The sequence below is a fragment of the Polypterus senegalus genome, chromosome 11, assembly GCF_016835505.1.
Source record: "Polypterus senegalus isolate Bchr_013 chromosome 11, ASM1683550v1, whole genome shotgun sequence".
NCBI lineage: Eukaryota > Metazoa > Chordata > Cladistia > Polypteriformes > Polypteridae > Polypterus > Polypterus senegalus.
In genome coordinates, this window is record NC_053164.1 from 140,458,619 (window position 1) to 140,530,354 (window position 71,736).

The following is a 71,736-nucleotide window of genomic DNA, read 5'->3' on the forward strand; positions in this document are numbered from 1 at the left end:
CAAACAGAGAAACCTATCCTGAATTATGGTACAAAGTCATGTAGAGAAGAGCCAAGCAAAATGACACCTTTTATTGGCTAACTAAAAAGATTACAATATTCAAGCTTTCGAGGTAACATCTTGCCTTAAGAAGGGGCCTGAGTTGCCTCGAAAGCTTGCATATTGTAATCTTTTAGTTAATAATAAAATGTCATTACTCTTCTCTACATTCATAATGGCTAACACGGTACAACACCCTAGTACTAGGTACAAAGTCATTAAAAACATGTCTCACTGAAAAATTAAATTAAATTAAAAAGATACAGCATATTGGGACTCGCAAGATTACAAATATTGTTTTTACAGAAGTTCAAAGAAAAAAAAAATCTTAAAAGTGTGTATTTGGAAAACCAAACATGGGGGTTGGCGAGCGAAGCAAGCAGGGGGCGAAGCCCCTAGTATTTATTAAGGAAAAATTTTTTTTAGCCCATTCTTCCGTACAGAACAGCTTCAACTCTGGGATGTTGGTGGGTTTCCTCACATTAACTGCTTACTTCAGGTCCTTCCACAAAATTTCGATTGGATTAAGGTCAGGACTTTGACTTGGCCATTCCAAAAAAATAACTTTATTCTTCTTTAACCATTCTTTGATAGAACGACTTGTGTGCTTAGTGTCGTCGTCTTGCTGCATGACCCACCTTCTCTTGAGAGTCAGTTCATGGACAGATGTCCTGACATTTTCATTTAGAATTCTCTGATATAATTCAGAATTCATTGTTCCATCAATGAAGGCAAGCTGTCCTGGCCCAGATGCAGCAAAACAGGCCCAAATCATGATACTACCACCACCATGTTTCACAGATGGGATAAGGTTGACATAACGCTTTTCAATTAAACCAAAAATTTCTATTTTGGTCTCATCCGTCCCCAAAACTTTCTTCCAATAGCCTTCTAGTTTGTCCACGTGATCTTTAGCAAACTGCAGACGAGCAGCAATGTTTTTTTGGAGAGCATTGGCTTTCTCCTTGCAACCCTGCCATGCACACCATTGTTGTTCAGTGTTCTCCTGATGGTGGACTCATGAACATGAACATTAGCCAATGTGAGAGAGACCTTCAGTTGCTTAGAAGTTACCCTGGGGTCCTTTGTGACCTCGCTGACTATTACACACCTTGCTCTTGGAGTGATCTTTGTTGGTCGGCCACTCCTGGGGAGGGTAACAATGGTCTTGAATTTCCTCCATTTGTACACAATCTGTCTGACTGTGGATTGGTGGAGTCCAAACTCTTTAGAGTTGGTTTTGTAACCTGTTCCAGCCTGATGAGCATCAACAACTCTTTTTCTGAGGTCCTCAGAAATCTCCTTTGTTCGTGCCATGATACACTTCCACAAACACGTGTTGTGAAGAGCAGACTTTGATAGATCCCTGTTCTTTAAATAACACAGGGTTCCCACTCACACCTGAATGTCATCCCATTGTTTGAAAACACCTGACTTGAATTTCACCTTCAAACTAACTGCTAATCCTTGAGGTTCACATACTTTTGCCACTCACAAATATGTGATATTCAATCTTTTTCCTCAATAAATAAATGACCAAGTATAATATTTTTGTCACATTAGTTTAACTGGTTTCTCTTTATCTACATTTAGGACTTGAGTGAAAATCTGATGATGGTTTAGGTCATAATTATGCAGAAATATAGAAAATTCTAAAGGGTTCACAAACTTTCAAGCACAATTGTATGTGTATTAAATTTCAGGTCAATAATTCAAACAATTTGAGCTACAGGTGATTTTAAATCCTGGACATATGATATAAGAAGATCAGACTTAATATAAAAACACATGAAACACAAAATTCTTAATTACAATGAGAAAAAATAAACATAATTAAAATACAAAATGTTATGATACCATGAACAAATAAGACAGTTTGTGACACTGTATGCCATCCTGAGCACCAGCACAGAGAGGGTGAACTGCAAAACATGGTACAAATGTCAGTGTAAGGTAAATGCCTTCCTGAGCAATTGTGTTTTAAGGTCCCTTGTAAAAGAGGGAATTGAGTCAGCTGACTGAAATACTTCAGGAAGGCCATTCCAAAGGCTGAGTGCAACAAAACAGAAGGCTCTGTAACCCCTAGATCACTGGTTAATTTGGGGTACTACAACATTGCCAGCATCAGTAGGCTGAATTAGGCAAATAGGACTGTAGTGTCGCAAGTGGTTACTGATGTAAGTCCAGTGCAAGGCCACTTAAAGCTTTTGGGGGTTTGCTTTTGAATTTTATGTTCAGTCATCTGATAAAAAAATTAGAAGGGGCATCCACAAGTAGAGACTTAAAATACAAAATATGATCAAATCTGTGTAGGGGAATGTGACATATTAAAGTAAAAGAAAACAATTCCTAAAACATTAGATTATTATGATTAGTGGATAGTTTAATTAATTTTAGTTAAAAATTAAAAAATCAAGAGACTCCCAGAAGAGAACAAAATATTAAAAGGAGGACTACAAATGTGTGAGTGAGAGGAGAGAATGTGCTTCTGTGACACTAATAGCTCAAACTGAACAGGTAGCATGGGTTGAAACACTGTAAAACTGACAAGAAAGGAAAACAAAAATCCTGTGCAAAGGTTGAGACGAGGACAATCAAAAACCATGGCTGAAAGAAGGTGAAGCTGTGACACCAGATAAGAAAATATTCTGAACTGAAGGTAAGAGTTTATGAAGTGCAGAGATGCTAAAAAGGAAAACAAAATTTATTATTTTGCTATAAAGGACAACAAACTATTAAGTTGAAGTAAATAAAAGTAATAATAAAATTTATTGGCCCACGATAGATAGATAGATAGATAGATAGATAGATAGATAGATAGATAGATAGATAGATAGATAGATAGATAGATAGATCCATAAATATTTGGACATAGACATCCATCCATCCATTTTCCAACCCTTGTATCTGAACACAAGGTCACAGGGGTCTTTTTTCTAATTTTGGTTCTGTACATTACCACAATGAATTTTAAATGAAACAACTCAGATACAGTTGAAGTGCAGACTTTCAGTTTTAATTCAGTGGGTTGAACAAAAAGATTGCATAAAAATGTGAGGCAACTAAAACATTTTTTAACACAATTCCTTTATTTCAGGGGCTTCAGTAATTGGACAATTGACTCAAAGGCTATTTCATGGGCAGGTGTGGGGAAGTCCGTCATTATGTCATCTATACTAATAAAAGGCAAAGCCCTCACTGACTGTCTGACTCATCACTAATTCTCCAACTTTCCATGTAGGTAGAAGGCTGAAATTTGGCAGGCTTATTCCTTACAACTTACTTACAAAAGTTAAGCAGGTTTCATTTCAAAATTCTACGCATAACAGTTATAACTGAATCCTACTTACGTACATATATACGGCCATAGCCTGCAGCACGGTCGCCGTGTGAGGCGGAGTTGCGTCCCCCATCACCACGCCTCCCACGTAATTGACTGCCTGCCCATATAAGGCCATCCATCAGCAGCAATCCAAGCTGTGAGAAAACAGTAAAAAGCAGGTGTGCCAGACGTCGTGGTACATTTTCTGATGCAGCTAGACGGAAACAACTTCATGACGCTGACGCCAAATACTTGCAGAAAAATCCACAAGTTAATAGACACGCTGTCGCTAAATACTCACAGGCAAATCCACAAGTTCATAGAGACGCTGCTACTAAATACTCGCAGGCAATTCCACAACTTAATAGAGAATGTAGCGAGTTCCTCTTAAGTTGAATGAGGAGCCCACCATACACAAAAATCTCCTACTCTTAGGAAAATTAATTCTATTAGGAACAGAAACCGACAGAACCTTAGCTCAAATTCCATATCCTCAGCTGTAGTTGGATTTTGTGAATTTATAGGAGAAAAGGAAATAATCACCCCAACAATTCTTTAAACAATCAAAAAAATATATGTATATATTATAAGTCAAACAAAACAATAAACACCCTTTAAACAATCCTTAATTAATCTATAATAACTATACAACTTCTAAATAATCTGCCACCCCTTTAAACACTTTATATTACCCAGAAAACGGTGAAAAAAGAAACAAAATGAAAAAATGAAGGAAAGAAAGAAAGCAAAGTAAAGAAACTGAAAGAATATCTTATTTACAAATGGCGCAAATATATTCACATGTACTTAACCTATATTACAACTACTGTATATACAAATATAAATTAGACACCCAGACACACACAATCCCCACATGTTCCCCAGTCCTTTATCTGAACTTTGTTTTCAAAGTTTATAATCACACAGCCTGGGAAGTCTGCAGTGAATCCAGTGACCAATCGTGATGTACGCCATGGACACGTTTACTTAATTTACATGTAAAGAAGCGATCTCACCGGCTCAGCGACAGTTCCTTTATTGAAGAATGAAGTCCGTCTCACCCGGGTGACTCGGCATTAGCGTTCATCCATGGCCGATGCCCTCTCCACAACAGACAAGTAAAGCCGTGAGCTCCGAATATCCCTTTTAGGTTAGCAAGCACCCCTTCTCCGTGCACCCAACCGTCCTTATTACTGAGTCTTCATTGCTTTACCACTGGCTGCTTCTTTCCATTCACCTTCCCAGCTCTTTAAACAGTTTTCCTTCTCACTTTTCCGCTCCTTCTCTCTCTTCTCCCTTTTCCTTCAAAATACGCGCCTTCTTGCCTTTTTACAGTCAGTTCCCCTTACGTCACACCATGGTATGTTTAGCAACGACCCACAGGCCAATTTTGTCCCCCAATTCTTCTTAAAGAAATATCCCACAGACAGTTAATTACTGGGATATATTCTCTAAAAGGAAGCATGTAGAAGAAACAGTTAAAAGCACACAATAAAAAAATATTTGACAACCGTTACAAGACGCTGTCGCTAAATACTCGCAAGAGATTCCACTAGTTCATAAACACGCTGCCGCTAAATATTCGCAGGCAAATCCACAACTTAATACCGGGAATGCCTGTTAAACATCTTAGATTCACAAGTAGCGATTTGGGTAGTGAACACTTCGATGAATGAAACCTGTTATCTTTACAACGGTTGACAAACACGGAATGTAACTTGAACACAACACGTCCTCCAAATACAAACCTGATTGAAAGAAATAATGATAATCAAATCCTTGATGACAGCAACACTTATAACAGTCACAAAACAATTACATTGACAATCATGTTACTGTATGTTATTTTTAAAATGTTTCCTTTTCTTTTCATAACTTCTTTAACACTGCGAAGCGCAGGTATTTTGCTAGTTATCAATAAAGCAGATAAAAGGCCTGGAGTTGATTTGAGGTGTGGTGCTTGTATGTGGAAGATTTTGCTGTGAACAGACAACATGCGGTCAAAGGAGCTCTCCATCCAGGTGAAAGAAGCCATCCTTAACCTGCGAAAACAGAAAAAACCCATCCGAAAAACTGCTACAATATTACGAGTGGCAAAATCTACAGTTTGGTACATCCTGAGAAAGAAAGCAAGCACTGGTGAACTCAGAAATGCAAAAAGACCTGGGGCCTCATGTATAACGACGTGCGTAGAACTCGCACTATAACATGGCGTAAGCAAAAAAAGCCGAAATGCGCTTACGCACAGAAAAATCCAGATGCAGGAATCTGTGCGTAATCCAACTTCCACGTTCTTCCGCTACATAAATCCCGATCAGTGTGAAAACTAACGCTCGTGCACGCGCATTATGTAACGCCCCAAATCCTCCCAGAATTACGCCTCTCTGAATATGCAAATCAATATAAATCGCCCTTAAGCGCAGCCTTCTGTGAAAAGACAATGGGAAAAGCACGGGGGGAAACATAAGAATTTCAGCGAATACCAAGTGGAGGCAAAGGAAAAACATACTATTTGTTCAAATAAGCCGTGGTATAATCAACAAAAGGAAGTTGATCGAGTGGCATAGTGTGTTGGAGAAACATGAAAGCTCACATTCACAAAATCGCACAGTGCCGGAAATAAAAAAGAAGTCACATATCAAAGTCACCGTGAAAAGAAGAGTTGTAAGCCCACTGTCTGTGTCATATGAAAGTTTATTAGGGTACAGATAAAAAAGGCACACAGTGAGGAAAAAGCACGAAATGTCAACTTCAATCTCGACATTTCCACTTTAATCACGTAGTTTATTTTGTCATTAAAGTAGAACATCATAAACTTCATCTTAAAATCGTTTAATTAACCAGTTTCTCAAATCACATCGTAATTAAAGTAGCACGTTAAATGCTTTGTTTTGTATTTGATCTTCTATGTGCTCTATGTGTGTGAATCACTACTTGTTTCTTAAACCGGCTCTCTTCCTCCAACTGGACACAGAATCCATTACATTCGTGATATTACAGCTCTCTGAATAACTAAAATACTGAGATGTATACGTGATGTCATTTTCATGATGATAGGAGTTAAAGCACGTTATTAAACATGTGTTTCACTTCGATGAAATAATTTATTGCAGCAGTACTCAGGGGCGGCTCTAGTCTTGTGGTGACACTGGGCAGAGGACGAATCGGTGGCTCCTTCGCCCGCTAATGTCATGCACGGTGGATGGCCACGTCCGTTGCAGACACTGCATAGCCGCCTCGTGCTCATGACACAAGCATTTAACTTTTGCCGAAATTTGACGCTGCGTTTTTAGCTATGTTGTTATTTTATCTTTCTGTTTTATATTCAATATATATTGGCGTAGCCGTCACTGCAGTCAGTGCTTTTCTTTCCCCAAGTAACCGATCGCCATACAATCAGCTCTGTAATAGACGTTAAGCCATCTGTAAGCTTAGCGCCGATTCTTCAAAACGTTTAAAGAACATTGAAATATCTTTGTAGTACATGTTTAATTATTCTATCCTTCACGACACTCCCAGTGAAGAATATAGATTATTTAAATGAAGTTAAAGTTTTATCTGTATAATTTAACAAACATATTTTGCTGCATTTCACCTTAAAAATGATATGGTCATCATATGTAAATACGCACTTTATAAAGTGGCTCAGGTTGTGCGATATTATAACTATAATGCAAGTTTACAGTGGGGTGATTGTACTTATAAGTACAAACCGTTCTACAAGGAGCAATTGATTGAGTGCATTTAAAGTTCTTGGGATTAAACTGTTTCTGAACCACGAGGTCCGTACAGGAAAGGCTTTGAAACGTTTTGCAGTGGCTGAGACAGCGTGTCCTTAAAGCTGTATACCGATAATTCTCTTTCCGATCAGCTGCTGCTGTGATTCACACTCAGATACAGTGATATAAATACTCCGAGTGGTGCAGTGAGAGTAATATGGAAAAAGATGATCCGCTGTGGCAACTCCTAACGGGAGGAGCTGAAAGAAGAAGAAGAAGAAGGAGAAGAAGAAGAAGGAGAAGTGAGAGTAACAACGCTAAAGCAGTTATGGTATTTGGAATACTATGGCTGTTCCCTGGACCATTATATTGTTACGAGTTAATTACAATCAGATGCGTTACACTAATAAACAATATGCTGTTAGTTTCTGTGTATTTATAAAGCCGCGTCATGAAAATAATGAGTAATCACACAAGAACAGTACCATTGCTTTGACGCTGGGTGCCACCAGTCTGCAAAACTGAGCGGAGAACTTGCGTACGACAAGGCATGAGGTACCGTGGAAAAGTGCGTGGCTTTACGCCAAGTGTAGGTTTTATACATCGCGATTTGAACGTGGAAAAGTTCTTACGCAACATTTCTGTGCGTACGCACCGTTTATACATGAGGCCCCTGATCTTAACCCAATTGAGCATGCATTTCACTTGTTGAAGACTAAACTTCAGACAGAAAGGCCCACAAACAAACAGTAACTGAAAGCCGCTGCAGTAAAGGCCTGGCAGAGCTTTAAAAAGGAGGAAACCCAGCATCTGGTGATGTCCATGAGTTCAAGACTTCAGGCTGTTATTGCCAGCAAAGGGTTTTCAACCAAGTATTAGACATGAACATTTTATTTCCAGTTATTTAATTTGTCCAATTACTTTTGAGCCCCTGAAATAAAGGGATTGTGTTAAAAAATACTTTAATTGCCTAACATTTTTATTCAATCTTTTTGTTCAACTCACTGAATTAAAGCTGAAAGTCTGCACTTCAACTGCATCTGAGTTGTTTCATTTAAAATTCATTGTGGTAATGTACAGAACCAAAATTAGAAAAAAGTTGTCTCTGTCCAAATATTTATGGACCTAACTGTAGATATTCACTTGCTACAGCAGCAAAATCTATCATAAAAACAGTAAAAAACAAGGAGTGAATTGTTATCCCAGGTATATACAATATCTCTCTATTTGTATAAAAAAATCTTGGAAGGCTTGGAAGGAGACGATACATGATCTTCTCGGAAGACAATTTGACATCCTGCGAGAGACACTTTAACATCACGTGAGACAAAAGGACAGCTGCTGCACAGGCTTTTAAATGATCGACGCGCAAGCAGAACATGCAGCCTAGCAGCAGCAGAAGAAAGCAAGCAGATGATCAGACTGTGACCTCCAAGGACAAATCATGGTGTCATCTAGTCTTTCTTCCCCAAGTTCACACATTGTCCCTTTCATTCACCTCTACACAAGGCTGTTCCTCTTATTGCCACCGACCTCCCAATCCTTCCTTCATCTCCAAGGTTGAAGTTCTGGAAGGAGTTCTCCAGCTATTTACCAATCTAATGTGAAATTTTGAGGTACCTGAGAACTTCCATAACCACTTTGCAATGCTGCCTCCTATAGGGCAGGGCCCTGGCCATATTGTAATTTTAGCCTCCCAGACCACAAATCTACAAAGCAGCTTTCAGATAAAGTAAGTGTTTTTGAATTAAATGATCACTGTAGCTGCAGGAGTGTAAGGCAAGTTCAAGCACGAGTAAAATGCGTGCTGAAAGAAATCTCTCAGTCCAAAAGTTTGTTTCAAAATATTTAGTCAAAATTCAAAGCAAATAATCCACACAAGAATAAAGAAAAAAAGGTTGTTACACACAGAGAATAAAAGGCAAAAAATGAGAAAAAAAAGTATATTCTCTAAACTTATCTTTTCTTGTCAAACTTTATTTGTTTCTATACTTAAAGTTTTTTTTTACTTCTTCTGTATGTTTTAAATGTAGGGCGCTGTACATTCAATAAAGTATGTTGTCTTTCATGTTACTTGGCACTTAATACACACAAAACCATGTGGCCTCACCGCCATCCGCCTGGCAAGACAGGTCATAACTGAGCACACTGTTTAGTCAGAGAGGCTAAAAATAGTTAGAATATATCAATTCAATTCAACTTATGGGGGTTGTAAGAACCTCCCGTAGACTGCACACTAATATTTAGGAAAACATTTATATAACTTAAATAACTCGCAAATGGCTCTTACAATCATAACAAAAATGAAGGTATTTACTTAATATGTTCACTTAAGAGATATGAGATTGTTTTACACCAGCAGCCCATTAGTAGAAAGCAAAGAAATGAACAATTTTACAAAATGAGAGCTCATCGATTAGTTCCACTTGTATTAGAGAAGTTTAGCTACATTAAATACATTGACAGAAATTTAATTACTTTGTGTTGTGGATTAAGTAAAATTTGAATAAAGAAGGAACTGGTCATCCAGAGAGCAGAATCAACAACAAAAAGGAGCGCTAGCCCCATCTGCTGAACAGAAAGGAAACTGCAGCTTGGCGTACTCTTTCATTGCCCAACGATACAAAAAGAAAATGAAAATGACTTTAGAATGGAGGAGATGGAAAGACAAGTATCAGGTGTTTGGTGGATAATGTTAGTGTAGCACTAGGTTTATATAAGAGTGGAACTGTTTAGAATAATTTCTAGCCTTTATTCTGAGTTGATTGTGCTTCTGGATTGCCATAATGTGTACAGAATAGCCTTGTTTTTTTTTTATTAGATGGTGTTATCAGTGGGATGAATCATATTAATTGACCTTCTGGTAGAAGACACCATATATAATTTCTAAAAGAAAAATCAATCATTTCTCATGGTCTCTACAATGAAGGAAGCCATTCCATGTTTTACACAATACTACAACTCACCTCAGGGTGGCACAGTGGGTTAGTCACTGCATGAAGGGGCTTTGTCTTGGTGAAGTGGCAACTCTATACTGGTCCATTATGATTGATTGTGCCCTGATTTGTACTGGTATCCCATCCATTGCTGGATTCATTCTGGCAGTATAATCTATCTCTGAGGTGCTACTATTGAAGTATTAGAATGCTGACCTATTCACTGTCTCTTTGCAATTGGATGTATTTATGTATGTATGTATTTTTTTTAGCCACATCTACATGAGTTTCTTTAAGTTTAATTGTCCCTGTATTAATTGGGCGAGCAGGCCAAGCAAGAGAGTGGGTGCGTCTGTTGTTGATTCATGTCTGGCGTAAAGTGGTGCTAGGATAGTCACCAACTCCCTGCAACCCTAAAATGAAACAGGCTGGTTTACAAGGTGGATGGTGTGGTGTTATCTCCTTCATCTAATGATTCCAGCAGTTACTGTTACTGTCCAGCCAGTCCACATTACAATGTAGCCAGGTCTGATTGCCAACAGAGACAGGTTGAAACTGAGTAAAGTGCAAAGAAGGACCGTCAAACTGCAGCTCTAATATTTGCTTTTACTGAATAGCTTAGAAAAGAACAAATAATAACTGTGGTTTGGAGGGTTGGGTTTTGGAACAGGAAGAAAACATCCTGGATATCGCCAGCTACTGGTGATCTTTCCTCTACAACAGTAAATCCAGCTTTGACTTAAAATGTAATAATAACAGAGTCTGCAGATAACAGTCTAAGATGTATTTATAAATGTAAACAAAATGAAAACATATACTGTATGCACTGCAATGTAGGAACTGAGCCTAGCATATGTCTCACTTTGCTGAATTGGAAGAACAAAGCACCCGTCATACATACAGTATCTGTCAGTTGATCTGTCTGTTACTCTGCTCAAGCCATGTGCATTTATATATATATACATTTCGCCAATGGTCTTTTTCTGATAAGCTGACAACCTTTATTCAGATTTTTGTTTTGGCAGCCCTTTCTCCATTATACTCATGAGATTGCCCAGTGTGGAAAACTAAGTAGGGTTATCCATCCATCCATTATCCAACCCGCTATATCCTAACTACAGGATCACAGGGGTCTGCTGGAGCCAATCCCAGCCAACACAGGGCACAAGGCAGGAAACAAACCCCGGGCAGGGTGCCAGCCCCGCACAGACTAAGTAGGGTTATTGTTCCTAATATGAACCAGTAAAATCTTTTATCCTTAACCACTCTCTTCTGAATAACACAAACAGGCCCCTTTTATCAACTTACCTGTTTTAAATAGCAAGGGGCGCAATTAGAATCAATCCACTAATTGAAAAAGACATTGGTTTTAAAAGATACGATTATACAATATTGTGTTTAGTCAGCGTACATCTTGATTTGAAACTCAAACTATTGTATTTAAACTGACATTACAATTCAGGATTTTATTGTCACCATATTCTTTTCCTGTTGATATTTCATATTAGTTTGCAACTGTGTAGCCACACTTTGTTTACCTTTTCCCCACATTGTCTGCATTGTGAAGCATGATGAGATGCACTTAATATTAAAAACAGTTAAATGGAAAAAAGACACTCAACTGTGACACATTCATTAACTGATCACAAAAGCAATATTAGATTGTCCACAATGAGGAAAAAAAAAAAAATCCACCAGTGATTTTTAACCTGTTTATCCAGTTTAGAGTGGTGGTTAAGAGTCAGTTCTAGAAAAGACACCTGTCCATCACATAGGCATACACTTGGGGACAATTTAGTGGTGCCAATATTGGTGGTGAGGCCATCAGGAGGTGCTTACCCTGTAGTCTGTGTGTGGAACCCAGTGCCCCAGTGCAGTGACGGGAACATGGCAGTAAAAATTGGAGCCATTTTTCAGATGAAATGCAAAACTGAGGTCCTGACTTTCTGTGGTTATAAAAGATCCCTGGACATCCTTTGAAAACTGTCAGATGTTTTCCACTGTCTTTGCTAAATTACCCACCATGATCTCGCCATTCCTTGTCCCCTATTGGCTAACTATGTCTCCCAGCTCCTTCACCGCCTAATAGCTAATGTGTGGTGAGCATACTGGTGGAGAAGGGCTGCTGTAGCAACATCCAAGTGGATGCTACATATTGGTGGTGGCTGAAGTGGCTCTCCACCAGAGTCTGATGGAGGCATGTCTTATACTACTCCAGCCGACACTTGGCATGGCATATAGTAATCTTAGGTTTGTATGCAGATACTCAGCTATGGAAACTCATTTCATGTTACTTCCAACAACAGTTTGGAACTCTGTTGTGATTCAGTGGAAGACAACTGATCTTTACACGCTATGCACTAACACTTGGCAGCCCCTTTCTGTGAGTTTATGTGGTCTACCATCTAGTGGCTATGCTGTTGTTTCTTCAATACCCTTCCAGTTCACATTATTTACAGTTAATCCAGGGCGCATCTTCCATAGCAGAAACTTCACATACTGACCTGTGACAAAGGTGACATCCTATGACAGTACTAAGTTTAAAGTCACTGAACTCTTCATTGTTACCCCATTCTGCTTTCATTGTTCGTCAATGGAGATTGTATGGCTATGTGCTCAATTTTATGCACCTGTTAACAATGGGGGCAGCAGAACACCTGAACTCACAGACTTTTTGGCCATACTGTGTATATCACTGCTTAGCATATATTTTTCAAAACTCATTATACACTGGGAAATTCCTACAAACTGGAAGGTAGCAGATGTTGTAGTTGATAAAGCTGACCTATGCAACTTTAGGTTAGGAAGTTCAACATTTATCTCAGGTAAATTAATGGAAGGAATATTCACGGAAAAGATCAAACATCCCTTCTCAAGAACTGGTGGTTTACTGAACAGTCAGCATGGAATTTAGAGGGGAAATAATGTTTCTGAAGTAATGCATGCTGGAATTTAGTGAGGAAGCAACGAAAGTACTATACATGATCATTGAGGTTGAGATAATATTTGTCTTTTGGGAAGGTCCTACATAAGAGGCTTGTGTTCAAATTAAAAATCAAATGGGGTTCATGTCATAGTGTGAAGATGGGTGCAAAACTGGCTTGAAATGAAAAACAAAGAGTTACGGTGAGAGGAGCTTTTTCAGAATTAGGTGATGTTAAAGTGGTGTCCCTCAGGGCTGATAGCACTGGAGATACTGTATGTGAACCTTTTTATCAACTGTCCTGATATGAATATAAAACTTAAGCTGGTTAAGTTTGCGGATAATACTAAACTAGTAGGGTGTGAGCAGAGGGACTGTTTGCACAGAGGCTGTTTGCTTAGAAGATACGAACACTCCTGTAAAAAATGCTGAAAGACTACCTTCACATTGATCCCTTCATTAAGGCTGCTTTATCGAGGTGCTTTGTATACTTAAAAGCCCAACAGCCCTATTGATTTTTTTATTGTTTGCTTTTCTCGCTCTCTCTCTCTCTGACATTCTCTGCTCCTGAGACGCATTCCTTTGAAGAAGAAGATATGTTTGCATTCTTTTAATTGTGAGAAAGAACTGTCATCTCTGTCTTGTCATGGAGCACAGTTTAAACTTTTGACTAAAGGGTGTTATTTCATGTCTAGAGGGCTCTAATAATGTTAAAAAACGTAGTTAGAAGGTCGTAAACAGGTTTTCTATATAAAAATAACCATACAAACATATGGTTTCTACTTTGCGGATTTTCACCTATCGCAGGGGGTTCTGGAACGCAACCCCCGCGATCGAGGAGGGATTACTGTACTGTATGAGAAGGACCAAGGAGTCATTGTGGACTCATCACTATCTTCAGCTAGACAATATACAGAAGCCATTCACAAGGTTAACTGGAACATAGGTTTTATGGCATCATTTGTGGAGTACAAGTCAAAACAGGTTAAGTTATATCATGAAATAATGAGGCCTCATCTTGAGTACTTTGTGCGGCTTTGGCCTCCAAATTACAAAAAAAGCCCTATAAAGTCCAGAGTTGAGCAACTAGGCAGATTCTGGGCCCGAGAGGTAGGAGCTGTGAGGAAATAATCTTTTCAATGGACACTTAACAAATAATATGATTGAAATATTCATAATGATGAAGGAAATGAGCATGGTGGATCCAAGGGAAGTGAGTTCTTTAACAAGACCATAGGGACAAAGATTAAAATTTGGTACATATAAATTTTGTACAAACACTGGAATTTTTCCCCCTCACACAGAGAACGTTCCAATGTTCTAATGTTCAATAAAAGTCCTTGGTGTTCAGTGGTAATTAACGAAATGATATTAAATGGAAGAATAATAGATATTATTCAGAGCTTATGAGGAAAATATCCCCCTTTAGTGCTTCCCACATACTCAAGGAAACTCCTACAAGAATATTCATGCTGGGCATCAGTTCTTTGTGTCAGCTGACCTTTGGAAAAGAAAACTTGCTCTTCTATTAACATTTTTTTCTTTCACTTATGAATATGTGCAAATTTGCCTTTTCCACCCTTTTAAAAATAAAAAAGGTGACCTCTTGCTAAGAAGCACAGCATCTGTGGTTGTAAGGAAGATACACTGAAAACAAATTCTGAATTAGGTAAAAGATTTGCAAATATAGAAATAATGCTGGTGGCGTTAAAAAAAGGAGATCATATATCATTTTTCCACCCAAACATTTATTCCCATTTAAAACAGAACAAATAAAATATGTAAACAAGACATTTCAAAAATGTACATTGTCAAATTTGAATATTTTAAACTTTTATTCATTACATTCCTTCAGTCCATTTGAAACAGACACCTCTTTGGAAATAAAATTAAGAAAAACTCAACAATCAAGTTCCTCTACTACTAGGAAAGTTCACTTTGAGTAACATATATGGCTACTACAACACAAGTCACTTATAATCATTCAGTCTATCAGAACATAAAACATTCCATTCATTGTTCCCTATCATGCATAACCAATCAAAAAAAAAATCAAGAAACTAAGAGTTAAAAATGCAGAAATAGTAAAACATAGAATGAGCATCAAACTGGAAAGCTGACATATAAAAGACACTGGTAAACAGAGTGCAAAAAATATACTTAGGCACTAATACTAAAAAGATTACAAGTACTCATTATGATGATTACTGCATTCAATCATTCATCGTCAATTTCTTAACTGATTTAGATGAGAACATTTAGTGCAACTGAATATTTGTTCAATACTGGATTAGCACCTAATCCACAGTTGCGTAGGGAACAAGAGGTAGTCATCAGCATGCAGAAGCAGTTTTGCTAATTCTTTACAATATGGCTGTCTAAGATTTGTAGACTAACGGTGCTGAAGGTCAGCATTGATGTATACATTGAATAGGTTTAGGCTCTTGTTACACTTCTGCCAATTTCATGGCCCTAGAGACAAAAGACAAAATTAGCCTCAAATGAATGAGTGTGGATATTATGTGTGACTGTGCGTTGTGATGACCTGGAACCTTACTCAGTCAATCCTGTCCAAATGGGCTCCAGTCTCCCACAGCATTACAAATGGTTCCAGAAAAATCAAAAAAGGGACAGCAAAATTTGACTGCTGTAGTAAAAAAGCATTTTTGATAGCATGTAATGCCATTCAGTATGCAGAATGTGGCAAAAAGAGATGTTTTCAGGACACATTTGAAATTAATGATGTAATTACTTCTCTATGATCTATGGTTATTGCTGCTGAAAATGGATGACTGATTTGCAAGTTAGTAAAATCAGCAAAAAGAATGACACAATTAGAACCATGCAACATCTAGAACTAGAAGAAAGAGAGTTTAGGCTTTTTTCATTCATTTGACAATCATAAGAGCAACCCAAACGACTGATTACTTTGTGTTTCCATCCGTGATTAGCACCCTTTAACACAAGCATCTACTAAATGCAGCTTTATAAATAAAATAAATGCATTCATGTTACTCATTTCTGTATTACTTTAGTATTAAATGATTACATTTTAAACATAATTTGGAGACATGTTGCTGAACAGACTGTATGACATTAAAAAAAAAATAACCCACATTGTAAATAATGCATATCAAGAACAGTATTTCAATTAGCACGAGTCAAATTCAATAATAAAGTAATGTACACATTCTGTTTTGAATTCCTACTTTTTTTATTATATAAATTTGTTACCAGGATCTATAATGGACGGCCACTGCAGACAGGGCTGGTTCCCCCACTTTTGTGTTAAGCTCCTGATATAGACAGGTGAGTAACAGAACAAGAATGAAGAGATTTTAAAATTGTCATAAAATACAGTTTGTCCAGGACACTCCTGGTCACTTGAGCAAGCAAGGGGCAGAAAGGGCACAAGTTATTAGTATCAGTACCAATCAAAGAAAGCAGGTCTGTGTATGTGGTGTTGTAATAGTGCTTAAGGCGTGAGAAGACATGTCCAGAGGTCATGTACAGAGTGCTAAAGAAGAACAAACAGCTCCAAATATTTCTAGGTAGGCTATTAAAACCACTGAGAAAACATACTCGTGGCAAACCCCACCACTGATAGAACTCTGCAGATATATGCCTGTGCTCTTTCACATATAATAAATAGCCATGGGTAGCATAAACTTGTAATAATATCCTTACCAATTGTTTTATGACAGGCATCTAGTATTTCAAAAGCAGCTACAGCACACATTGTACATTTTTATACATTACTATATGTACTGTATTTGTTTTACATACCCTGTTTTGATTGGTACATTGTAAAACTGTACTCTCACTTCATATGTATTTATTTTCAATTAGAAAATATATTTCATCCTATAAACAAAGCAAATCAAAAAACAATATACTCCATCATAACCTCAGGCTTGTTGTAAAAGAGAACAAATTAATGGCTTGTTCAGGATTAAAAGAATATTAACACGTGAAACTAAAATTTCCCAGAAAAAAACAATTATATTTTTGGTGGATGTGTATACGTATGTAGTATCTGTTATTCCTCAAATGTTATCACTTATACACAAGAACAAACAGACAAGCCATTTTCAATCATGTGACTGCAAAAGGCAATAATAATGAGTTTAGGTTGCAGTGGAAAGAATGCCTGATTACACCTAAACATTCCATTTTGGGAAAACATTGTGTAAAATACAAAAGTCACAGATACTCAAATAAAAGCTCTAATGTGTGTTAGGATTTCTCAGGAAAGGAAGAAAGAAGTCCCAAGGTAAAGTAGCCATATTCAATAATCATTAAAGAAGAGAGTGGCGACTTGCTGTGTGTTGGTTAGCACACAAGGGTAAGACTTTCATTGTACTCTGTACATATGACAATAATGACCCTATAAACCTATGTAAAATAAATATACATCTACATAGACTTTATCAAAAGCAGCCAATCAAATGCTCTCCTCAGACTGAAATACAGGTTCATATGCAATGTATGTCAGTTTACAATATGTGTGAAACTTCAGAAGAAATTTTACATAAATATGGTGACAACATGAAGGTCCAGAAACTGTTCAGTTTAAATACACTAAATTGGCAACAACTGAATACCTTGCCTTATAAGAATATGCAAAAAAGAAATAAATGCCATATCCTATCCTATAATATCATATCACATTAAATCAGGGGGTTGGCACAGAAGAAAACAGATGTTAATAAAGGAGGAAATACATGACAAAATATACCACCGTCCTGACCAAAATTGCAATGTTTCAAATACATTTTTCAGCATTTTCTGGAATTAGAAATATTGTTTCATGTCCACATATCTGACACCAAAGCTACAGCGAAATCCGCTATTACTGTATATATTCTGCATAAAGTCACCATTTCACTAATGTAACAAATTAAAGTTATTTTCAGCTAGTTCAGTTTACTTTTGGGTACATTTTTAATACCTTAAAAATTAAAAGCTAAGATTTCTCTCATAAGAACAATCATATAGAAAAAATGTAAACATAAAAAGATCTTTGTAAAATTTTACCCAGCACCTTCATTTTTATAATAAATCAGTACTGTAGTTTGACAAAAAATGTAAAACAAAGGAATGGAAGGCCTAAAAAGTGTATTAAGGAAACTGGGAGTTAAACAAATGTTTTAACATCCCATTAATACAGTATGTCTAAAAATCATTTTAGATTTATGAAAACTTTATAAAATGTACAGAACGACGCTCCCAAAAGAGGCTGATTTAAAAAAAAAAAACATTTTTTTCACTCCATTCAATTATTTTTAAGTTGTGGACATGAGTATTCTAATTTAATAAATTTTGAAGAATCATAAATGGCTGAAAAGCATGATACCACAAAAATCCTTCTGGAACTTGCAATATACCTAAAATCTCGATTTAATTCCAACAAATTTCCTTTACTTAAAATTAAAGCGGCAGTTTAAAAAATACACTGTCACAGCAGAACTTCAAAATGAACACCCTTCAGTCTAAAACAGTGGCAGCAGTCTGGGTCTTGTTCACAATTCTTAAGATTTACAGAATTAAGAATACTCAAATTAAAGATAAACCTGTGGTTGTTGAATTATACCATTTTCACAACCTGCAGCTTCTCTTTTAGGACCCTGCTCTCTTGTTCTCTCTTTGTATGACAGTAAATTGCTTTGAGAATCCATAAAATAATCGGTTTTAAAAATGAATCACTTTAAGAAGCAATGTTAAGTGACACTGTAAGTATTTTACAGAATATTTTCCCAGTTTAAAAGCTTTTTTTTGTATTCAACCAAAGTATTTAGTACCACAAAAGTTGCTCATCATTTCTAAGATGCATCACTATTTATCATGCCTGCTTGCACATTTTTCATTGACCAGCAGTACGTAATCTGCAAATTCCTGCACTGCTCCACACCCTCCTGGGCTTTTGCTAGTAAATGTCACAGATTCGCAAGAAACAGCAGTTGCATCCTTTGGGGCTCCACTTACTCCAGCATTTCTAAGACACTGAATGTCATATTCATAACATCCTGCATGACAGAGAATAAAAATATTACAAAAAAATATATACTCCATCATCTAAGAGCAATACCTTACTCACATACATACATACACACACACAGTATATACAAGTAACAATAACCTGAGGCAACAAGATGGAGTACCAAAACTGACAGAAGGTTTATTCCTAACTTAAATGTTTACTAAATGTATGCAGAATAAATTGTGACAATACAACTTGGATAATAAGCAGTTTGTCTTGGCAAAGTTCTTAAATAATCAATATCTTTAGTGCCTCTCTGTCTTAGTATGTGGATTAGTCTCTGGTATAACATTGTCTCTTCTCCAGCATGGACTCTGAATGGATGGAATAACAGAGGCAGCATGGCCTCTGCATAGATAGACTAGCAGAGACAGTACGGTTTCTGTAACAGCTTCACTTTATGGCAGTCTTGTAGTCCCTGACACACCTCTTGGTCCATTGGGGATGTAGTAGGTTTAGCAGGTGCCCAGTGTGTTCAGGTCTCATTATCTTTGACCAGTTTAGTGTTGTCAGCCCCAGACCAGAGCTAACCAGGTGTCCTTTTGTCCCAGCCACCTGCAATCCCTAAGTTGAGTCTTGACCAGAGAAAACCAGGTTGTCCTTTCATCTTCCTTCTGCATTGCAGAGGTCAGTTTCTATCTCAAAATTACTCCCAGATTGGGCGCTAAAAGAGAGAATGTTCCACTTGGCCCAGCAAGTTGAAAGCACAGAAGGGCAAGCAGTCATCTGGGATGAGTGAAGGAGAACAAAGGAAATAATTTGTTTGTGCGGAGAAATTAGAAAAGAGGCGTCTGGAAAGGTACTTTTTTAAATAAAAGCCTTTACTGTGAACCTGGGACATGTCGGTCTAGGGTTTTGGGTTCAATGGCGCTCCCTAGAGGCCACACAAGGTATCCCATGTGGTAATCTTTTTTTTTTTTTTACTTTCTCCATATTTCATATATGGGGAAGTATGATTGATACATGAAAGAAAAAATTTCCTTGAGTTTTTTTTTTTTATGGAAACACACATTTGGATCAGTTTTAAAAGAAGTATGTTTGAGTATTTGTAGTAAAAATGCTGTGTAGTCACAGCAGATAAAAAGTCTAATAATAAAGAAATGTTGACTGCATTTTGTGCCATTATTCAATTATTACAATAGCTTTTCCATTACAGTGGAATATAATGTAAAAATCAAACTTCAGTGGTATTTCATTATGCAAATATTTTGGTAAATTCACACCATGTAGTGTACTCGCATTGTAAGTATGGAGAAAGTTTGAGCTGACATATCACATTTTTACCCTTATGAAAAATACTATGCTAGGAAGAAGGTGAAAAAAACTCCATCCTTAACATGAAAATAATGCAATATTGTAATTGTATTGAACATAGCACTCTCTACATGAATTTAGAAACTACTCTAAGTGTTCCTATTTAATTTTATTAGATTTTCAAAACTTGCAGCTCAGCTCCTTTTAATAAAAAAAAACTGCCAATTGAAATACCGAAAGACTAAAACAAAACTTGAAACCAAGAGATTTTAAGCTACTGTAAAGTTTAAAAGCAAAATATAATTCTAAGAAATAAATCACATTTGAGTAATACCTTGAGTGCTGCTTATCAATTACCAATACAATCTAAAGCTACCTTTAGCAAGTAGTTCTTAATACCTAAATTTAATTTCTCATTTTAGAAGCTTATGTTTTTATAAATATGAAGTTAAAAGGTGAATTTTTTTTAACGATTTTACCAAAATGGACAACAGCAACAGACACATTTTTTGTTCCCACTTTGATAAAACAAGCATAGACCTTATTCTGTTCATAAAGCAGAATACTCAGTCAAGAAGTAAACGTGCAGCCTAAGGATTGGTTTGCTATTTACTCTATGAAATACACTAAGAAATAAAAACTTTAATAGTAAACATTATTCAAGTCTTCTGACCAGAATAACCAGTACAAAAGCTAAAGGAATTATTTAGACTAACACAAAGGTTTTTTTTTTGTTAACTTTTAATACCACAGAGACTTACCTTTATACATTTTAATCTTATTCCGGATGTTCACCTGAATCTCACAATACCATACTGTGTATTTTGTCTCTGTGACTCATATATTTTCTAGTAGGCATTATTTTACTGACTGACCCAATCTCTCCTTGTCAGTAGCGCCAAGTACCCGTGATAAAGGACTGTATTTTTACTATGCAGAGACATTCTCAAGGTAATCATTTTAGTGCTTAAAAAAGGGGTACCATAAAGTATTATTTAAGTGAAGTCAATTGTGTGGAGCCCACTATGAAAAAGCTGCAATATTTTGTCACCTGCCACTATATAACACACGGTATGTGTCTATAACTATGCTCTAATATCATTATTGACTAGTCTGTGTTACCTGTAAAACAATTTAGTATTAGCACTGTCCCAATACAAATGATCATGATCATGTATGTTTCAATAAAAATAAACAAATGAAACATTCTTACCAAAATAAGCCACTTCTTGCCATGACAACTGCTTCTCTTTTAACCATGTCTCAACAAAGTCAAGCTTATTGGAAACATTTTGCTTCAGTTCACAAACTACTTTCTTAGCTAATAACTGGTTGCTGTGCAAGTCCAAAGATGAGATCAGAAGTACCTTCAAGATAAAACAAACATATTACAATTCTAAAAAAAAAACAAAAAAAAAAAAAAAAAATAATTCTCCCAACTATAGGACTTTATCTGTATTGCTAACATCTTTTGTTCAAACACTTATAATGTAACAACATACTGTAACATTCTCAAACCTGCGTCTTCCTATTTAGGGTTGCAGTGGAGCCAGATTATATCGCAGCACTGCACTAGGCAGAAAGAAAGCACTGGATAAGGTGCCAGTCCATTTGTGGTATAGCGGGTCCACAACGCTCTCAGCAAGGGCCACTTTTTAAATAATCGCCACACTCGCTGCTTCGTGAGGGGGCATGGTGGCCATAGCAAGCCACGGGGCGATCTGCGGTGTGGGCGTTTCTCACCGAGTGCACAGGTGAGGAACTGCCCACATCCGTGATTGTTCCCGTAGCTAATGTGCTGCAGCTGCTATGGCCCCTCACTGTATAAAAGAAGCGCGAGTCGGTTGGGAGAAGATCAATAAAGAACGAGAGAAAGGAAAAGAGGACAGAGGTTACAGGGAGCGAGGAAGCAAGTCAGTGAGAGAGAGACAAGGAACGTGTGGCGAGCGAATGAGCGCTCGTGGGCAGCTGCAAGGAAGCTGGGTGTTAGGCCGACACCCAGGCGTTGGAGTTCGAAGTTGCTCCTGCTGAGCGAACAGGTAGCGGGAGGGACCAGGGGAAGGCGACTGGCCGCAGTAGGCCGGAAAGGCAGCGGGAGTCGGGAGGCTTGGTCGGGGAGTATCCAACGTGAGCGTCTTGGCCGTTGGATTGGACCAAGTCTCGAGGCTGGGATGAGTGCCAGACCGAAGCCAGGGATCGGGAGGTCTCCAGTCTCGTGTGTGAGTTAAGGGAAAAGGGCAGCTGCAGAGAGCATCTTGCCTGCTGCTAAGCCCAAGCGGGAGAAGCAGGTGAGACACCAAGCGGGAAGAAGCACTGAGCTTGTTGTTTTTAAAGATTGCTTCCTGTTGGATGTTTTAACCTCGTTTTTAAAGGATTGTTTTTTTTTTTATGTTTTTGACCTCCACGATTCTCTTTTATTGGATTATTTATTTATAAGACTTTGAACTGCACAGCACTATTTATTGGACACTTTGTTTTTTGATTGTTTTTTTAATAAAAGCACTTGTGCACAACCATCCCCTTACTCAAATGTTGTCTCACTGTCTAGCTCACCTCGGTGACATTATCGACAGTGTTGGGTTCAAGGGCTTCTAAACAGTTATCGGAGTGTGGAGCCGAACCCGCATCGTCACACCATTGCTGGGCTCACTTATGCATATACCCACAAAAATATTCTTTAAGCTCAGGTTTCTTATGACAATGTTGGAAGTCATAATGGTAAAATTACTGTTGGGTTTTCTAAATGATAAGCGCTCCAAGACAAGTTATTTTATCACAAAATGAAAAGGACAACACTCTGGAAGAATATACTTTCTACAACTGCCATTCCTGTGACAATCTGAATGATTTCTTTAAATGAAAATCAAATATAAACATCTAGATTATCAATAGTCTTTCATCAGTTAAAACTGTCCCTTTTCCTTTGTTATAATCTTCAAATCTTCTCATTATTTTCAAGCACCTTTAAGACATGGTCAAACATGCTCAATTGAGTTTTTCCTTAATGACATTATAGAAGAACAGCTATGCAGTACCTCAACCCCATTTTTCTTCAAATTTTCCAGACCGATCATATCTCTGGCATTAAATGAGGGAGATTCCTTTTTCTCTTGCAAGCAAACTTGTCCATTAGTCAAACAGCCATCAATATTGCAGACAAGCAGCTTTACTTTTTCCGAATGACTTCCAAAATATCCATACCTTGGATGACAAAAAAAAAAAAATCAGTGTTAATATGTTACTGAGCTTTTCACTACAATAGTAAAACAAATGATTTTAAAGACTCCCACAATAATAGTAATAATTGTGCAACTATGCTATAAAAAAGCCTTCAGGTTATGGACTCGGGCATAATCATGCTTCAAGTTAGGATGTGCTTAATTGTGTTACTCATTTAAATGAGTTTATCTTTTCTAAAAATTCTTCATTGATAATATGGTAACAATTCTTGAACTAGTAATTACAATTTTTTCTAACTGTAGGCAAATACATTCTATCATTCCATTGTTAAACCTGCTTAATTCAATTCAGCCTATAACGACAGCAAGAACTAACTCTGGAAAGGCTGGTAGTTCATTGCAGGGCACACTTATTCACATACATTTGGAATGGGACTGCTCAGAGCTGTACATCTTTGTGATTATAGAGCAAACCTCTATAAAAATATTTTGTTTCAATGGATTGCAGTACCGTTACCAATAAACTTGTGTCTAATTACTAAAGCTGATGTCATATTACTCAACTTTTAATCGTGGGGCATGTCAGACTTGCTAAATGCAGTTGTTGATCTTGTCACTGCACCATCTTAATCTAAAAAGCAGAAAATCGCTGCCCATGTGAAATATCCCTTTTAGTGGCAGGCAATAGTGAGCTGCCTGATGAAGCCAATGCTGTTCAGCTGCAGTCTTTGCCTTTTAATTCCTTTATTTCATTCTGTCATAGTACATATAACATGAGACATCTGACAGACGAGCGTCTCCTCTGTTTGCAAGGTCAAAAACACCCACTTAGCTTATGCCTTCTCGTAGTATTATATGCATTGTACCACTGAATAAGCACTCATTGATTCTCTGCTAGGGCACACAGAGTCAGTGCCCAAGAGAAAAGAGCAAGTGTGTTGCAAGGCATGTTGCATTATCCGACTGGCTTAATGGAAATGCGCTGCTGACTGCGTCCTACTCACAAAGGCAATGTAAGTGAAGGTTACTACAGAAAATCACTTACAAAATTACATAATGTGACATGGCCTTAATGGATTTAGATAATCCCTGAGTTTCATATAATATAGGCAGTCAAAATCTCAGACAGGCAATATGATGACATAGTGGTTAGTCACCACTTTAAAAGATACATGTTGTTTCAAAACCAAGTCCAATCCAACACCAAAAACAATTTTTGGTTAAAGGTTCAGTATATTATTCAGATACCTGCGCACTCTTTGTTCAGCAACTGGCCAGTCAATATCAACATCAATATCCACACTGTACTCTGGTTCCATTTCATAATAAGCACGTTTGCCACCCTGTAGAAAAGAAAAGGCAGTGTTATACATAGTGGTTTTAAAACAGTGCATTTAGACTACACACTACACTACACTACACTGCACTGCACAGAGACAGATAGAATAAGTGAAATTATTTTATTTGGGCCAAAGAATCTTACATTTTATTTGAAATTCTTCAAACTGTAAGACTGTATCATTTGGTAGGAGAACTGCGCAAGTGTTCAAGTTACTGTGATATAATATCCATAGTGGAACACTAGAAAGAGTACCACAGGTGAGAACAAAATTTCAATAGCACACAATGGTAGACAGCAAACACAGAAGTAAAACTAAAGCTAAAGAGTTACAAAACATTGATCAAGTTATGAAAACATTCATTAATTTTCACTACTTTTTTCCTGGAGAGAGATACTAGGACATGATAAATATTGTTACAATTTTGTTTTCAGGATTACCAGAACATGAATATAAAGTAATACAATATTTTTATTGTGGAGCAGAATGGTGGGTCAGCAGTTGGTACCGCAGCCCTACAGTTTCATAGTCCTAGGTTTAAAACCTGGGGACTGTCTGTGTAGAGGTGGCACATACTCTTTGCTTTTAATGGGTTTCATCTCGCATCCCAAAGAAATTCTTGTCAGGTTAATTAACAACTCTAAATTAGCCCACTACCAGAGTTTGTGGGTTTTGAATAACATCTGCATTGAAATAATAAAAACTTTAAAGGACAACAGTATGTGCATTTAAACAATATTGTCCTTGACAAGTTTAAACTACATTTTCTGATTTTAAATATAAAACCTACAAAATCTACATAAAATACATACATTAGTTAAGCAAGCCAGAATTGTTTTACACACATCTGACCTTTATGTCTGAAATATGGCAAAGTAGCCTAAATGCTCATTAGAACACAGTGCAGCATCAGAGTCTAGAACATAGCACTATTGAATGAAAGTTGGGTGAATATCTCTAGGAGGCAAAAATAACCAAATGCTATTAGATAATTAAAAAATAAAGTGAGAAAAAAAAGAAAGTGATAAATGCTGTAGAACAGAACTAAGTTAATGCAGGATAAAAATGTGCACCAATATTACGAATTATGCAGGGGTTACCCGATAATGGAACTTAAAATAATAAAAAAGAGAGAAACAAACTAATGTGCCTGAGCCCCAGTGAATGAAAAGAAACACCATGTTGCCTGCATTCTCAGCCTGTCTCAGCATTACACTAAGGAAAATTATTACAACGTTGTTGATAGCTGAAACTGAAAAGATATACTGAATTAAACTAAATAAAGTCAATGTAACAAGTAACTGGATATATACAGTATAGGTCTGACTAGGGCATTTAGTTCATACTACAGAAAAAATACTGGAAATTCCACTTCACTTGAGAAGGAACATTTTATAGTAACTTATTTGTATCTTTCTTTAACTATAAAAATCGCTTGGAGCATTTCTAAGATTTTGGAAAAAAACAGTCAACATTTCAAATCTGAATTTGAAAATGCAACCATTGGAAATATATATAAAAAAGTATTGCCAGTGTAAAATAAATATGTAGGCATATTGTCAGCCAGAAAGACAACAAAATGTATTCAATATAAAACAGGTCAAACATAAAGTAAATGTAAAGCAGTTACACTAAAGCATGTGATGTGTTGAAAGATAGTTAAACAACCAGCTGAAAAATAATCATGTTTATTTTCCAACTCATTATTTGAACCTTTATGATCAGGATATACAGTGCATCCGGAAGGTATTCACAGCGCATCACTTTTTCCACATTTTGTTATGTTACAGCCTTATTCCAAAATGGATTAAATTCATTTTTTCCTCAGAATTCTACACACAACACCCCATAATGACAACATGAAAAAAGCTTACTTGAGGTTTTTGCAAATTTATTAAAAATAAAAAAATTGAGAAATCACATGTACATAAGTATTCACAGCCTTTGCTCAATACTTTGTCGATGCACCTTTGGCAGCAATTACAGCCTCAAGTCTTTTTGAATATGATGCCACAAGCTTGGCACACCTATCCTTGGCCAGTTTCGCCCATTCCTCTTTGCAGCACCTCTCAAGCTCCATCAGGTTGGATGGGAAGCGTCGGTGCACAGCCATTTTAAGATCTCTCCAGAGAAGTTCAATCAGATTCACAAAGAGTTCAATCATTGTCTCATCAGACCAGAGAATTTTGTTTCTCATGGTCTGAGAGTCCTTCAGGTGCCTTTTGGCAAACTCCAGGCGGACTGCCATGTGCCTTTTACTAAGGAGTGGCTTCCGTCTGACCACTCTACCATACAGGCCAGATTAGTGGATTGCTGCAGCGATGGTTGTCCTTCTGGAAGGTTCTCCTCTCTCCACAGAGAACCTCTGGAGCTCTGACAGAGTGATCATCAGGTTCTTGGTCATCTCCCTGACTAAGGCCTTTCTCCACTGATCGCTCAGTTTAGGTGGCTGGCCAGCTCTAGGAAGAGTCCTGGTGGTTTTGAATGTCTTCCACTTACGGATGATGGAGGCCACTGTGCTCATTGGGACCTTCAAAGCTGCAGAAATTTTGCTGTCCTTCCCCAGATTTGTGCCTTGAGACAATCCTGTCTCGGAGGTCTACAGACAATTCCTTTGACTTCATGCTTGGTTTGTGCTCTGACATGAACTGTCAACTGTGGGACCTTATATAGACAGGTGTGTGCCTTTCCAAATCATGTCCAATCAACTGAATTTACCACAGGTGGACTCCAATTAAGCTGCAGAAACATCTCAAGGATGATCAGGGGAAAAAGGATGCACAATGTTGAGCTTCATGGCAAAGGCTGTGAATACTTATGTACATGTGCTTTCTCAATTTTTTTATTTTTAATAAATTTGCAAAAATCTCAAGTAAACTTTTTCACGTTGTCATTATGGGGTGTTGTGTGTAGAATTCTGAGGAAAAATGAATTTAATCCATTTTGGAATAAGGCTGCAACATAACAAAATGTGGAAAAAGTGATGCGCTGTGAATACTTTCCGGATGCACTGTAAGTAACACCTTAAAATAAGTACACTTTACTTATACTGTATATATAAAAAGTCTACACACCTGTGTTTGTTTTCACCTTCTTTGTACATATTGCAATAGAAGTGGAATATGTTCTGAAAGGATTTATCTTTGTTTCATTTTTTTATTACACAAAAACTGCAATTGTAGCAGAGGTGTGTAGACTTTTATATTAACTGTACATACTGTAATTAATTAATATCATAGTTGTAGCTGTGATGATGGAAAAAAAAAACAAATTCTGTATACAGGCAGAAAATCACTAGTAAAGCTAAACTATTATATTATTTATCTCAGTCTAAGGAGTTGGAGTGTAAATAAAGATGATGCACTCTAGTACGCTGAAATATGTTCTATTAAAATAAAACTGGAACAAAAATGGACACCAGTTAAGAGTTGAATCCAGTCTATTCCAAACTCATTCCTAACTATCTCCACTAGTCTTCAGCCAATAGACAGTGTGGCCTGATGAAGGAAGTTCTGAAATATACACTAGGGTTTCTCATAAATGCCATTGAAAAATATACACCGAGATATTTTTCTTCTTCATTTAAGGACATAACAAATAAAAAAAACGAGGCTGGAGTCATCAAATAATAAAATCTAGGCTGGGGTTGTTGGTTATTCTCATTAAAAGTACACTACATTCCAAGCTTGAAATATATAAACAACAAAATCAAAATCAGTTCTTACTTGACTGAAGTAAACATAGCATAAAGGTCCACTAACTATCAGTAACTGGGCATATAAGGTCATTTCAAGATTCCATCTTTCAGCAAAAATAGTTCAAGAAAAAATGCTTCACACAAATATTATAAATATTCTTATTCCTAACCACTTAAGAGATTTTCCCTCAAAAATCTGCAATTACATAGACATGGAAGCATTTGAAAACTTGCATTATCATAGGCTGAGGGTTAGGATTCATTTTCTACTCTTATTTGAAACATTTATTTGCACATTTAAGGGTCACTTCAAATAAAAACTAATTAAAGAAAAAAGGCATCCTAGCATTTCAGGATTATAATAAGTGTGCCACATTTGACTGATAACTCATTTATGCCATAGACATAAATGGAATTGGCCTGGAAATGATCAAACTTTGTTTTTGTAATGCCAAATCCCTAAAAAGCATAAAGCCAAAATGTCAACCCTACTGCAATACTTCTTTCAAAAAAAAAAATAAAACTGTATGAATCTACATAAGAAACAGAAATGCCTGTCACATTTTACCAGAAAGATTACCTGCATATATCCTTTCAGGATCATATCAGACTTTGCAATATAAAATGAGCCATTCTCAACAAGTTCTCCGTCCCAGTCCTGCCTTCGTGGCCGGTTGAGGGGGTCTAAGTTAAATGGTTCAGTTATTTCACCTATAACAAAAAGTAAATGGTACAAGATCTATAGTCAGAAGTTGGAAATGCAACTTGATAATAAACCTCTTAAAAATACATTTTCATTAAAAATACTATTACCTTTTTTATTACCTATTACCTTTTTTCTGTGGCTTGATTTCAAAATGAAATAAAGATTACTTTACAACAAATATTTAAAAAATAATGTAGGAAGTATTGTAATATTTATTTTAATGTATTGACAAGCACAATACTGCCATTAGTATTCAGGTTAAGAATTTATATATCAGAAGAAATGAGCCAGTTGTCATTGTCAATTGAATACCTACATACCTTTCAGTATTTGAACTGTAGTGTCCTGCAATAATAACCAGGCTCAAACAAGAAACAGCGATTCCTGAATGATTCTAACCAGGTACTGCTGCAGTTGTTTTTCAGAAACTGTATAGTGCAATACATTACGCTTCATAATGTATTGCTGGTCAGCACCAGTGTTGCCAACTGTATGACCTTGACACCAGTCTTATCAGATACTCACAGTAACTTGGGGCAAATTTTAAAACCAATTTCTTGTAAAGGCATCGACTGCAGGGGTAAAAAGTCATTAATAAGTTTTCCCCTTTAAAGTGAGGTTCTTCTGAAGACAAGCATAGGTATATCTCAAATTGCATATGGCGAACACTTCACAAGTAGTACATACTCTTAACAGCAAAATTATGATATATTAAAGCCCAAGTGTGAAGGAGCTTTAGCATCCCTTTGACAAAAGTAGAAATGAAGACAGAAGGAAACAAGTATTTTAACGTTTGAGTTCATTATTTTTTATCCGTAACATTTATGAATACATAATTAATATAAAAAACAGTTAATTTCATGTCAGTTGAATGTGGATTTGGGTGGAGCTCATTACAGGAAGTAAAAGGCATTGTTGTACTTTTGTATTTTTAAGTAGCTAGTGCAGGAGCCATTCCACTTGTTAAACAACAGTTCAAGGTCTCTTTTGGTAGGCCCAGAGAAGAACTGTGGTTTTTGTTGTCCCTGTGCTTATTCTGCTCCTTTGTGTTCACTGTGTTTAATAACCATCTGTGTGGCCTCCTTGGCTGTATTGTTGGTTTAGAGACAATATAAAAGCAACCCACTTGTTTACAACAGTATCTAAATAAAATACCCAGGACCATTTTTAAATTCTCTCAGCAGCTCAGATAATACAAACAACTATCAAAGATTTCAAGTTGCACTAAAAACACTGGAACACTATCTGGAATATTTCATCTAGACTACCTTTTAACGCAAGTTATTCATCCTAAGACATTAACTGAAAATTACCCAAAAGCTCTTAGGAATCATTTGGACTCATGTAGGTTTAAACTTTAAACAAATGCGTGATACTCTAAAATAATGTTACTGCTGAGATCAAAGAATTCTTTGTGCAAAGCAGTGTATTATTTTTAGAGCCATGTCATGTGAAATCTAAGAGAACTGAGCTTCTGTTACACACATTATTAAAATCAACTAGACAATAAACATATTTATATCAACCAAAAATGGCCAGGATAAACACTGAACAGCAGATGAGGAAGAAAACACAAAAAGAATTCTGTAAAACTGCTTTGCACTAAATCTTTTGCATGAAGTTTTACTACATTTTCAAAAAGACATAAAAAAATATAACATAAAAAAATAAAAGTTTATTGTGTTTTATTGATGAACTGTAGTTAAACTGTTAAGTTTTACAATATGCCCTCTTCATAAAATAAGCACCATGTAATAAAACCAATAGAAAATAACTGATTTTTTACTACATAGGAAGAGAGAGTGCTGTTTTTGTATGCACCAAAGTTAGAATGATCATTTCCCTGAATCAAATCATTTCAAAATAATAAATTTATAAGAAATTCAGGATATCATGATTTCTGCTCTTTCCTGTTCACTCGCACCTGATTATGCATCAAAATGAGCGATAAATACAGGGAGTGCAGAATTATTAGGCAAGTTGTATTTTTGAGGATTAATTTTAATATGGAACAAACACAGTGCTATCAGTCAATCCAAAATGTTAATAAACCTGAAACCTGAATGTTTCACAACGGAAATGTGAGTGTGAACATCATCAGGGGAATACATATGTGCACAATTATTAGGCAACTATTAGTGTGCAGATTTATTATGCAACTAAAGGAAAATGAAAATTTTCCCATCTCACTTGTTTATTTTCATCTGTTATAGTGAGAATAATAAACAAACACCTCAAAATTTACAAATAAACATCTCTGACATTTCAAAAAAAATAAATCAATCAATCAATGACCAATATAGCCACCCTTCTTTCCAATAACAGTCATAAGCCTTTCCATTCATGGAGTCTGTCAGTTTCTTGATCTGTTGACGATCAGCTTTTTGTGGAGCAGTGACTACAGCCTCCCAGACACTCTTCAGAGAGGTGTATTGTTTTTCTCCCCGTAAATCTAGCGCTTAAGAAGTGCCCACAAGTTCTCGATAGGGTTTAGGTCAGATGAGGAAGGGGGGCCATGTCATTATTCCTTCATCTTTAAGGCCTTTACTGGCTGGCCACGCAGTGGAGAACTTCGATGCAAGTGATGGAGCATTGGCCTGCATAAAAATCATGGTCTTTTTCCTGTATCACTGTTTGAAGAAAGTGTCTTCAAAAACTGGCAGTAGGTTTGGGAGTTGATTTTGAGTTCATCTTCAATGCAAAAAGGTCCAACTAGCTCATCTTTAAAAATACCAGCTCATACCAGTACCCCACCTCCACGTTGGAGTGGAGCTCTGTGCCCATTACTGATCCACAGGTCCATCCATCTGGTCCATCAAGAGTCACTCTCATCTCATCGGTCCATAAAACCTTTGAAAAAATCTGTCTTCAGATATTTCTTGGCCCAGTTTTGACGTTTAAACTTATGTTTCTTGTTCAGTGGTGGTTGGGTTTCAGCCCTCCTTACCTTGGCCATGTCTTTGAGCACTGAACACCTTGTACTTCTGGGCACTCCAGGTAGGTTGCAGCTCTGGAATATGAAAGTACTGGAGGATAATGGGTTCCTGGTAGCTTCACGTTTGATTCTTCTCAAATCTTTGGCAGCTAATTTGCGTCTTTTGTTCTCAACACGCTTTTGCACCCTGTTGACTATTTGCAACAAAATGTTTGATGGTTCTGTGATCACACACCAATATCTTAGCAATTCCAAAAGTGCTGCATCCCTCTGAAAGACTTTTTACAATTTTTGACTTTTCAGAGTCAGTTAAATCTCTTTTTTGGCCCATTTTGCCTGAGGAAAACTAGCTGCCTAATAATTCTGCACACCTTGATATAGGGTGTTGATCTCCTTAGGCCACACCCTCCCTCATTACACAAATACACATCACCTGACGTGCTTAAATCCAATAAGCATTCAAGTTAATACAGCTTGGAGTTGGAATATACGCATTAAAAATGATGATATGGTCAAAATACTCACTTGCCTAATAATTGTGCACACAGTGTAGAACAAGCATAACGCGTAGACTGGTGAAGCCCGCTGACACAATGCACTTCATAAACGAGTTGTACAAAATGTTCTGGCTCTGTAACACAAACTTGCAAAATATAATACAGGGGGGCAAGGGCCAGAAGCACTAGGTTGAAGCAAGGAAGCAATTCTGGACAGGTGTCTGTTGCTCGCAGGTCTTGCTTACATGATTACAATCACCAATTAATGTAAAATACACATCTTAGGTTTGTGGGAAGAAAACCCATGTAGATACAGGGAGTAAACTTAGCAATTCCTCCAGTGTGTCAGTATCCCCACTCCTCCCAAAAAAAAAAACCACAACTATACTATATCTAACTATAGAAATACTATATTTCTCTGCCTAGTGGATAGAGATTGCCATTTAGTTTGAAAAATAATAGAATGTAAACCCAAGGAATATTGAGGTATTTAGTAGATGATCTCACCTGGATGTAAATATTTCATGATTATAAAAAAAAGGCATGACTGTGACTTCTGTACCAGACAAATCATAAAAGGAATGGTTTAACATGTAAAAATGTTCTTCCAGCTTTAATAATTTTAATTAATCAATTTGTGCTTTCAGGCTCTCACACATGAGTAAGGAGATTTCGAAGTCAAGCACATGGTTACAGACTTTACTTATGGTATATGTTCTCACACCTTCTTTCCAAGTTCTACTAGATCTATAAATATCCATTGACTGTTACATGTTCTCATAAAGTTGACTTAAAGTGGAGTACAATAGTGGCATGCTAATTTGAGGTTCACTGATTCCATTATAAGTGAGTAAATATGTTTTTCACACCAACTTAGACTGAATATCGACTCAGTTGCTCTATACAAAATAGCACTGATTATGAAATACAAGCATATAATTGACAGGGTATTGTATTTCATAAATATCTGCAAAGTAAATGATGTTGCTAATGTATTGCATTAGTCACCTATTTGGATATGCAAAGTGGGCTCATGTTTCACCCACTAGTAGGGATAAATGTTCTCTTGCTTTACCTTGCATACTTCAACACTTCTTGCTCATATATTTTTATGGACTTAAAAATCTATGAAGAGATAGTGGCTCTGGAATTGTTGCGCCAAGGCTTTTTGATGTCATTAATGAACAGAGAGGTCTTGAAACCTTTGATTGTCTAGTGCTGTCTGTGTCATATGCCAGTTTGATTTTTTACATTGGAATTCAGACTATGGATTGAGGATCAATGAATATACCACATGAGAAAAAATGACAGTCACATATTCTTGTTGCAAATCTACTATCAGCTTTCCGAGAACAAGATGTTTCAACTATCCACTTTTACATTCTCAGTCAGTTAGTCACTGTTGTATCCAAGATCATTGAAGAAAGATTCAGACAGTTTATATACTGTGTAGTGTTTATTGTATTATATGTCACAGTTGCATTTATGTTATGTTCTATATATTTTCTTTTTTTGAATAAAACATCTGCATTCTTTTGGCTACTTTCAATTTTAATTAGAAATAAGGGAGTAGTGGAACAGATAGTAATATACATAGAGGCAAATTATGAAGTATCAAACGGGACTAACTTTAAATTTTGGAAAGTGTGACTAAGTGGTACATACTTTTGGGGGGAGTTCCAAAAGTACATTCACGTGGACTTGTGAATTTGTTCACAATGGTTGAATTTTTTTCAGGGAATCTTATTCAGCTATTCACAAAAACATTCTGAAATCTTCAGGGTCGTGAGGTCATCCTGGAGTCAAGAAATGAAGACAGAACTGAACGTGGTAACCGCCCACAATTACATTTTTCCAATGAGAACAAACAAGTGTCATGGTTCATCACATTTTCATTCATGAAGCTTCAAGAAGCTGGAAACTCATTTTGGGAACCATGCACTGCCTTAGAGAACTGTCCAGAACAGATTTACCCAGTTTCAGACATCTACACAAAGAAATTTGTGGCTAAAGCCCTCTAAACTCTCAAGAGAGATCACCCCAAGTACACGTCAAGTGACTAGTTCCTTCACCATGACAACAATTCTACGTAACGAACCACCAAGGACATTCTCTTCATTGTTGTCTCAGGGATCAAACTTCTGGAGGCCCCACCCTACACCTGACCTAGACCCTTGCAATTTCTGACTCTTTCCCAATATCAATGCCAACTTGTGTGGCAAATGCGATAAGGACTGAGAAGATGTGATCAAGACAGAAAATGAAGAGCTCATAAAACCAAAACAACGTGATTTTAGGGGGTGTTTTGAAAAATGGATCCACAGATTGCAAAAATGCATTGAGGTCAGCAGCACTTATGTAAAGAAGTACAGTAGACTCCCGTGAAGACGCGGTTCAGGGTTCGCAGTCTCAGAAGTTTGCGGATTTTTCCTTAGAACCTAACTAATAAATTGTTAGTGGAAAATGCAAATATCATCTGTAATTTTTTATGGCTTTTTTTCATGGCAATACTGCACTGTAGAGAGAACAGGAAGCAGCTGTAGAGTAAAACGTGGCTTGGGATGGTAAAAGTAGCCAATCCGAGAGAGTTTTACTCTACTAGAATTTGAAACTAACTCCTAGCAGTCCCAGCAATGGCTCTGATTGGTCTTCTGAGGGTGCAGGGGTTGTTGGGGTCAACGGATGTCAGCGCGACTTTTAAAAAGGGGGCCGGTGACCAAAAGAAAAAAAAAGTTTTTGTAATTTGTGTTTCAAGTTCCTGTCTCTCTGCCTGCCTTCTGTTGAGTTACCTGTACTTAATCGTTTGTCCTGGATCGTTTCGTGGTTGGGGTCTGGATTGTCTGCCTGTGTACATGAGGACTGTAAGTGGATTCATTGCCATCCTGCAAAGAAAAGAGGGCTCCTGAACCCGTCTTCACCATTTCAGGAACTACCGGTAGGACTATTTTTACATTCCCATTCAATGTGCGGATCTCTGGACTATCTATTTTCATCATTACATTTCATCTGTTGCCATTTTTATGGACTTTACTGTGTGCATTTTGTTGGTGCTTTGTTGTATTTAATGTATAATCACCGTAAGGGGAACGTGTGGTATCGTTGTTTTTATTTGTTTTCATTACATTCTTTATTTGCTGTTTGATTACCGATTTGCTTTGTTTTTATCTCGGTTTGTGAGTGCGTGCGGGTTGGGTCAAGGCTGGGTGCATGCCTGGAATCTCAATCATAAAAATAAATAAATGTTAGCAGCACCAGACCGCTACAGCGTTACATATTAATTTCTCCTTGCTGCTGATTGACTGCTGCCCCGTGAAGCATTTCCAGTTGAGTGTTTTTGTATTTTCCGTTTTGTTCTTCTTAATCCTTAAACTGCCGCAACTGGCTATAGTTGTTTCCCAGTGCCATTTGCCAGCAAGTAGGAGTCGAGTATATTCAGCGACTTACATTCATGGAACGCCGCAACCAGCTATAGTCGGCTCCCAGTGCAATTTACCAGCACGCCGGAGCTGATCAGTCAGTGCCATACATTCGTTGAGCAGCCAGCTCAAGACCACTGCCGGCCCCTGCAGCACTGCAAACTCACTGTCTCTGAGACTCGGCCGCTGCACTAGACTAGTCTGCAAGTATCAGCGTTTACCTCTCTGTGCTTGTGTGCTGCCAGTTCAAGCGTAGTTGGCTCAGTGATTTACTGAATGTCATCAATGGCGTCAGTTGCGCATTGTACATATTGTTCCAGCAGTTTTTAAATAGTTTTTACAGTTCATTAGCAGTGTGTAAAATTATCAGTGTTGCAGTAATTGTGATGCTCTTTGCATGAAAAAAAAGTGTTCCATCAAAATTTAACTTTTTCTTTGTGAATTGTGACGTTTACTTAAAAAGTGCAGCAAAAAAGTATTTGGCGTCCAGGGATGCATTAACCCACCCCAAGTACGTGGCAGTTTAAGGGTTAAAGCCCCAAGATGCCACCGAAATGCCCTGCACCTTCTAAGGCTTCTGGCAATGAAAACACCCTTGCATGAATTATAGTACATATAGCGGTAACATCGGTATTTTACATTCTAGCACTGCGGGTGACACATCAGTACAGTACTGTACAGTATACGGGGTTTACCTTTACATAATTTATTTTAGGTAACTAGGGGGCTCCGCCAACTGCTCACTTTGCTCACCCACCCCCGGATTTCGTTTAATCGGATATACAATTTAAAGAGATTGTTATTTTCATGGGAATTGTTACATATGTATTATGTTAACTTTTACTTTAAAACTTTTGTAAAAACAATACTGTACTTGTCCTTTATTTCTGGCCCCGGGCGTGGTTAAATCTCTTTCTCCCAAGTATAACGCTGCTCGCATTGTGAAGGGGGGTTTGCAGTTTTTCACAATTCGCAGGTACTCTAGGAATGTAACCCCCGCAAATTTTGGGGTGTACTGTAAAGAATAAATATAGTTCATAAGTAAAAAAAAAAAAAACGTTTTGGGCTATCTTTTTTATTTCTATTAAAATGAATGGACTTTTGGAATTCCCCTTTTAACAGAAATAAGGACATAGAAGGATGTGACATCATTGAAGTTTACTGAAGATGACATGGAAGGAATAAAAGACATGTTCAAACAAGGGGAATTAATATCTAAAAGGTTATCTCCACACTAAAAAAATTGGAAATGAAAGTTAGAGTCAAAATGTTTCAGCCACACACACACCCCCGATTAAGTCCACACAGCTTATAAAATAATATAATGACAGTGTATGAATTACAAAACACAAAGATACCGCCTGCAAAATGCCAGGCTGTACATAAAAATGTCTTTTGTGGGACAACAGGACAGACAAACCAAATAATGGAATAAAAATAGCAAATACTGCTAAGTATAAATACTGGGGATATGGTTAAGAAATAATAATTAAAAAAAAAAAAACAATGAAGGTATCACTGTATGGGAAAACGTTACCATTTTCTTGCCCCAATAAAACTGCAGAAAAATGTAGTAAAGGATTCTCTTCTTTGAATACAACACCACTTTAAGAACTTAAACCAACAATAGGATATCTGTCAATAAGTAAAAATGCATTTGAATTCCAAAAAAAAAAAAAAATTGCAAATAGAATGGGCAAAACAATATAACACAATTAATAGAAAAAAATGGGACTGGATTAATAAGCCTACATAAATCTTGCCAACATATTCAAGTACAGTATATGTTTTAAGAATAAATAATGGAATTGAAATTAGATGACAAGGAGAGATGGCTGTGGGGATGAAAGAAACTGAAATGTGTAGTAACTTAATAGGCATGGAAAAGTGAAAATGTAAATGGAAAAATGGACATCACAAACAAAAAAAATCTCAGTCAATGGTGCAAAGTGTAGCAAAAGAAGAAAGACGTGGAATAAGGAATATTATGTTGCATAATTATTTGCCTCTAACAAGGATGAATTTATAGAATATTTGACTTCATATATTACATGAATACAGAAGAAGACACTTGACGAAACAAGTGAAGAAAACCCTTGCAATCACTGTGGAAAATCTGACTTTCACTTGCAAGACTGTTGAAAGGTGGATAGTGGTTAAAAGACAAATAGAAAAAGGAATTTTTACACTGTTTAAATGTCGGAAGCAATTTAATTTACAGTAAGTAACAGGACTTAATTCATATTTTTTTTTTCAAAAAACTGTGTTCTAAAAACACAAGACTCTCTAGATCCTCTTTAAATTTATGAACAAACGATGACTGTTTTCTTCCCCATTATCATGTTTGCATGCAATCATAGGAGGAAGTCATGTACAAATAACTACTGTATTTTTTAAAGATAAAGAAAATGTAGTTTGTTTTTTTTTTAAGATAAAGAAGGTTTTCAGTAATACACTAAGTTAAGAGAGAATGTTAAACACAAATGGCTTTAGCTTTTGTTTTCTTGAACACATTTATCCATTCAGAAATAAAAACAGTATGCTTTTCATTTACATAATTTCATTTTTGGAGCCATAGCTGATTTTTCTTATTATTATGTTATTATGATCTTGAATAAATAAAAAACACAATGTGTGGCCTAGACTTCTAAATATCTTCAAGATGTCTGCAATAGGTGATACACATTTTGATTTACCTTCATGCTTCACCTCCTTCCAGCGAAACTGATGCCGTCTTACAACTGCAAACACTGAATCACAACCTTCTTCAGTGATTTTTCTCATCGCTTCTTGGATGTGAAAGGGATGCAGACAAGGGGAAGTGGCTTGAATATTAGCAACAACATCAATACCTGAAAATAAAACAAGAACATAGGACTGTTACTTGAGTAAGGAGTGTCAGAAAACATTAAAGTGTTGTTAATAATAGCCCATTGTATTGGTATGAAAGAATTAGCTTGCTTAAACTGGGTAGCATGGTTGCACTTTGGCTAGTACCACACACATCCAAGAAACTTTACTTGCGCATTCTTCTAATGTACATACAAACTGTCTGTTTGAGTATGAGTGGGTATGTGAGGGCAACCAGGTTCTGCAACAGACTGGCATCCCATTCAGGATTTGCTTCCATTTTGTGTTCAGTGCTGCTGGAACAGGCTCCAGCTACCTACAACCATGAATTGTATTAGGTGGACCTGAAGAAGGATGGTAATATAAACCCAAACTTAACAACCCACATCCCTAAATAATTTTCTGTCTTCAATTATATATGCAGTTTCTTTAGACTAGACAGGATCCAATGAACCAAGAAACATCAAGATTAAGATTAAAATTAGAATTAATTTTCAGAAACACATTTTTAGACATGCAGTATAGAGTCATTGGGAAATCGAGTTGGAGCCTATCCTGGTAGCTCTAGGCGGACAGAAGGAAACCAACCTGAGCAGACACCTTTAATCTCCAGTGTAAAGCATTCACACTGAAAAAAATTTGTAACAACAGTAAGGCAAAAATCATAATTACTAACTTATGTCAGTTGACTTCCATGTCTAAACTGAGTACCAGAGTGATGTGTGTAAGAGTGGGCTCTATAATGGACAGGTACTCGGGGCTAATTCCTAATTTGCACCCAATACCTTCAAAAAATGGCTATGTGCTCTTGAAATTCTGAATTTCCCTAAGTGGGGTTGAGAATGTTGTGTTAGTAATTTCAGCTATTAATTTATGCACTTGCTTAATCCAATGAATGGGTATTGGGTCACTGTCTATCCAGAGAGCACTGGGTATAATCAGCTTGGCACAGGGCACAAGTTATCATAGAACATACTAACTTACCAACACTCTCTAACATCAGGCCAATTTAAATGTGTCAGTCAACCTAACACAAGCATATCTTTGGAATATAAGAGTAAAACCAAAGTACATAAAAAAAAAAAATAAAAAAAAGACGCGCGCACACACACATTGGGTGAACATGAAATTCTCACCTAGACAAATGTCTAGGCCAGGATTTAAACCCAGAGTTCTGCAAATGTAAGACAGCAGTGCCAACTACAGTACCATCATATCACTTACCTTAATATGTTATAATTATAAAATAATTATCACTTATGACAATGCACATTATTTGAAACATATAATACCTTGGTCTTCATTTCTTCTGAGAAATTCCTGGATCGTCATAAGGGAGCTGCAAGTGTCTTCAGATACTTCTGCACTTCTACGGTGTACCCGTGCTCCAAATCTTTTGGCCACTTTTTCAATTTCATCATGATCCGTTGAAACCCACACACTTGTGAAATAAAAATAAAAACATCACCTAAGTAAAGAGTATAAAATATTTGACAGCAAAAAGAGATGCGACTTACAGAAATCTGACAGTAAATTATGTTATAAATACAACAGTTTATCCACTTATCAGTTTAGAAAATCCACCATCAAAGATTTGACTGGTCAGTTCAGATGACAGTATAGGAAGGCACAGTCTCTTTCAGATGTTTATATTTAATAAGCTTTTACTGTATTAACATTATGTTGTAGCAACAGCACTACTCAAAACCACAGCATGGATTGATGAAATTTCAAAATGAAAAAGAAAAAATATTTATGCAAAGAAAACCTTGCATAAAATGTGAAATTTGACAGGTAATAAATATCTAGAATGACTTTTTTTTTGGAATGGTTTGGCTTTTCAGGTGAACAAAATTTTAAGCCCAACTCAAACTTACTGAATCTTAGTTTCACCAAAATTTGCCCACCTTCCACCCAGTCAAGCATTTATCTCTCTGAATTTTGGGGGAACAACACAAGGACAATTCAGTGGTAGCCACAGCACCCTTCCACTTCATCTTAAGCAGACATTTGTTAAATTCATGTGCTATGGGACTAATGGAATATACAAGCTTTCCAAAAGTAAATTTTGTGTGAATTCCATTTAAAGTGGTAGTCTGCAATGGAACAATTCATATGAAACAATATTTCTGGAATTAGTAAGGTTTTAATATAATGTTGACCTCTAACCTCATTCAATAATAGGCAGATAGACGAATTGTATTTGTCCTTAGGGAGAAATCTAGCTTTTTACAGAAACTCTTTAAATAAATAAATGCATAAATATTAATAAAATAAACAGGTCAACTAAAATGGCATTTGGTATGATAAAAAGCAAACAACCATGCAATACATTTTCAGGAAAGAAAATTAGAGCTAACCCTTAATTGCTGTTTGTGTAGATTGAATACCAAATAAACAGCAACCTCATAATTTTCATAAAATGATGACCTAAAATTCTTATGAATACAACAAATTGGGAAGATGAGACATCATAATAGCTCAAAAAAGTCTAATGGCACAAAAAGGTAGCAAAACTCTATAAAGCCTTAAACACCTTACCTAGATTATGGAGTTCAATTTAACATTAATAATTTGTGTGGAACTACTTTATGCATTTCTTCTACTTTATTACAAACTTATTATCATATTTTAGATCTAATTTTTGTTTTAAAAAAAGCATTCAAGACAAAATTTACACGGTGCTTAGTTACTGTTAGCGTATCCAGCAGACGGCACACAATCCATGTGACTTTGGTTCTTAAAAAAAAACTGTACTCTAACTGAAAGTAATAAATGGCCATTCCAACAATGTGGACATAAAATAAGACATAGATGTGGGGAATACTTAACTAGCTTTTAATGTCATCTTTTATTCCCAAATAACAATAACTTAAGTGAAGCTCAGTATAACAGTACAAAATAATCATTATTATAATTATTACACCACTATTGCGAATCCTCACTTTGTATGCATTAAAACTACAGCAAAACAGAAGGCATTTTTTTTCAACAGACCGCAGAGGGATGATCACCACCTGATGTTCAAGGATGAGGTTCAAATCATTCACAAGGCATGCCTGCCCCTTTAACAAATGAAAAACAGGAACAAATTACAAGTATCTGCATGTTACTGCCTGTTATTTGCTTCCTCCTCCACTTATCATGGCTATAACAAACAGCTGACCCAAGGATGGATCTACCATTAGGGCATTCTGAGTGCCTGTCCAGGGGACTGTGACAGCAATGGGTTGTTGCACCAATTCAGCCAGGGCACAATGAAACAATCGAGTTTCTGCATGCCAAGTGCAAGAGTGGTGAAATACTGTGAAGCATAAAACCACCAGGTGGCTGTGTGTTTCATAGTTAAAAGTATGATCCAACTCTCTGTTAAAGAGCTAAGTCACCCAGGGGCCTGTGAGGGCATAATTCTGGGCTTGAGCTAAGCACTCCCTATCCTGCACACAACCTTTAACTTTGTCATATATACAGTATATATTCACATACATATGTGCATATCTATTTATCCACACATATACATATATATATACACATATATATATATATACATACATATACACATACATACATATAAATATATATATACTGCTCAAAAGAATTAAAGGAACACTTTTTAATCAGAGTATAGCATAAAGTCAATGAAACTTATGGGATATTAATCTGGTCAGTTAAGTAGCAGAGGGGGTTGTTAATCAGTTTCAGCTGCTGTGGTGTTAATGAAATTAACAACAGGTGCAGTAGAGGGGCAACAATGAGATGACCCCCAAAACAGGAATGGTTTAACAGGTGGAGGCCACTGACATTTTTCCCTCCTCATTTTTTCTGACTGTTTCTTCACTAGTTTTGCATTTGGCTACAGTCAGTGTCACTACTGGTAGCATGAGGCAATACCTGGACCCTACAGAGGTTGCACAGGTAGTCCAACTTCTCCAGGATGGCACATCAATACGTATCATTGCCAGAAGGTTTGCTGTGTCTCCCTGCACAGTCTCAAGGGCATGGAGGAGATTCTAGGAGACAAGCAGTTACTCTAGGAGAGCTGGAGAGGGCCATAGAAGGTCCATAACCCATCAGCAGGACCAGTATCTGCTCCTTTGGGCAAGGAGGAACAGGATGAGCACTGCCAGAGCCCTACAAAATGACCTCCAGCAGGCCACTGGTGTGAATGTCTCTGACCAAACAACCAGAAAGACTTCATGAGGGTGACCCAAGGGCCCCATGTCCTCTAATGGGCCCTGAGCTCACTGCCCAGCAGCATGCAGCTCGATTGGCATTCGCCATAGAATACCAGAATTGGCAGATGCACCACTGGTGCCCTGTGCTTTACAGATGAGAGCAGGTTCACCCTGAGCATGTGACAGAAGTGAAAGGGTCTGGAGAAGCCATGGAGAACATTATGCTGCCTGTAACATCATTCAGCATGAGCAGTTTGGTGGTGGGTTAATGATTGTCTGGGGAGGCATATCCATGGAGGGTCACACAGACCGCTACAGGCTTGACAAAGGCACCTTGGCTGCCATTAGGTATCAGGATGAAATCCTTGGACCCATTGTCAGACCCTATGCTGGTACAGTGGCTCCTGGTGCACGACAATTCCTGGCCTCATGTGGTGAGAGTATGCAGGCAGTTCCTGGAGGATGAAGGAATTGATACCATTGACTGGCCACCACACTTTCCTGACCTAAATCCAATAGAACCCCTCTGGGACATTATGTTTTGGTCCATCCAATGCCACCAGGTTGCACCTCAGACTGTCCAGGAGCTCAGTGATGCCCTGGTCCAGATCTGGGAGGAGATCCCCACAACACCATCTGTCATCTCATTAGAAGCATGCACTGATGTTGTCAGGCATGTATACAAGAACACAGGGGCCATACAAAGTGCTGCGTACAATTTTGAGTTGCTGCAATTAAATTTTGGCAAAATGGACTAGCCTGCCACATAATTTTTCACTCTGATTTTTGGGGCGTCTTTGAATTCAGGACTCTGTAGGTTGATCATTTTCATTTCCATCAAGCGATGTGGCATCCTTTCGTTCCTAACACATTACCCAGTCTATATCAGTATAGATATCAGGAGGATTTCTTTTTCCCATTGAGATCTGATGTGTTTTCAAAGTGTTCCTTTAATTTTTTGAGTAGTTTATATATATATATATATATATATATATATATATATATATATATACACATATATACTTTATATGTATGAAATCAAGGCCATTACATTAAGTTCAGACCATAGCAGCATTTTAATTACTAATTATTATTGACAGGCCAATTTCTGCTGATATATTTTCTCTTCACACATACACTTCTGTGCACATTATTACTGATCTTTAAAATCTAAATATACTTACCTTACAATATAATCCTGCAACACCAAATACAATACTCATAACTATTTTTTCAACAGCACAGTGGTAACATAGCTGCTGTCTCCACAGCATCTGCATAGTCTATCTAATATACATTTGTTTCCAATTACAATCCAAGACTATCAGGTTGGCTGATTATGTTATGTTCAAGAGTATGTTTGCTTGTGTTCTGTAACTGATGAGACATTCCATCAAAAACTGTGCCCTTTTCTGTAGGGATGGTATGGGTATCTTGTAGCCTGGAAGAAGTGATGGGCATTTCAATTCACTTTACTGATTTGATTCTTTCCATCTACCCACTTAAGTGAATCAATTTTTTGACACATTTCATTTGTTTCAATAATTTACATTTTGGCATATATAGAAGTCATGTGGCCTCTGACTGCATTACGAATATATAATTTGATAATTCATACATTATTTTAATATATAGTATACACTACCAGTCAAAAGTTTTAGAACACCTCAGATTTTCCAGTTTTTCAGCACATGTAATCAGTTAAAATGCAATGAATGACCTAAAATGGTGAAAAGGTAAGCAGTAAACTGCCTGAAGCTTCAAGTTAAAGTTTAGGTTAGCAAAAACTGAAAAAGGGAAATATCAGAATTTACAAAAGAGCCTTCTTCAGGAAACAACAAATAGGTTACAACCAACAGATGTGCAGCAGCAATTTAAGTGAAGTTTATAGCTGCAATATAGTGAGCATGTCTCAATCAAAGTACAAAGCTTAGAGAGGCGCTGTAAACTGAAACCTTGAAATGTGAAGTGAAGCTATAGCTTCAGAGGAATACTACAAACACACACTCTCATTCTCAAGCAATCTGGGATTCACTGCATGTCTCTTGGGATAAGGCCATTACAATTCTATCCCCTGGGTTATCTGACATTTTAAGGACAGCTCAAAAACCCCAGTGGTATGTGCAGCAAACAATAATACTAGTCATAAAAGGAGTTATACTTTGTGAAGCAGGACTGTTGCTTCATATTCACCTTTAACGGCATTTTCACAAAGTTTTAGAACTGATAACTTTTATTTTGTTTAATTATTAACTGAACAAAGGTAACCAAGGCAAACAGGACAAAGGAGGAGCCCCCTTCTTCTGTTTGTCGGACTACACAAATTAATTACATATGCCCTCTTATTGCACTCACATTATGCCTGGATTTGAAGTGAAGATCAAACTGTTAAGTTCTGGTGGTGGACTTGAATGTACATGCAGGAGATGGCTGCAAAAATGTAGATGCATTATGCTGCAGTATAATATATGGTAATAATTTTTGTAACATATTATCTAAAATAATGTCAAAACCTCTTAATCGACTTGAGGGTCGCAAAGGACCAGTACCTATATCAGCAACACTAGGCACAAAGCAAGAAACAGCCCTGGACAGAGAAACAAGGCCAAGGGCCAGTTTGGAATGTCCAATTAATTTATGATGCCCATCGCTGGGGACCTTAAAGGCAAAAAAAAAAAAAAAAAGGCAAACTTTTTTCATAAAATACCAGGGTGTGGAATTTAAACCCAATAAACCAGAAAATACACATTATGTAGGACATTTAAATAGAATCGGACTAATGGCACTATCACAAAGCTCAGTATATTTTATTTGAAGGAGTAAAACTAAAGCTGGGCTACCAGGTTCTTGGAAAGGCTGCCTCATAGCTCTTAAGTTCTGAAACAAGCATTTGCATCTACACAAGCCCAGTATCTACATGTTCTCCTCCAAGTATACAGTAGCACTATGGTTTGCCTCCTATATCTCAAAGTCTTGCAGGCTTATGTTTAGTATCAGCTCTAAAACAGTTTGCTAAGTGATTGACTGGCATAGTTTCTAAGGTTTGTTCATGTTTTGTGTCTGATGCTGCAGGTTTACAATTAGCCTCCCTAAAATCTGAACTATATTGAGTATGTTCAAAATTAAAATGGATGAATGAATTAGAAAGAAATTGTTTAAAGGACTTTTTTTGCAAATTTTCCTCTGTCATTAGTATGTAGATTTGCTTTAATAACAAAACTTTCAGATCAAAAAGAAAGAAGCCTTTACATCCATTACCACATGCCCTGCTACAATTGATCGTCTGTTAAACCCAGGTAACACAAAGGAATGCCCCCAGAATACTTCCAGTGAAACCTGTGAGAACATTGCTGTATTTTTCAATCAAAAAATTAATGATATTAGAGCTAACATAGTATATCTCCCCAACACTGCAGAACCTCCAAAGCCCCGGTACTCCATTATAAACAAATTAAATGCTTTCACCAGGATAGATTTACCTGAATTACATAGTATAATCTCTCAACTGAAACCCTCCACCTGCGTCCTTGACCCAATACCAACAAGGTTTTTAAAAGAAATATCAGGCGTGCTAATTGACAATATTCTTGACATAGTTAATTCGTCATTAGATACGGGGGTCTTCCCAGACTGTCTTAAGACTGCTGTAGTTAAACCCCCGCTCAAGAAAAATAATCTTGACCCCTCTGCCTTTGAAAATTTTAGACCCATCTCTAACCTGCCCTTCTTAAGTAAAATTCTAGAGAAGGCAGTCATTATGCTGTTAAATGACCACCTCAATAAACATGCTATTCTTGATAAATTTCAGTCAGGCTTCAGAACAAATCACAGCACAGAAACTGCACTCGTTAAAGTAGTAAATGACTTGCGGGTAAATGCAGACAGAGGCCATTTATCTGTTCTCATCCTCTTAGATCTTAGTGTTGCATTTGACACCATTGATCACAATATTCTTAGAAATCGCCTTAGTCAATGGGGGGCCTCTCTGGCAGTGTCTTAAATTGGTTTGAATCCTACCTGGCAGGTAGAAAATTCTTTGTTAGTTGCGGTAATCACAACTCAAAGACACATAATATCCTATATGGTGTTCCACAAGGCTCTATCCTGGGTCCGCTGCTCTTCTCAATCTACATGCTTCCGTTAGGTCAGATTATCTCAGGTTACAACGTGAGTTACCACAGCTATGCTGATGACACACAGCTGTACTTATCAATAGCACCTGATGACTCCGACTCTCTCGATTCACTAACACAATGTCTTACTGGTATTTCTGAATGGATGAATAGTAATTTCTCAAACTAAATAAAGAGAAAACTGAAATTTTAGTAATTGGCAATAATGGATTCAATGAGGTTATCAGAAATAAACTTGATGCATTAGGATTAAAAGTTAAGACGGAAGTAAAAACTTAGGGGTAACTGTTGACTGTAATCTGAATTTTAAATCGCATATTCATCAGACCACTAGGACAGCATTTTTTCACTTAAGAAACATAGCAAAAGTTAGACCTCTTATATCATTGAAAGATGCTGAGAAATTAATTCACGCTTTTGTTTTCAGTCGTCTAGATTACTGTAATGCAGTCCTCTCAGGACTACCCAAGAAAGACATAAATCATTTGCAACGAGTGCAGAATGCAGCTGCTAGAATCCTAACTAGGAAAAGAAAATCCAAACACATTTCTTCAGTTTTGATGTCACTACACTGGTTACCTGCGGTGGGCTGGCACCCTGCCCAGGATTGGTTCCTGCCTTGTGCCCTGTGTTGGCTGGGATTGGCTCCAGCAGACCCCCGTGACCCTGTATTCGGATTCAGCGGGTTACAAAATGGATGGATGGATGGATACACTGGTTACCTGTGTCATTCAGGATTGACTTTAAAATACTGCTTATGGTTTATAAAGCCTTAAATAATCTCGCTCCATCTTATATATCGAAATGCCTGACACGTTATATTCCAAATCGTAACCTTAGATCTTCAAATGAGTGTCTCCTTATAATTCCAAAAGCTAAACTTAAAAGTAGTGGTGAGGCGGCCTTCTGCTGTTATGCACCTAAAATCTGGAATAGCCTGCCAATAGGAATTCGCCAGGCAAATACAGTGGAGCACTTTAAAACACTGCTGAAAACATATTACTTTAACATGGCTTTCTCCTAACTTCACTTTAACTTAATACTGATACTCTGTATGTTCAATTCATCATAATAACTATTCATACTGGCTCCAAAATCCGTACTGACCCCAACTCTCTCTTCTGTTTTTTTTCCGGTTTCATCGTGGTGGCCTGCACCACCTCCACCTACTCAAAACATCATGATGCACCAACATTGATGGACTGAAAGCCAGAAGTCTACGTGACCATCATCATCAGGTCCTTCCATGAGAACCCTAAATACAAAGAGGACTGTTTGACTTATGTTAGGTAGATTGCCCAGAGGGGACTGGGCGGTCTCTTGGTCTGGAATCCCTACAGATTTTATTTTTTTCTCCAGCCATCTGGAGTTTTTTTTTTGTTTTTTCTGTCCACCCTGGCCATCGGACCTTACTTATTCTATGTTAATTAATGTTGACTTATGTTTATTTTTTATTGTGTCTTCTATTTTTCTATTCATTTTGTAAAGCACTTTGAGCTATATTTTTTGTATGAAAATGTGCTATATAAATAAATGTTGTTGTGTCCATCTTATAACCATTTTGTTATGCTGGGCTGTTTAAACTCTTGGAAGTTTCTATTTGCTGTGCAAATCAACGTAAGCATAAGTTTAACTTTTGTCTCTCATCTCAATTCTAAAAAATCTGGTTATACTGGTTTGTTATAAGAGAAACAAAAAAAAATCCTTTATCTAGCTATTTATAAAATTTAATTAATCTGCATCCTCCAGAGATTATAATTAAAATATTATTATTATGATGTTGTATTTATGTGCTTCATAAATACTGGAAATACAATAAAACTGGAAAGCATTAAACACTAAATAAAAGATACTGACAAGAAACAATAAACCTTAACTAAAAAACAAAAAAGGTATCTAGAAAAAAGCTGCACCTAGAATTACACTGAATGGAATAGAAATTAAAAAGCTGAACAGACAGAAGAATCATCCACAATGGTGTCTTGGGCCTAGTACTGCTAGGATGGTCACCACAACTTCAAAACAGTTTAACCAGATTCAGAGAGGGAATGTATGGGTGGATTTACAATTTAATAGACTCGTGGACTGCTTTGACTGTTGCCTAAACATAGAATTACAAAAAAAAGAACAACTAAGCAATCTTTTAATTAGCTCTGAGCATACTAATAGGGACTATAAAGAACTTGAAAGGAAAAATGTTGCATGTTTTTGTGCCCCAAATATTGCAAACATTTCACAAATGCCACCAAACAAATGAATAATCTGGTGCGATCAAATTCTACCATACAATGGCTAAATGTCTATTTCAGAAATAGCTGCAATCCCTTGAAATATCCAAAGCTTAACACATATTGTTTGAAACACACAAGACATTGTAAAAAATGATGATGCGCTTAGTGTGCCAATGTTCAGCTAACCTTAATGAAGTTACTTGCATAACCTTTCTATCTAAAATACTAACACAGCTACTGTACATTCAAAGACAATAGTTGGAATGTTTAATCTATAACTCAGGCTTCAAAACATGGACTAATATTTCTAGAAATGTCTGTTACAGGTGTGTCATCATTGAAGAAATCTCTCCAAATGAACTGCTTGCCTGTCACTACAAAGTAAATTGAGACTCAACAAACATTCACAATTAAACAGCAGGTTCTACAAGTTTGGGTGTGACCTTCTGTAAAAACACAGATATGATCTTACTGTAGCAGTTTCTATTGACAGACAATTTAAACCTAGCAATCAGGATTTGAAAGTCTGAATCCAAAAGTCATCCATTCATATCCTATCTCAAGATCTAACCCATTGGGTGCCACTTGAACACATCATTTTCTGAAAGGCAACTTGCTAATGAAATCATTAATTTTTTTAACTAAAAGAGTAAGTTGGAATACATGCTGCAGAAAGATATATATATTATAAAAAACATCTTGGAAGGCTTGAAAGGAGACAACACGCAATTTTCTCGGAGACACTTTAACGACCCGCAAAACAAGGCAGTGAAGCAAAAAGACAGCTGCTGTACAGGCTTTAAAATGATTGATGCGCAGCGCAACAAGCAGAACACACAGCTTGGTGGCAGCAGCAAACCAGCAACTGATCCAACCGCATCTCCTTAGTGTGTGTTCAGCCCCCCTTCTTCAAAATGTGAGCAGCAGAGACGTGAAGTGGCTGGCACTTGGTGCGCCCCGGGGGTGGTTGAGTGAAGCGAGCAGGAGGCAAAGCCCCCTAGTTGATTTAAAACATCCTTGCAGTAAATACACCACTCTGTCAATTTATATCTTTTTTTTAACCTGCTCAACTCATTATTTTATCAATTAACTGCAAACACTGGGAGACACAGTGGCATTGTAAATAGCTCTACTACCTCAGATCACCAAAATCATAAGTTTGAATTCCAGCCAGTCATTGTCTGAGTGTAACTTGAACATTTCCACAATACTATACAGATTTCTCTGTTTTTTTTCCATATTCCAAAAACATATATTTTAAATTCACTGGCAGCTCTAAATTGGCCTTCTACAAGTGAGTGAGTGTGGTAAATAAGTGTACACTGCAACAGAATTGCACCCCATGAAAGATTATTTCCTACATGTCTTCCAGTGTAGTGAGGAGTGCTACCCAATGCTACTAAAGAAAGGCTCTAAACCTTAAAGTGGAGTAAGTAGGCATATAGATGGACAATAGGGCATTTTATTTTTGTATATTTAGTTTGTAACATAATGAAATGACTGAAAGCTTCCGGGAAGGACTGTTGCGCTTTTATAGCTTTATGGAATTATTATTTGTATGAAACTTGCATATGCACAAAGGTGAACCTGTTTTCAAAGTCCAGTTACTGTAGATATGTGATCAATACTTTTCCGAACCATCTTGACAGCTGAGACAAATCCCTGCTGTCCAGCATCAAAAGAATCTGGGTGGGCTACTAGCCCATCACAAAGAACAATAACATTCGTAAAAACATCAAAATCCATATTGACAGTGACTAGAATATAGAACCAGGTGTCTGGATCTGTGGGGCTGCAATATTAATCGCCGAGTCCATTTATTAAATAAAAGAGGGGCATTCCAAAGTATTCTGGCATGAACTACTGCTTATTTCATTTCCCTTAAATGCCATCACAACTACCTAAGTATCATGCCATTTCATGCGGTACCTCCATGAAGTGTAAGGCACCAGCTGGGGATGAGCAATATAGAAATCACATTGTCACAGACATATAAAACTACATTACCCATAGATCAACAGTGACAGAAAAAAAATTATAATATATTTCTTTAAAAGCTTAAAAAATGCTACAAACTCTTAAATTATCGCCGTTTGGTATTACAATGTTAACACATGTACCCATGAATAACAGACAAAGAATTAGATTAAATATTTTGGGTTATGCACATGCCGCGTTACCATATTTATTTCATTAGTCAAAGTCCCCAATACTGAGATCAGTCTGAACTGTCTTTATTTGAGATTTACTAATAAAATAATTGATCGATCAAGATGAAATTAATGAAAGAAACTAAGCAAAAACTTTGTTACAAATTTCCTAAAAGTACATTTCTGTACGAGCTTATTCTACGAGTATGATGGGCACCATAGCACATATCTACAGTTAATGTGTATTACTTTGGGATGTAGGAGGACCCGGGAAAATCTGGAGCGTGCACTCCATTCAGTGAAGCTAAAACGAATATATCAGAATTACAGAAAATCTTACAAATAACAAAGTAAATCGTCTGTAAGGTCCTGGTACTCATGAGCAGTTCGGGGAGCTCGTATGAATGAACTCCCAAATGCAAATTGATTTATGAATTTGTGCTGTACCCCTGTGCTATCCAAGCAGTCTTACCTGTCGAAAATCCCCGAGTCAATTGCCGCTCGCAGCACCCAGCCGATGAGTGGGATCCCTGCCAAGGATTTGATGTTTTTCAGCGGGATCCCTTTGCTTCCTCCCCTCGCCAGAACCAAGGCAGCTAGGTGCCTTTGATCCGTCCTTTGTCGCTTTTTCACATTTTCAGTGCTTTCGTTGTATTCTCGCTTAGGACACTTGTCGGTGCTCATGTTCTCTTCCTTGCTCAAGGTGGCTCAGTTTGTGCACTCCAGTTCCGTCCCCTTGTGTGTAATACACCAAGTCAGTTAAGAAGTTCACAGACTTCAACAGCAAGCAACGCTGACGGCAGCCACACCACCCGGAAGTGACGCAACTATATTGCCTAGTTCCGCGATCGACTTCAGAAATTTAAAGACTTGAGCAGCAGATTTATTTATTTCTACTATATCGAAAGGGAAGTCGAATAATAGAAAACAAAAATAGGTAAAGAAGTTAGGCAATAATAATGAATAATACCAAGTCTTAAGAATACAGTGGAATCATGTGTGGAATTGGATATTGTCTTATCCATCCAGCACAGATGTTCTGAACAACGGCACCCGCACCTCTAAAATGAAAAATATGATTTCAGGGAATAGGAGGTTGAATAGCTAACAATGTTTATATTGGATCCGATTGATGTTCATCATATTGATAAAGACATAAAGATATAGTGCGGTTAATTTCGTATTTATGTTAAAAACAGTGAACCTTTTTAGATTTCGGCATTTCAAAGAGTTTTTAAAGACTGTGCCGTGCATCATTCGATGATGTTAACGTATGTCATATTTACTTATAAATACTTATGAGATATGAGTCGTAACTAAAAATTTGAAAGTAGCCATGCTGATTTTTCTTTGTATTGTGCGTATATCATGTAACGAATACTTTATTGTGCTACTGTTGTTTATGGTTACCATAATGGTAATGGTTTATGGTTACCATGTTGTTTATGGTTTGCTAGTTACAAATCTAAACAAGTGAAGGTTGTTTCTGGATTCTTCATGTGGTTTCTTTCGGTTGAACAAAACAGTTAATCTGTGGCATTGGTCTAAATTACCACTTTATACTTTAAAATTATACTAAGCAAGTTTATAGTCACCAATTAAACGGGCATATGTGTCTTTAAAATATTTGCGGAACACCGAATTATTATTATTATTATTATTAACATGCACAATATGAGACACTGTCAGAAATGTTGCGCAATAACAGCTACTACTGAACAGTAGAACCCAAACAACATGAACGTTTGGTGATGAATGATTGGACGCAGTTTACATATATCAAGACAAAGAGAAGTGGGGTTAAAAATCTGGGTACTCCCAAGTACCGGAAGGAAAATCCACATACACACTGGGAGAACGTGCAAACTCCTCATAGTGTGCGGTCATGGAATTTGTGTCCAGGTTACTGTATTGCATGTGTAATGATGCTGTTACTAAATGTATGGCACAAAAATTACTCGGCAAAGCAAACTCATAGTTGTTTCACGCCGTGGAAATAAGGGATTGTTCTCATTCCTGATCACTTTTTATCGTATTTGCATGTGCTACTCTTACTTGCTAGCCATTCATTAAAATGAAGTGTTAGGGGCGCAGTCAGTGTGTGTGTGTGTGTGTGTTTGTTTGTTTAGGAGCTAGGATGTAGAATCATCTCTCTACTATGGGCAACCTCAAACCCCTAACCAGAGTACATGTCAGCTTTCCACCCAAGTTTGTTCGCGTAACCTGAAATATGATTAGATTTGTACAAGAAATTGGCACCGAACGGCCACGCACAAATGTAAAAAATGGGCAATGGGGGAAATAAACGGATAGAAAACATTCAATGACGCTTTCAGTCAACGAGAGGGTTATTGTTATACAAATTAGTGGATAGGGATGCGTGTGAATGCGCACGTCGACATACATACATATTATTGTAGCGACCTCTCCGTAAGGTTCGAAAAGGAAGCCACAGGAGGACAAAGAAGTGAATGCAATTCAGTTTACTCGGAACAGTCTGAAAATAATATACAGATGTAAACCACTTAAAAGTATTCACAATGATCTATAGACGTCTCATTGTTATGGCCATGAGAAACGCCGTAACGAAAAAAAACTTCGGTTCGTGCCACAGAATCCACGTCACACTGAGCACATCCCTCCCCCTTGCTCTCCCTTCACCGCCTTCCTCCCATCCAGAAAAAAAAAACAAATTCAGAAATCCCCGCCTTCGCTTTCAACTCCTTCGTTCAGGGTACCGCCCCCTTTCTTCCTTCCACAGTCACCGCGCCGTCTCCGCGCCTCCGTTCTCCCTGCAGGGCTCAACTGACCTTTGGGTGTCGCACTGGGCAGGATGTTACAGCATTAACTGAATTAGGCGATGTCGTGTTTATTAATAGAAGTGGCTCGTTTAAACAGGGATCGCCTTTTGGAAGAGTGGAAGACCAGATAGAGGGTGGAGGGTGGTACTATGTATTTTTTAACGCGTACTTCCAGAGCCGGTGGTGGTATGAAATAAACCGCCGCATTTGAGTGTTCCTCGTGTGCTTAACAGGGTAAGCTGTTGAGGTACTGTAACAGCAATATAGTAATTTAACAATCAAAATGTAATTATGATGAAGATAAGATTTAGGAATTGCAATACATGTACAACATTGTGTTATATCAAACAATGTGTCCAATTGTTACAAACAGGTTTCGCTTTTTTTTTTTACTAGAAGCCTTTATACGTATACTTCTTTTTAAAATAAAACTTAGTAAAGTTTGTCTTCTGACAATTTTATGAAATAAGGTTTATTGTTAAACATATTTATTTGAGGATTTAGTGAACAAATTTAAAGATTCAGCTGCCACATTTTTTTAAATATTTGTATAACAGTGAGTCATATTCAGAAACAACTGATCATGGGATGTGGTTACATGTGTTTAATACATTAAATAAATTTGGAACATTGCCAATTATTTCTAGTGACATATAAACAAGAAATCATTATAATGTGAAAACAATGTAGCTGTTAGGTTTTTTAGATTGGCACTTACATAATTCCTTAATTTCTAGATATGTTGTTTTGCTTGCTTTTTTACCTTCTTTAGTTAACTTGCTTCATTCTAACAGCATCTCATAGAGGTTAACTGGCATTACATGTACATCACACGTCTCCTGGCTTTTACTTGTATTGGATACAGTTAAGTAAGTTTTACAGAATATCAGATTTGTTCTGGTTGAGAACAAGCCAATCAGCCCAACAACCTTGTCCACCCGGTTAATCTAATAGTCCAGAATAACATCAAGTTGAGATTTGAAGGTCCCTTAGATTTCAGCCTATTTAACCTAAGCAGAACTTCCCCTCAAGGTTGTTGAATATCATAGCCGGCCTGTACACTGGTACTGTGAGTGCTGTGCAGAGTGGAGGCAGAACCTCTGTGCTTTACCCAGTTGATTCTGGGGTTCATCAGGAGTGTGTTCTTGCTCCTACTGTGTTCGATTCTTGCATGGACTGGGAGTTAGGCAGGGTCATGGTGTCCAGGGGCTGTGGGGCATCTGTTGGCAAAGAAAGATTCACTGATCTTGATTTTGCTGACGATGCTTTGATCTTTGTGGAGTCAATGGAGGCTCTGATTGGGGGTGCTCGAGAGACTGAGCAAGGAGTCCGAGTGTCTGGGATTACGACTATCCTGGATAAAAACCAAGATCCGGGCCTTTAATGACCTCTTAGGCACGGCCATCCGATTTGTGTATGTCTGCGAAAACCATGTTGAGAGGTTTACTTACTTCGGCAGTGACATTCATGTCTCTGGTGACTCTTCCTATGAAGTCAGTAGATGGATTGGGACAGCATGGGGGGTCATGAGGTCACTGGAAAGGGGTGTGTGGCGCTCCCGATATCTATACAAAAGGACGAAGATCCAAGTCTTTAGAGTCCTGGTGCTTCCTGTCTTGCTAAACTGGACACTATCCAGTAACCTGAAATGAAGACTGGACTCCTTCAGTACTGTGTCTCTTCGGGGAATCCTTGGGTACCACTGGTTTAACTTTGTGTCGAATTAGAGGTTGCTCTCGGAGTCCCAAATGAGGCATATTACCTGCATTGTAAGGGAGTGTCAGTTACTGCACTACGGCCATTTGGTGCAATTCCCTGAGGGTGATCCGGCTCACAGGATCCTCATTGTTAAGGACCCAAGTGGCTGGACCAGGCGAAGGGGACACCCACATAACACCTAGCTGCGGCAGATAAATGGTCATTTCTGGAGGGTGGGACTGGACCACACGTGACTGACTTTATCAATCAGGCTGTTTTGTCGTGTGGTGGGTGCAGCAACACGCTGTACCAGTGCATCCTCACCAACCTGACCTGACTAGTACTTCAAATTCCATAATTTCAAAATTACAAAGCACCTCCTTTGCAGTTCCTGTTACATTTGGGAGATTATCAGGTAAATGCAAGTTCAAATCATTTGCTGTTTCACTGTCTTTATTCTAGTTAACCTTTGCTATTTCTGTTACTCCGCCTCCAAGCAATGGCATTCGGTATGATAAAAAGCAAACTTAACCATGTAATACATTTTCAGGAAAGAAAATTAGAGCTAACCCTTAATTGCTGTTTGTGTAGACTGAATACCAAATAAACAGCAACCTCATAATTTTCATAAAATGATGACCTAAAATTCTTATGAATACAACAAATTGGGAAGATGATACATCATAATAGCTCAAAAAATTCTAATGGCACAAAAAGGTAGCAAAACTCTGTTAAGCCTTCATCACCTTACCTAGATTATGGAGTTCACTTTAACATTAATAATTCATGTGGAACTACTTTATGCATTTTTTCTACTTTATTACACACTTATTATCATATTTTATATCTAATTTTTGTTTAAAAAAAAAGCATTCAAGACAAAATTTACACTGTGCTTAGTTACTGTTAGTGTATCCAGCAGAGGGCACACAATCCATGTGACTTTGGTTCTTAAAAAAAAACTGTACTCTAACTGAAAGTAATAAATGGCCATTCCAACAATGTGGACATAAAATAAGACATAGATGTGGGGAATACTTAACTAGCTTTTAATGTCATCTTTTATTCCCAAATAAGAATAACTTAAGTGAAGCTCAGTATAACAGTACAAAATAATCATTATTATAATTATTACACCACTATTGCGAATCCTCACTTTGTATGCATTAAAACTACAGCAAAACAGAAGGCATTTTTTTTCAACAGACCGCAGAGGGATGATCACCACCTGATGTTCAAGGATGAGGTTCAAATCATTCACAAGGCATGCCTGCCCCTTTAACAAATGAAAAACAGGAACAAATTACAAGTATCTGCATGTTACTGCCTGTTATTTGCTTCCTCCTCCACTTATCACGGCTATAACAAACAGCTGACCCAAGGATGGATCTACCATTAGGGCATTCTGAGTGCCTGTCCAGGGACTGTGACAGCAATGGGTTGTTGCACCAATTCAGCCAGGGCACAATGAAACAATCGAGTTTCTGCATGCCAAGTGCAAGAGTGGTGAAATACTGTGAAGCATAAAACCACCAGGTGGCTGTGTGTTTCATAGTTAAAAGTATGATCCAACTCTCTGTTAAAGTGCTACTGTATATATATATATATATATATATATATATATATATATATATATATATATATATATACTGTATGTGTATGAAATCAAGGCCATTACATTAAGTTCAGACCATAGCAGCATTTTAATTACTAATTTTTATTGACAGGCCAGTTTCTGCTGATGTATTTTCTCTTCACACATACACTTCTGTGCGCATTATTACTGATCTTTAAAATCTAAATATACTTACCTTACAATATAATCCTGCAACACCAAATACAATACTCATAACTATTTTTTTAACAGCACAGTGATAACATAGCTGCTGTCTCCACAGCATCTGCATAGTCTATCTAATATACATTTGTTTCCAATTACAATCCAAGACTATCAGGTTGGCTGATTATGTTATGTTCAAGAGTATGTTTGCTTGTGTTCTGTAACTGATGAGACATTCCATCAAAAACTGTGCCCTTTTCTGTAGGGATGGTATGGGTATCTTGTAGCCTGGATGGAGCGATGGGCATTTCAATTCACTTTACTGATTTGATTCTTTCCATCTACCCGCTTAAGTGAATCAATTCTTTTGACTCATTTCATTTGTTTCAATAATTTACATTTGGCATATATAGAAGTCATGTGGCCTCTGACTGCATTACGAATATATAATTTGATAATTCATACATTATTTTAATATATAGTATACACTACCAGTCAAAAGTTTTAGAACACCTCAGATTTTCCAGTTTTTCAGCACATGTAATCAGTTAAAATGCAATGAATGACCTAAAATGGAGAAAAGGTAAGCAGTAAACTGCCTGAAGCTTCAAGTTAAAGTTTAGGTTAGCAAAAACTGAAAAAGGGAAATATCAGAATTTACAAAAGAGCCTTCTTCAGGAAACAACAAATAGGTTACAACCAACAGATGTGCAGCAGCAATTTAAGTGAAGTTTATAGCTGTAATATAGTGAGCATGTCTCAATCAAAGTACAAAGTCTCAATCAAAGTACAAAGCTTAGAGAGGCGCTGTAAACTGAAACCTTGAAATGTGAAGTGAAGCTATAGCTTCAGAGGAATACTACAAACACACACTCTCATTCTCAAGCAATCTGGGATTCACTGCATGTCTCTTGGGATAAGGCCATTACAATTCTATCCCCTGAGTTATCTGACATTTTAAGGACAGCTCAAAAACCCCAGTGGTATGTGCAGCAAACAATAATACTAGTCATAAAAGGAGTTATACTTTGTGAAGCAGGACTGTTGCTTCATATTCACCTTTAACGGCATTTTCACAAAGTTTTAGAACTGATAACTTTTATTTTGTTTAATTATTAACTGAACAAAGGTAACCAAGGCAAACAGGACAAAGGAGGAGCCCCCTTCTTCTGTTTGTCGGACTACACAAATTAATTACATATGCCCTCTTATTGCACTCACATTATGCCTGGATTTGAAGTGAAGATCAAACTGTTAAGTTCTGGTGGTGGACTTGAATGTACATGCAGGAGATGGCTGCAAAAATGTAGATGCATTATGCTGCAGTATAATATATGGTAATAATTTTTGTAACATATTATCTAAAATAATGTCAAAACCTCTTAATCGACTTGAGGGTCGCAAAGGACCAGTACCTATATCAGCAACACTAGGCACAAAGCAAGAAACAGCCCTGGACAGAGAAACAAGGCCAAGGGCCAGTTTGGAATGTCCAATTAATTTATGATGCCCATCGCTGGGGACCTTAAAGGCAAAAAAAAAAAAATGCAAACTTTTTTCAGAAAATACCAGGGTGTGGAATTTAAACCCAATAAACCAGAAAATACACATTATGTAGGACATTTAAATAGAATCGGACTAATGGCACTATCATAAAGCTCAGTATATTTTATTTGAAGGAGTAAAACTAAAGCTGGGCTACCAGGTTCTTGGAAAGGCTACCTCATAGCTCTTAAGTTCTGGAACAAGCATTTGCATCTACACAAGCCCAGTATCTACATGTTCTTCTCCAAGTATACAGTAGCACTATGGTTTGCCTCCTATATCTCAAAGTCTTGCAGGCTTAGGTTTAGTATCAGCTCTAAAACAGTTTGCTAAGTGATTGACTGGCATAGTTTCTAAGGTTTGTTCATGTTTTGTGTCTGATGCTGTAGGTTTACAATTAGCCTCCCTAAAATCTGAACTATATTGGGTAGGTTCAAAAATAAAATGGATGAATGAATTAGAAAGAAATTGTTTAAAGGACTTTTTTTGCAAATTTTCCTCTGCCATTAGTATGTAGATTTGCTTTAATAACAAACTTTCAGATCAAAAAGAAAGAAGCCTTTACATCCATTACCACATGCCCCTGCTGTGTCCATCTTATAACCATTTTGTTATGCTAAGCTGTTTAAACCCTTGGAAGTTTCTATTTGCTGTGCAAGTCAACATAAGCATAAGTTTAACTTTTGACTCTCCTTTCAATTCTGAAAAATCTGGTTATACTGGTTTGTTACAAGAAAAATAAAAAAAATCCTTTATCTAGTTATTTATAAAACTCAATTCATCTGCATCCTCCAGAGATTATAATAAAAATATTATTATTATGATATTCTATTTATGTGCTTCATAAATACTGGAAATACATTAAAACTGGAAAGCATTAAATACTAAATAAAAGATATTGACAATAAACCTTAACTAAAAAACAAAAAAGGTATCTTGGAAAAAAGCTGCACTTTATATACTGAATGGAATAAAAAAAAATCTGGAGTGTTTAAAAAGTTGAACAGACAGAAGAAACACCCACAATGGTGTCTTGGGCCGAGAAATGCTAGGATGGTCACCACAACTTCAAACCAGTTTAACCAGATTCAGAGAGGGAATGCATGGGTGGATTTACAATTTAATAGACTCGTGGACTGCTTTGACTGTTGCCCAAACATATAGTTACTGAAAAATGAACAACTAAGCAATCATTTAATTAGCTCTGAGCATACTAATAGGGACTATAAAGAACTGAAAGGAAAAATACTGCATGTTTTTGTGCCCCAAATATTGTAAATATTTCACAAATGCCACCAAACAAATGAATAATCTGGTGCGAGCAAATTCTACCATACAATGGCTAAACATCTATTTCTGAAATAGCTGCAATCCCTTGAAATATCCAAAGCGTAACACATATTGCTTGAAGCACACAAGACATTGTGAAAAATGATGATGAGCTTAGTGTGCCAATGTTCAGTAAAACATGGCTTTTTGTAAAACAAACAGCTAACCTTAATGAAGTTATTTGCATGAATAAAATACTAACACAGCTACTGTACATTCAAAGACAATAGTTGGAATATTTAATCTATAACTCAGGCTTCAAAACATGGACTAATATTTCTAGAAATGTCTGTTACAGGTGTGTCATCATTGAAGAAATCTCTCCAAATGAACTGCTTGTCTGTCACTACAAAATAACTTGAAACTCAGCAAATATTGACAATTAAACAGCAGGTTCTGCAAGTTTGGGTGTGACCTTCTGTAAAAACACAGATATGATCTTACTATTGACAGATAATTTAAACCTAGCAATCAGGATTTGAAAGTCTGAATCCAAAAGTCATCCATTCATATCCTATCTCAAGATCTAACCCATTGGATGCCACTTGAACACATCATTTTCTGAAAGGCAATGTGACCCGACATTTGCACGATAGACATATGCGCGCCGACAAAATAGTGCCGTTAAAATCGCGCCGACAAAATCGCAAAAGTTTCATTAAATTTGAATTACTAGTTTAAAGCATATATAATAATGTTTATTTTAGAAGTCAATATTATGAGGCGCGGCATGCCATCAGCACGGTACGCAGATAGTCTTTAAGATCACGCCCTGCATATGTAGGAAGAATTGCAGCAAGGGCGTCCCACTCTCTTGGCCTCTCTCGCGATTTTGTCGTGGCGATTTTGTCGGCGCGCATTTGACTAAAACCAGTTAGCGGGTTTGTTGGTGCTCATTTGTCCGTGGCGGTTTTGTCGGGGCGCATATGTCTATCGCGCTTTTTTCGGTGAACAGAAAGGCAACTTGCTAATGAAATCATTTATTTTTTTAACTAAAAGGGTAAATTGGAATACATGCTGCAGAAAGATACAGTTAGGTCCATAAATATTTGGACAGAGATAACTTTTTTTCTAATTTTGGTTCTTTAAATTACCATAATGAATTTTAAATGAAACAACTCAGATGTAGTTAAAGTGCAGACTTTCAGCTTTAATTCATTGGGTTCAACAACAAGATTGCATAAAAATGTGAGGCAACTAAAGCATTTTTTAACACAATCCCTTTATTTCAGGGGCTCTGAAGTAATTGGACAAATTAAATAACTGGAAATAAAATGTTAATTTCTAATACTTGGTTGAAAACCCTTTGCTGGCAATAACAGCCTGAAGTCTTGAACTCATGGACATCACCAGATGCTGGGTTTCCTCCTTTTTAATGCTCTGCCAGGCCTTTACTGCAGCTGATTTCAGTTGCTGTTTGTTTGTGGGCCATTCTGTCCGATGTTTAGTCTTCAACAAGTGAAACGCATGCTCAATTGGGTTACGATCAGGTGACTGACTTGGCCATTCAAGAATTTTCCACTTCTTTGCTTTAATAAACTCCTGGGTTGCTTTGGCTGTATGTTTCGGGTCATTGTCCATCTGTATCATGAAACGCCGCCCAATCAATTTGACTGCATTTAGCTGGATTTGAGCTTCCAAGTATGTCTCTGAACACCTCAGAATTCATTCGGCTACTTCTGTCCTGTGTCACATCATCAATAAACACTAGTGTCCCAGTGCCACTGGCAGCCATGCACGCCCTTGCCATCACACCGTGTTTTACAGATGATGTGCAGAACACGCAGCTTGGAGGCAGCAGCAAACCAGCAACTGATCCCACTGCATCTCCTTAGCGTGTGTTCAGCTCCCCTCCTTCACAATGTGAGCGGCAGAGACGTGAAGTGGCTGGCGTGTAGCACGCCCCAGGGGGTGGTTGACTGAAGTGAGCAGGCCTAGTTGATTTAAAACTTCCTTGCAGTACATACACCACTTTGTCAATTTATATCTTTTTTAACCTGTTTTAACTCATTATTTTATCCATTAACTGCAAACACAGAGAGACACAGTGGCATTGTAAATTGCTCTACTGCCTCAGATCACCAAAATCATAAGTTTGAATTCCAGCCAGTCATTGTCTGAGTGTAACTTGAACATTTCCACATTACTATACAGATTTCTCTGTGTTTTTTTTCCATATTCCAAAAACATATATTTTAGATTAACTGGCAGCTCTACATTGGCCTTCTACAAGTGAGTGAGTGTGGGTAAATAAGTGTACTCTGCAACAGAATTGCATCCCATGAAAGATTATTTCCTACATGTCTTCCAGTGTAGTGAGGAGTGCTACCCATTGCTACCAAAGAAAGGCTTTAAACCTTAAAGTGGAGTAAGTAGGCATATAGATGGACAATAGGGCATTTAATTTTTGTACAGTATATTTAGTTTGTAACATAATGATATGACCGAAAGCTTCCAGGAAGGACTGTTGCGCTTTTATAACTTTATGGAATTATTATTTGTATGAAACTTGCATATGCACAAAGGTGAGCCTGTTTTCAAAGTCCAGTTACTGTAGATATGTGATCAATACTTTTCCAAACCTTCTTGACAGCTGAGACAAATCCCTGCTGTCCAGCATCAAAAGAATCTGGATGGGCTACTAACCCATCACAAAGAACAATAACATTCGGAAAAACATCAAAATCCATATTGATAGTGACTGGAATATGGAACCAGGTGTCTGGATCTGTGGGGCTGCAATATTAATCGCCGAGTCCATTTATTAAATAAAAGAGAGGCATTCCAAAGCATTCTGGCATGAACTACTGCTAATTTCTTTTCCCTTAAATGCCATCACAACTACCTAAGTTTCATTAGTCAAAGCCCCCAATACTGAGATCAGTCTTTATTTGAGATTTAATCATGAAATAATTGATCGATCAAGATGAAATTGATTAAAGAAACTAAGCAAAAACTTTGTTACAATTTTCCTAACAGTAAATTTCTGTACGAGCTTATTCTACGGGCACGATAGGCACACATCTACAGTTAATGTGTATTACTTTGGGATGTGGGAGGACGTGGAGCGTGCATACCATTCAGTGAAGCTAAGACGAATATATCAGAATTAAAGAATACCCTACAAATAACAAAGTAAATCGTCTGTAAGGTCCTGGTACTCACGAGCAGTTCGGGGAGCTCGAACTCCCAAATGCGCAATAGATGAGACATGTTGACTTATGAATTTGTGCTGTATTTGTACCCCTGTGCTATCCAAGCAGTCTTACCTGTCGATTATCCCCGAGTCAACTGCCGCTTGTCGGAATTATTATTATTATTATTATTATTATTATTATTATTATTATTAAAATGGATGGATGGATTATTATTTAGAATACTGTTTTATCCAAGTCGGCTTACAAAAGCAAACCTTAACATACACAATATGAGACACTGTCAGAAATGTTGCGCAATAACAGCTACTACTGAAAAGTAGAACCCAAACAACATGAACGTTTGGTGATAAATGATTGGACGCAGCTTACATATATCAAGACAAAGAGAAGTGGGGTTAAAAATCTGGGTACTCCCAAGTACCGGAAGGAAAATCCACATACACACTGGGAGAACGTGCAAACTCCTCACAGTGTGCAGTCATGGAATTTGTATCCAGGTTACTGTATTGCATGTGTAATGATGCTGTTACTAAATGTATGGCACAAAACTTACTCGGCAAAGCAAACTCATAGTTGTTTCACGCCGTGGAAATAAGGGATTGTTCTCATTCCTGATCACTTTTTATCGTATTTGCATGTGCTACTCTTACTTGCTAGCTATTCATTAAAATGAAGTGTTAGGGGCGCAGTCAGTGTGTGTGTGTGTGTTTGCTTGTTTAGGAGCTAGGATGTGGAATCATCGCTCTACGATGGGCAACCTCAAACCCCTAACCAGAGTACATGTCAGCTTTCCAACCAAGTTTGTTCGCGTAACCTGAAATATGATTAGATTTGTACAAGAAATTGGCACCGAACGGCCACGCACAAATGTAAAAAAATCGGCAATGGGGGACAAAAACGGATAGAAAACATTCAATGACGCTTTCAGTCAACGAGAGGGTTACTGTTGTACAAATTAGTGGATAGGGAAGCGTGTGAATGCGCACGTCGACATACATACAAATTATTGCGCGACCTCTCCGTAAGGTTCGAAAAGGAAGCCACAGGAGGACAAAGAAGTGAATGCAATTCACTTCAAACAGTCTGAAAATAATATACAGATGTAAACAAAAGTATTCACAATGATCTATATACGTCTCATTGTTATGGCCATGAGAAACGCCGTAACGAAAAAAAACTTCGGTTCGTGCCTCAGAATCCACGTCACACTGAGCACATCCCTCCCCCTTGCTCTCCCTTCACCGCCTTCCTCCCATCCAGAAAAAAAAAACAAATTCAGAAATCCCCGCCTTCGCTTTCAACTCCTTCGTTCAGTGTACCGCCCCCTTTCTTCCTTCCACAGTCACCGCGCCGTCTCAGCCCTCCGTTCTCCCTGCAGGGCTCAACTGACCTTTGGGTGTCGCCCTGGGCAGGATGTTACAGCATTAACTGAATTAGGCGATGTCGTGTTTATTAATAGAAGTGGCTCGTTTAAACAGGGATCGCCTTTTGGAAAAGTGGAAGACCAGATAGAGGGTGGAGGGTGGTACAATGTATTTTTTAACGCGTACTTCCAGAGTCGGTGGTGGTGTGAAATAAACCGCCGCATTTGAGTGTTCCTCGTGTGCTTAACAGGGTAAGCTGTTGAGGTACTGTAACAGCAATATAGTAATTTAACAATCAAAATGTAATTATGATGAAGATAAGATTTAGGAATTGCAATACATGTACAATATTGTGTTATATCAAACAATGTGTCCAATTGTTACAAACAGGTTTCGCTTTTTTTTTACTAGAAGCCTTTATACGTAGATTCAGCTGCCACATTTTTTTAAATATTTGTATAACAGTGAGTCATATTCAGAAACAACTGATCATGGGATGTGGTTACATGTGTTTAATACATTAAATAAATTTGGAACATTGCCAATTATTTCTAGTGACATATAAACAAGAAATCATTATAATGTGAAAACAATGTAGCTGTTAGGTTTTTTAGATTGGCACTTACATAATTCCTTAATTTCTAGATATGTCGTTTTGCTTGCTTTTTTACCTTCTTTAGTTAACTTGCTTCATTCTAACAGCATCTCATAGAGGTTAACTGGCATTACATGTACATCACACGTCTCCTGGCTTTTACTTGTATTGGATACAGTTAAGTAAGTTTTACAGAATATCAGATTTGTTCTGGTGAGAACAAGCCAATCAGCCCAACAACCTTGTCCACCCGGTTAATCTAATAGTCCAGAATAACATCAAATTGAGATTTGAAGGTCCCTTGGATTTCAGCCTATTTAACCTAAGCAGAACTTCCCCTCAAGGTTGTTGAATATCATAGCCGGCCTGTACACTGGTACTGTGAGTGCTGTGCAGAGTGGAGGCAGAACCTCTGTGCTTTACCCAGTTGATTCTGGGGTTCATCAGGAGTGTGTTCTTGCTCCTACTGTGTTCGATTCTTGCATGGACTGGGAGTTAGGCAGGGTCATGGTGTCCAGGGGCTGCAGGGCATCTGTTGGCAAAGAAAGATTCACTGATCTTGATTTTGCTGATGATGCTTTGATCTTTGTGGAGTCAATGGAGGCTCTGATTGGGGGTGCTCGAGAGACTGAGCAAGGAGTCCGAGTGTCTGGGATTACGACTATCCTGGATAAAAACCAAGATCCGGGCCTTTAATGACCTCTTAGGCACGGCCATCCGATGTGTGTATGTCTACTTCGGCAGTGACATTCATGTCGCTGGTGACTTCCTATGAAGTCAGTAGACGGATTGGGAGAGCATGGGGGGTATTGAGGTCACTGGAAAGGGGTGTGTGGCGCTCCCGATATCTACTGTATACAAAAGGACGAAGATCCAAGTCTTTAGAGTCCTGGTGCTTCCTGTCTTGCTATACTGGACACTATCCAGTAACCTGAAATGAAGACTGAACTCCTTCAGTACTGTGTCTCTTTGGGGAATCCTTGGGTACCACTGGTTTGACTTTGTGTCGAATTGGAGGTTGCTCGCGGAGTCCCAAATGAGGCATATTACCTGCATTGTAAGGGAGTGTCAGTCACGGCACTACGGCCATTTGGTGCAATTCCCTGAGGGTGATCCGGCTTGCAGGATCCTCTTTGTTGAGCTCCCAAGTGGCTGGACCAGGCGAAGGGGACACCCACATAACACTTAACTGCGGCAGATAAATGGTCATTTCTGGAGGGTGGGACTGGACCACGTGACTGCCTTTATCAGTCAGGCTGTTTTGTCATGTGGTGGGTGCAGCAACACACTGTTCCAGTGCATCCTCACCAACCTGACCTGACTAGTACTTCTCCCTCCATAATTTCAAAATTACAAAGCACCTCGTTTGCAGTCCCTGTTACATTTGGGAGATTATCGGGTAAATGCAAGTTCAAATCATTTGCTGTTTGACTGTCTGTTTATTCTAGCTAACCTTTGCTGTTTCTATTACTCCGCCTCCTTAAGCATTCTTTTACTACAAAAATTGAAATAATCACTTTGGGTTATCTTTTGTTCATTTTGGACTATTTCTCTACAACTAGTTTTTAATTTTAGCAATATTCTTTTTAACCATTACTCTCATGCTCTCATATAACCCTACAGTTAGACATTGAGTAATTAGAAAGATTCCAGATGAATTATTATGCAAATTGAAGCCTTCAATGTAATCAGTTGTCCAAGCTGTCAGTAGATGGGTGTGTTTACATATTTTTGTTAAAGAATTATACAGCATTACTACGCATGTGTGCTACACTTTTACACACAGCTGTAAAGGAAAATACCCCCAATGAAAGTGCTGTAAGAAAGGTCATCCTCTGGCATTTCTTGAGATTACAGAAGTCATATAATTAAGCTGCACATGCTATAGGGGATTTCAGAGTACTTCTGTAAATATTCACAAGTGTCTTTTGTTCAATTACATGACCAGATAAAAAATACAATTGTAGTAGAAAATAAAGAGTAGATGGAGTATTTTTTAAATAAAGTTTGACAGCTAGACAGGGGCTATATATTTCCCCTCATCATTAGGCAAGTATGCATTCATTGACATATGGAAAGAGCTCTGGGTTTGTTTGTTTGGTATATCATTTAAACTAGGAGACTAAAGCACAGCAGGAAATATCTAAAGCAGGGGTCTCAAACCTTTTATCCCCTGAGAGCTACTTTTACAAAATGAAAATGTTTGAGAGCTACTCCTGTTTTCTAACATTTATTCTCATAGCTTATTTCAACCCAAACAAACTGAATAAGCTTTGTTTTGCCTGGACATTTACAAAATGTTGGTGTCCACAACTCACATTTTGCATTAAAACATCACAAAAAATATTTAGTTCACATGGAAGTACATTTTGTATGTCTGTTTTCTTTTTCTAGTATATCTCATCCCATTGAATTAAAACATGAATGCTCTCAAAACAAAACAATTCAATTACAAATACACTGATATTACTTATTCATTTGTCATTTTGTTACATGTCACTGTTTCACTTCACAAAATTATTCAAATGTCCAGTTGCATGTGTGATGTGTTTTTTAGTTAGTGAGATGACTGGCACTGCACGGAGACAACAGGAGAGGTGTATGTAGGATTCATTAACCCTTTGGCGAGCTACTTGGAAAGGGGTTGCGAGCTACCGGTAGCGCACGAGCGATGTGTTGGAGTCTCCTGATCTAGAGCCTGCAGACATCCAATGTTAAGTGGCAAGCCACAAATGTCCACAGCCTGTATTTAGCCATAGCTCACCTTGTAGCATCAGGTAAAACTTGAATGTAACCTAGATATTGACATTTAAAGACGCTTTCTGTTTGCAACCTAATCTGTGCTTTTTTTCTTGTCTGAATTTCACTCTTATTCAAGGAGGTAATTTGTAATGAAGCTTTTTTTTTAATTGAATTAACTCGCTTTTTCACTTACTTGTGACACCCCTAAAGAGAATTTGATGGGTTTTCCTCCACTCCCTGGTGTATGTATTTGATTAATCCACTGATTTTTGTGGAACTTGTTTGTAATAGGTTCTTTCACACATACATACAAGAGCATAGATAAAGGCCATCTCTGTCTTACGCCCGTTTCTATTAGCATACTTAAGTAGGTGTTAACTATTATTTAACCTCATCTCTCTGAATTATATAAAGTATCAATTTTGTAAATCTTGGAAGAATTTTCATTTTCTTAAATATAAACCATGTAAATTTGTGTGAAATATTATCAAAGACCTTTTGAAGATCAAGGCTACATTTAAATATTTGACCTCAGCATACATTGATTATACAGTCATGCTTATAATTCATGTAGAACATTCCAATGCCTGCTAATGGCAGTTAACAAAACATTGCATTACATTATGATACCATTTTTGGCAAATGAACATTGGAAAACTTTGTATTCTGTAGTTGTGCTAATGGTAGCAAAAGCAGGGATAATATACAAGTCCAATCAGATGACAACTATTGGGGAAAGAAACAACATTGACTAAACAAAATTACTTTCTTATTTTGAAAATTGAATTACTGAGCAATAATTTAATCTTCACTCAATACTGAAGAGTTTTTTTTTTTATTGTTTTAGGTTATATCTGACTGGGCAAACATTTTGTAAATATTTGTTTTAATAAAATTATGAGATGTACTTCCTTGTTTCCATTTATCCATCATTTGTGTGTGCTCACTTTTCCCATTTTCATTATCATGAGAATTTACAGCCTATCCTAGTGGTACTTAATGCAAGGCAGGAAATAAGGTGAGCTCAATTTTTAACCTCACAATCTGGGATTTAGGAGGGGAACAGGAGCGCACTGAAAAACCATCCTGTACAGTAGGTACAGGAGTAATACGATTTGTGATATGAACTCAGTCTCCTGGAGCCCTGAGATGGATATGCTGACCACTAAACTACCATGTTATAATAACAATTTCACTAAATTAACATAATTGCTAGCAGACCACTTATTATTAAATCAAAAGTAACACTTTCTGCAAATCAAGTTTTATTAATAGCCAAAAACAAAAAAATAAAAGGTTTTGAACTAGTTTTGAGGAAGAAGAGATCATTAGAAGGAGCCATAACAAAACGAAATAAGGGAAGAGAGACAGACAGAGAGTTTGTTAATTTTTATTAATTGTCAAAATGAATTGTTGATGAGATACGTGACCCTGTAGTTAGGATATAGCGGGTTGGATAATGGATGGATGGATACGAAGTGCAACATTTATGCAGATACGCTGTGAGGAAAGAATAAAGATATATTTTACAGCTTGTTGTATAAATGTACAAGGACCACAAAAGAGAAAGAGAAGCACCAGAACAATCCACCTTCCCACACTACCCCGTTTAGTTTTAACAAGAAAAAAACGAGTACCAATGTACTCAGCAATTGGAATGTACTTGTGGATATGCCCTTCCTTATCATATTCTGTGGAAATTTTGAAGGTAACAACACTTTTACTACACCTTCTCACTCCATTGTGTTAATGTGACTCCTCTGGTTAGAGTTTAGGGAAAAACACAAAAGTTTCAGATTTCTACTCAAATACTCTGTCAATATTATGTCATAGCAGTACATTTAGGTAACAAAGTTCCCTCTGAATTCTTCCAATGGGAGTTGCCACTTGCAAGGGTTAATGTAAATATCTCCCAGTATGAAGCTTATATTTCTCATGTGTATAGAGTTCTCGTAGATGTCTGAAAACTCTCTGAACTGAACCGAGTATTTGACCCTTGTTTTACGAGGATAAAGTCAGGTGCATATTCGCAGCTACTTTTTCAAACAACTCTACAGTTCTGATCAGTGGCAAAGTTGTTCAGTTCAAAATATTAGTTGGAGCTGCTTTGGACATTCCATGTCAAAGTACCTAACCTAATACAGTACAGCCGTTGCAGCTTACCGTAAATCAAACTGGCTCATTCGCCTTGTGATCGTCTTCTCCGATACACCATATAGATCTGCAATCTATCGTACTTTTAAACCGCATAACAGAAGGTGTTCTATTGACTCAGCTGCAATGTCAAAGGATGGACGTCCAGAGCAGGGTACTGCATCACCTGAACTGGAGTGTAGTAGAGTCCCTTCCACCTGTTCTGCGATAATTTGAAAAATAGTTTCATCTATATCGGAGTCTAAAAGGGCCGCCAACATTGTAATTTCTTCCGATAAATCTTCAGTTCTCTCTCTGAAACATGTAATATCTTCGGCAGAATCCATTTCATCGGCAGTAGTAAGCATTTTTCTAATTAATTCTTGTGCTATCAATTCACCAATCAGTAACTAGAGGGCGTGTTAGAGCCCACCCTCTCAACTTTGACGAGTGAAAGTGACAGTTTTATTTCAAGTCGTATTTCATGACGGTTTGCAGGAATGTTACGGACAAAATGAAATAAATAAATAAGCAACGAAAAACATATTTCGTGACACATTTATTTATTTATGCTCTCATTTCATGATACATTTATTTATTAAGGCTTCATTTCATGATACATTTATTTATGCTCACATTTCACAATACTTTTATTTATTTGCGCATTTATTTTTTTAATTTTGTCCGAAATAGTCCTCCATAGTAATGATCCCTTCTTTTTTTTTTTTTATTTATTAATTTTATTACAATCAATACATAGCAATCAAGTTTTTACAAAAAAAAGAATTATGCTAAGAACAGATCGATCCCCACCCTTGAGAGAGAGAGCAAGCCAAACGGTGTAAAATTTAAGGCTTTTAAAAATACCTAAATCAACAAATTCTCTGTGCTTTATAAAATCATTTCAAAATATTACTGATTAGATCCTGCCATGTTTAGTAATGATCCCTTCTAATGTTTCATTTCTTTAGTTTATTTTTCTTAGTGGATTTAATTCTCCTACATCTTTCCTTTTATCAAACTTGTTTGGTCTTAGTGGATTAGCAGTA

At 37.3% G+C, this 71,736-nt stretch overlaps 1 protein-coding gene across 1 annotated transcript; it reads right to left on the reverse strand.

Annotated features, from left to right (window-relative positions):
• Positions 1–14,667: 14,667 nt before the first annotated feature.
• cmasa (cytidine monophosphate N-acetylneuraminic acid synthetase a) lies at positions 14,668–52,344 on the reverse strand. The gene is made up of 8 exons (XM_039769694.1): positions 52,015–52,344; positions 40,146–40,294; positions 38,700–38,855; positions 29,030–29,160; positions 24,661–24,755; positions 23,269–23,434; positions 21,447–21,600; positions 14,668–18,965 (listed from the first exon to the last, which is right to left on the reverse strand). Exons 1-8 carry the CDS (start codon positions 52,224–52,226, stop codon positions 18,775–18,777), a joined length of 1,254 nt encoding a protein of 417 aa, XP_039625628.1. The 5' UTR covers positions 52,227–52,344; the 3' UTR covers positions 14,668–18,774.
• Positions 52,345–71,736: the final 19,392 nt, after the last annotated feature.

Excerpts from the sequence above, each read along its gene's own strand:
- cmasa (XM_039769694.1), bottom strand. The coding sequence starts at position 52,226 with ATGAGCACCGACAAGTGTCCTAAGCGAGAATACAACGAAAGCACTGAA. Across the intron at positions 24,756-29,029 it reads TCCTGAAAGGATATATGCAG|GGTGGCAAACGTGCTTATTA; the intron begins GTAATCTTTCTG and ends TCTTTTCTACAG. Across the intron at positions 18,966-21,446 it reads GCAAGAAGTGGCTTATTTTG|GATGTTATGAATATGACATT; the intron begins GTAAGAATGTTT and ends TCTGTCATGCAG.